This window comes from Pangasianodon hypophthalmus, chromosome 1 (genome assembly GCF_027358585.1).
Source record: "Pangasianodon hypophthalmus isolate fPanHyp1 chromosome 1, fPanHyp1.pri, whole genome shotgun sequence".
In the NCBI taxonomy this organism is placed as follows: Eukaryota; Metazoa; Chordata; class Actinopteri; order Siluriformes; family Pangasiidae; genus Pangasianodon; species Pangasianodon hypophthalmus.
The window spans coordinates 26,607,934-26,668,881 of NC_069710.1; the positions used below are offsets into that span (position 1 = coordinate 26,607,934).

Here is a 60,948-nt window from a genome sequence, read left to right on the forward strand (position 1 = left end):
AAGGGAAGAAAGGGTTATGGCTCTGTCCCAAACCACACACCATCGTACCAAAACGTGTATCAGCACAGTACACCACCGCATTATTACACTAACTCCTGGTGTATTATCAGGCGTATTATATTTACTTTCTATTTAGTACACAGGTCCACGGTTTGGAACGCAGCCTTGTTATTACGTCATTGTACACTGATTGACTAAATGACCAGAATCTCCAGAATGTCTCTCAGGTCCCTGTGAGGAAAGCCCAGGTTACAGCCTATGAAAAAACATATACATAAATATATATACACGCCAATATAGGTGTCTAGGTGTAGAGGGATAAAGCAGTTTTAAAGAATCCTGAATGAAGCAAAAAGAAACTAAAAGTACTTTCTGTATGGGGTAGTTTATATGTTTTATTTCTTTCAGAATGACGCTTTGTGGCTTCATGAGCACGTAGTTTACAAACATTTCTATAAAATACGCCATGTGGAGAAGATGAAAAGACCTGCAAGCTCACGCACGCGCATAGTAAATAACGGCACACTGCACACACAGGCGGCTGAGATGAATGGAGATAAACCATGTGCACAGAGAGAGACACAGATGACTGCATGGACATTAAAGGGACACAGAAGGATCCGGTGTTACCTGTGCGCAGGAACGACAGCAGGAGTAGTGTGGAGAATACACCGCAGTACTTCCAAACGGACCAAAATGCCATCTCAGCTCTATTTCCCTGGTTAAGTCCTCTTCGAGTCGGATCCCGAGACGGGTGAAGTTTCTTTCTGAACTCCAGCGTCGCTTGGAATCGACTGGATCTTACATACTAACGCCACTTTGCTCAGATCTGCGCTGAACTGAGCGGCTGCGGGAAGCTCTGGGTTTTCCACTGTCTGCTTCACACTGCTGCCAACTGTCACGAAGGGGGCGGGGCCAAACCAGCCTCGACCAATCGCGTCGTAGTGAAATAATCCAGGGGCGGGGTTTGGATGTCAATTTAAAGGTAATAATGGGCGGGTTTGGTTGGCAATTTAAAACGAGAGAAGGCTGATTGTAAAAAGCAGGCCCTTTTTAAAATAATTGAAATCAATGCGCCATAAATGTGATTAACTGCAAGCATTAGCGACATTACAGACCACAGGATGCACTTCACAATCCCAACACATTACAGCCTGATCTAAAACTCCTGAAGCTTTACTGATCAAATGGATTTAACTGGGACTGCTGTGTATTATCCAAGATCATGGGCAATACTTTACTACACTTAAGGATTGTACTGTAGGTTGCCTGGATTTATGATCTTTCATGTCTTTTTTTTTAATCCAGGTTAACCCTTCATCTGCTTCACTAAATATACAGCACTGATAAAAGGACTGAGAGAGAATAAAGGCAGAGGAACTTTGGGACTTGGTGCAGGGTACAGAAGCCTCATCCTAAAGGCACTGCTTTTATACTGCACAGAGGAGGTGATGGGATTAAAGCAGAAGGGGCTTGCTGTAACTGCGCATTGCAAAGCTTGTGTTTGGCGACACCACTAGGCGAGTCAGGAGAACTACAACGCTAAGGACTGAAGCAGCTAAAGTCAAGTCAAGTGGGCTTTTATTGTTATTCCTCTGTATAGCTTGTGTACATTGGAATAAAATGTCTTTTCTCCAGGATCATGGTGCAACACATAACAGCAAGTCTACATAAAGTGCAAATACACAACAGTGTGAGACAAGTGCAGGACAATAAATACACAGGACTGAACAATAACTACACAGGACAGTAAATACACAGAACATGGGCTGTAAACTGTATAACATGGGCTGTAAACTGTAAAAATGCACCATATTCATGGACCTGAAGTGGCCACTGCGTGCTACTCCTCCACCGTCTTGGATAAAGGAGGAGTGTGTAGATTAGGTCTTGGAAAAAGCAGAATCCTGAAGCCCAATGCACTGGGACAGAATATCATGACTCCATGTCATGTATAAACTACATTTGATTAGGATTACATAGGACAGCAATGTAAACAGTTATAGTTTCAGAATAATGTGAAATTATCATGTGGCGATCATATGAGTTTGTTACCTATTTAATCTGGAATTTAATCAAACAGGCGTGACCAGGGAAATTATCACGCTGTACTGGTCTCCATCACTCCAGGATGAGAGTTACAGTTTAGGTCATAAGTTTACATATGCCTTGCAGAATCTGCAAAATGTTAATAATTTTTAAAAAATTAAGAGGGATCATAAAAATTGCATTTTGTTTTTTATTTAGTCCTGCCCTGATTAAGCTATTTCACATAGCAGATGTTTACATATAGTCTACAACACACCATAATAACTGATTACACGAATGAACCAGTTCAAAAGTTTACATACGCTTGAATCTTAATACTGTGTGTTGTTTCCTGGATGATTAACGACTGTTTTTATGTTTTGTGATCGTTTTTCACGAGTCTCTTGTTTGTCCAGAGCAGTTCTTCTGTTCTTCTGAACTGTTCTTCAGAAAAATCCTCTAGGTCCTGCACATTCTTTGCTTTTCCAGCATCTTCTGCATATTTGACCCCTTTCCAGCAGTGGCTGTATGATGTTGAGATCCATCTTTTCACACTGAGGACAACTGAGGGACTCGTAAAACTATTACAAAAGGTGCAAACATTCACTGATGCTCAAGAAGGCAACAAGCTACATTAAGAGCTAGGGGGATGTAAACTTTTGAACAGTTTAATCACTGTAAATTGTTATTATTTTGTCTTCTGGGAAACATGTACATATATTATGTAGCTTCTGAAGGGCAGTACTAAATGAAAAAATAAGATTTTAAACAAAATAATAACAATTTACACCAATCATCCTCAAAGCCCTACTGTAGTTTGTGATTTATTTGTGTTTTAATCCTTGCTCATTTGTTTACTGGCTATTTTATTTCCTCACTGGTTTTAATTCATGACTCTTCTTTTCAGTAAGATCATCAATCATTCTTAGTGGGCAGAATCAGTTATTGCCACTTATTACAGTTTATGGTGAGTAGAATAAACCTCTGACAAACCCTTGACAAACCATTTATTTATTTTGTCTACTTTTACCTTTAAAGAATCCTGGGCTCTAGGAATGATTTCTCAGCGATTGAGGAGAGGAGTTGAATTCTCAGAAAGGTCAGAAAGCATTGCTTAATTTTCTATTTCAGCAGCTCTGACAGTAGTGCCGGCTGCAGGGCAAATCACAGCTTTATATTAATGTGCTCGTTCTAATACATTATGGTTTCTGCAGTAACAACTCTTCCACAGGGACATGTATAGCAGGCAGTCCACATAATGTAGGTCTAATAATAAATGGATTTTAGAAAAAAAAAACATGTTATTTAAAGCCTTTAGGACAGAAGACTTATTGGTTACATGACAAACTGCATTCTTTGTCTTATTACCATAAAAAGAAAGAAAAAGAGAAAAAGAGACTGGTGAGGGAAGGACTATTTATAGCTGTTATAGTACAAGTGATAACAGGAACTATATTGGCAGACGTTCCACAACATTAAACAAACTATAAACAGATAGAATATATGATATAAACAAATATTGTTAATGCTGACAAATGTCAATGTGCTTTGGGCTTCTCTTTGTCGTTGAGCATTTGAATATGACAGCACGCCCTGTCATGTTTTATTCCTTTATTGTGTTTGTAGAGGGCTTGATAGGTTGTACAATTGCACTGTCATTGGATATTGAGTTGTACAGAACCACTGTAACTATGACAGTAAGGTCAATAGAGGACGTTTAGAGTACTCACAGATACAGGATCTTTATCTAACATCGCCATCGTAACCATGAATGAATCTTTGGAGTGTGAAGGACCTGCTGTATTGTTCTGAAGTTCACAGTATATCAGGTCATGATGGTTGGGGCCAAGTTTAAAATTTTCCCAGAATCAGCCTCATATTGTAGTCTGCATATTGTAGTCATGATGCTGAGCATGTTCACTGAGCTGAGATGATGAGTGGGGGTGCATACCAGCCTTCAGCTCTCAACTGGAGGGAGCAGCTAATCGGCACCAGTGTTTGCAAATTAGGAAGAGAAAATCTTTTGTTTGCACACACACACACACACACACACACACACACATAGAGAGAGAGTGTGTGTGATTACGACAGTGAAATGCTGAAAATGGCACCCAACACTTCTCAGAACACTCACTCACTTTCACTAACTGATTTACCTTCATCAGGGTGGCAGTGGATCCGGAGCCTATCCCGGGAACGCCGGGTGACAGGTGGGAATATGCTCTGGATGCGAGGCCAGTCCCCTGAAGTCAAGTCACAGAACAGTGTATTGTTTTTTTTTTTAGAAATTTGTTATTAATGTCAAATCCTTGCGTATTTCTCCAAACAGAGATATGTCAACATAAGGGCATATGAAATTACCAAGTTGAGATGTTTTCAGTAGAAAAGATTTCAGCTCTGCAAGCCTGCTCTGTTTAGGCTTCATATTTTGTTTTGTTGCTAAAATAACCCTGTATTTCTTTTGTGAATGCAGCCTGAAAGTACATTGCTGTGAAACACATTCTCAGCTGTCTTCATAAAACTATGCTGATTCAAACTGCCATTGGCTACAGTCGGCTGCAATAAAGCGCTTTCATGGATAACAAGGTGGTGCTCAGGAAATGTTTTCTCCTTTCAATAGCTTGCAGGGCCTTGTGTGTGTGTAAATGATTTCACTTACATATTAATTGAGACACCTACAACAAAACATCTCCCTCTGTGCGTGTTATGTTGGATGAATAAATATACAGTACAGTATGCCCAAACAGAATTATTTTAGGATTGGTCATCCTGTGCCAGTGAAGTCTGTATGGTATACAGTCTTTTTTATTGAGTCATAAAAAGCATAATTGAATGACTCTATATATCCTTGCCCAAATGTGAGTATATTTGTCATGTCAGTTTTTCATCAGGGAGTGTATTCATAGTTTATTGCTGTACCTAAACTGTACAATATTGTACAGGAGATATATTTTCTACTGTTCCCTTTTTGTAACATAATTTATAACAGCTTAAATAAACTAACTATGCAATTTTGACAAATACAGATGGGTGATGAATTAAAGGTAAAATGGTGGTCCTGTTATGCTGTTATCCTGTGGGAGGCATTTGGCTGCCATGGAACTGATCTATCTGGACAAAGTAGACTAAAAGTATAGAAGTATAGAGTATGGAAATACCGTATATGGGTTTGTTAAGGGTTTGTCAGAGTCAAAACTGGTAATAGCTGATTCGGCTCACTAAGGTTGTTAGACAGATGATTAGCTTATCGTATTACAGAGAAACCTCAAAGCCAAAGCCTTCTATTCTGAAGAACTTACAGCTTTACCTCTGACACTTACATTTAATGAATGGCTGACACTGGAGACTCCTTCCAAAATTGATAAAAACATCTCCTAACAGAAAACTTCACCATGCCAACAATTTGTATCCATTTATGTGGAGCAAGTCCCTGAGTAAGTTGTTAACACAGAAATGATAACACTTTAGAACGAGCACATTAAAATAGCCAATTTTAATGCTTCAAAATCTGAAGTCTACAAACTAGGCCATCCCTTAATTCCATTGGTGTGGCACGGCATAATGTCTGAGGTGTGTCAACTTTAAAGAGATGGCAATTGCAGGATATTTGTCAAGACCAACTTAGTTTTTATAGGTCACGGGGTGACTAGCTGTAGCACTAATGAAATTTTATATTTAATTGAATGCTGTACAAATGCACTCAACAGTCACTATAAAAGGAACACCTGTACACCTGGTCGTTATTCCAGTTACTGAATCAGCCAATCACATGGCTACAGCACAATGCATAAAATCGTGCAGATATAGGTGAAGAGCTTCAGTTAATGTTCACATCCAACATCAGAATGGGAAAAAAATCTGATCTCAGTCACATTGACCATGCCAGTGCCAGCCAGACTGGTTTGAATATTTCAGAAAGTGCTACATCTCCTGGCACAACATTCTCTTGAGTTTTCATAGAATGGTACAAAAAAACAGAAACATCCAGTGAGCGGCAGTTCTGCAGGCAGAAGCACCTTGTTGATAAGAGAGGTCAGACGAGAATGGGCAGACTAGTTTGAGCAGACAGGAAGGCTATGGTAATGCAAATAATCACTCTTTACAACCACGGTGAGGGGAAAAGCATGGTGAGCGGAAAAGGGTTACAACAGCAGAAGATTAACATTTTCTGGTCTTTTTCATCTTCATCATTTTCTGCATTGCGTTGCTGCCGCATGATTTGCTGATTGGACAATTGCATGAATGAGCAGGTGTACAGATGTTCCTAATAAAGTGGTCGTTAAGTGTAGTTTGTTTCTCCATTCTGAATAAGTGTATAGTATATAGTAGCGATTTTGGACATAGCTCTATTGAACAACCCACCACCTCATTTAGAACCAAACGCACTAGCAAGGTAGGATATAGACAACATGAAAAATCAACTCAATAACATTCTCCCAGTTGCGCTCTGTGGCGTGTGTCTCTGTAATGGAGAGTCTTTGTTAAAAAAGCAGTTGCTTCTTCATTATTAATGACAGCCTCCGGTCAGCCGCTCAGTGATAAAATCTAACATAAAATGGCGTAGGGAGTAGTAATCAAATTAGTAGCTATGATAGCATGGACATTAATGATGTGTTGCACCTCACTACAGTTAACATCATAGAAGAGGTAATATAAGAACTGAAGTTGTTAAAGATGGATGGATGCCATAGAGCCAATTCCAGATGAGCCAGAAGATCTCCAGAATATTAAGTAGGGTACCATTCATGCAGCACACTTGGATAATAGGCCTTTTTCTTGTGATTTTTTATAGCTAAACCTGCCACGAGACCATTTTTGCTAATACAGCTTGCCTGTTAAGACTTTGCCCCTAGTAGAGACTTAAAGCTTTTTTCTAGCTTAACCTTCCCCCAAACCATTTCTTGCTAGAACGTCCTGTTTGAAGACCTTTTTGACAACCACATCCTGCCTCAGGATATTTCCAACCTCAAGATCTTTTTTGTTTTGCTTTGGTTTATAGCATCAAAGTCTGAAATCGTGCTCAGATTAAGATCAGAGCAGAAGATGTAATTTGATTGAAAGCCCCAAATGTGCCCTGCATTGATTAAAAGATTGTAATTTGGCAGCCATGTACTAATCATTTGCTAAACGCATACACATAGAGCTTACAACTTTGGTGATTTTAAATCTTTAGAGGTCTCAGGAGGGTCTTCACTCTCTGTCACATAATATAGTACTCCTAAGGGGGAAAAATATGTTTTTATAGATTTGGTGATTCTTCATGATGATGGTAAACCTGCTCTGTCTGAAATTATTACTTTAGAAGGTTCTCCTGAGGCTTGGTGAAAAGAAATTATCCTCTTCTTATTACACTACGCTAAGGATGACTCAAAATTAGAGCTGCAGCAGGGCCTAAGTGAGTTCTAGAGGATGAAATGGTGTTCAGGAAATACAGGAATTATGCATGTAATGAAATTTCTGTGAATCATGAACAGACCTTCACATTACTATACAGTGGGCCTCATTTATCAAGCAGGGTATGAATGAATTTATTCATAAATCATTTGTAGGAGCATTTGCACAACAAAATATGGTTTTCACAAAAATCCAGTTCATTCAGAAAAAAACATTCATGTCCTACAAGAATTCCTGAGTTTTAAATCATGTGATTAGCAATGACGTACTATAATTTTATATATGACTTATGCCGCTGTTATTGCAATTACACACACAAATTTAATGAAACTTTGGTAAAACCAGGTGTTTCATATAAATGGCACTCATTAAACAAATATATATTAATAATTAAAGAAAACAAGGCATTGGTTCCGTTTATCACTACATCTTCTTTTAATGCTGTGTAACACTAAGTGACTGATAAGTGACCGATCTGGTATGTCTCAAGGTGCAATGTACCATATTAACCCCTAGTGTGCTGCAGGCCATCTTTGGCTTGACACGTGACACATGCCCTCCCGCTTTTCAACACGGCATCAGGGAAGGTGCACTGGTGCGTGAGAGGCCGGAGAGACTTCTGGTCAACAGTTAAGATCCTTATAATAATTAAATATAGCAGTTTCCATGTGTATGGTGCTTGGTGTCCATGATCACCTAGGTACAGTGAAGATACCTTTTTTTCTCCATTTTCATGTCAAACCATTTTCTTTTTGCCTCACTTAATTCTCACCTAATTCACATTTCCTGTAATTTCTCTAAATTGTCAAAATAACATTCACTCCTGCCTGTGAGAAATTCCTTTCCTTTCGCTGTTTTGTCCTCTTTTTGTACTTTCAGCTGTTTTTCAAACTGCTGCTCATGCTGCATCACAGGGCAGCTTAACAGACATGAAGCAAAGTGCAATCTGGCCTCTTTCACATACATGATCTCCCAGATGCCCATGATTGACTAGTGTCACTGTGATTCACAGGGAGAAAGAGTATGCCATCTTTCCCACAGAGAGCGTGTCCAGTTTTGCTCGATTGGCTGGCCACAGATATCTTCATAAGGATTTGAACTCATGATCTCCCGACGATAGAGCGAAAGTGAGCCCTCGGACATGGGAGCCCTTGTTACCAAAATAAAACATTATGAAAACATTTATACACAACTTTACTTAAAAATTGATAAATGAGCACCATTCTCCATATTTTAGGAGTCCTTGTCCAAATTAAATCAGTAACAAAAATGACAAGTTTTATATGTAGTTTAAAAGATGTTTAATGTAATTAACTTCCAAAAGTACAAAGGAATGATCAAACAGTGCAAAAAGCTTTAAAGTGCTATTATATTTTTTATATAGTCTTACAGTTTCATTTATTAAAGGTACTGTCATGTAGAATAGAGAACACAAGAATAAACACTTCACCTAAAGTTTCTGTAATATATTGTGTACACTAGAATGATTGTCTAACAGAATGACGCTGCCAGTGAAAGAGACTTGTTTACAACTCAAGGCTAGAAGAATGACTAGCAGGAAAGGGTTCGCATGCGGTTATATCGCAAAAAGATCAGAGATTTGAAGCTCACACTAGCATTCTCAGTCCCTGTCTTTGACAACAAGCGTGAATCTCAATTTTGTTGTGTTGTGAAATCAATACAGAGAAAATTGCACACCTTTTGTTGAGGAGTACTGCTGCCAAACCTGCAGAATTGGAACCATTACCATGAAACAATCATGTCTGTCTATCTTTTCCACACACCCTTTTCCTACTGCCTTCAATTCAATTCACGGCCTGTGTTTCACTAGCAAACCATCTCTTATCCAATCTAGCAGGTTCTTTCTCTCCTAAACTTCAACACTCCCTGTCCTCATCCACCTCGCTCCCCACTCCATCTCACTCATTATACCAGCGGCTGTTTGTCTCCAGCAGTGGAAGCCAGAGACTCCACGCTGTTCTTGTAGATAGGCTTCTTCTGGGAGTGGTCATCACTGGAAGAGAGAAAAGATAAGAATAAGGAATAGAGACAGAGAGAAGGGAGCAATTTATTTTAAAAAACACACTAACCGAATACAAAGTAAATGGTACAAAGTTACAAAAGAAAATAATGGAATAGAAGGAGTATGAAGCAGACTAGTGAGAGAGGCACAGATGGGTCTGGTCTTTCTGGATAGCACTGCGATTATGAAATGCAAGAAGAACAGACATTGCACCCCACTGGCGCTCATAAGAACTGCACAGTGTGAAAGCATTACTAATGGAGCCAGACCATCAATTCTCAACTCTAATGCGACTGTATCATTACTCCGTGGCTTTGTAATCTGCCCTATTCCTTATCATCTGATATGTGTAACGATATAACATATCAATAATTTCCCATACTAAGCCATGAGCAAAAAATAAAATAGCAACCTTGTTACACCTGCACAATATTAAATACAGGGAATGGATGTGCCTCTGACAATGTATATAGATGATTCGACAACTGGGGTGCCATTTGTTTTCAACTGGTATTACATTTACAGATATGTGTATAAAGTTAAAAAAAAAACATTTTAAACAATAATAAAGTGTGCTTTACAATCTCTGTGCATATTTCAGATATATAACTTTAATACCATTAATAATTACTGATTAAACATTAAAAATTAAAACATTATTAATCATTTACACTTTGAAAACAGCATTTTTACCTGTCCCAGCCCACTATAAGTATATTTTTCCATGAAACATAATAATTAAAATACATCATAAATCTTTTTTTTTTTTTTTTGCATTAATGTGTGAATCTCATTAACATCTCATGCTGGAAATATCCTTTTCCATGAGTTAGTCTTTATAGGTTATGTACATATTAATGTCCCACAACATTCACTCAACTCTGTTACCTGAACACATTCACCACTATGACATATTTGCAATATTCTACACATTCTTTATTTTCAGTGATTATTGTGATATTGACTGATAAGGACACTTTGAAAGAACAAGCATGTTGCCCAAATTATAAATCAAAGGTTCATTATTAATCTTAAAAATACACTGGAAACAAATCATTAGAAAGTCCTTGATGTCTTCATGCCATTTAGCACAGAAGCTAATTCACCACATTTATGTGTATGTGCTAATTCTATGCTGAAACCCTGTTACTTTTAATCCTGTATCTCAGGAGCAAAATGCAGCCATTGTCAGCAAAGATGCATTAAAAATGACAGTGTTGCCTGAGATGGGTTAAATGCATGTTTTCTTTGACTCAATGTTGAAAATGATAAATTCATAAATTAAGAGTTAGAAGAGCTAAAAGGCACCTCACTTGTTGAATCACCTGTGTGCTTCCTACTGGAAGTGCACATATACTCCAACCAGTGTGTGCTACTTACATTGGGCCCTTGCTCTTGTTCTGTCTGGCCCGGCAGCACAAGAAGACCATCATGGAGAGGATGATCACCAGGAGAACTGTTCCTGCTGCAGACACGATGAGACATTGGCCAGTTGTCGATTCATACCATGCGGCGTCCTCTGTGATGAACAAACCACAGCAAATCAAACCATTTTCTCTGTTGTTTCTTTCCTCATTACTTATTTGAGTCTTCTTAAGCCCATCTCTACCCACCCAGAGCTCTACCCAAACGTTTATCTTAACTGTAGCTGTAACCCAGTAGAGCCAACACTCCTTTAGATTCAGTGACTCATCATAGTCGCACACTCAAATATACACATATAACCATCAACATGTACATCAGTTAGGCTCTGTACAGCTCAAGAAGCAATTAGTTTATTTGTTATTTGTTATTTGGGCCTTTTCACCAGCCCTGTGGTGCCTCCTGCAGGTATGACTGACCTGGCAGGACAGTGAGGCTGATGGTCCGTTTCTTGGTTAGCGAGCTCACAGATGGGTGCTGAGCAGTGCAGGTGTATTTCCCACTGTCCTGCTCCCTCACTTTCTTCAGCTTTAGCTTACTGGAGGGAACCATCCAGTCCTCTCCCTGCAGAGTGACACAGATACAGATTTATCCTGTAGTGTACGGCTAAAAATAGAGTAATGAGGGAGGAAAAAGAACTACAGAACAGAAACTGCCATCAGAAAGTTTAAAAGAAATTGAGAACATCAACAAAACCATGCAAATAATTGTTGGCACTGGAGGCTGTTTGTGGATTGTCAAACAAAGTGTAAAGAAACTAAAGTAGGAGTTGAGCTGATATTTCACTATACCAGCCTTGCATCTGCTAATCCTCCTGCTAAACCACTGTTATCCTGCTTCTTTTTTTATTTGCACCAAAACAAAAGCTGATAAACAGGTCATCCCCCTGTTTGCTCTTCCCACTTAAAACTAAGGATATCTGAAGTTACATAAGGACTGAAGGTCATTTAAGAAAGACCTTCAGTCCTTATGTAACTGACACTGTAACTGGGTAAGGGATCAAGCATTTTCCTCATAAAATTCCCTTAAAAGTCCCCATTTCTATCAAAAAGAATTAGACCTAGTCACACTCTACAATGAATCTGATGATCATTAATTAGTGATTGTCATCCTGAGAACCTGCTGTCATGGAGCACCCTTTTCATTGATTTTTGTAATGTACTTTGAATAACATTAAAAGAATTCAGTTCATGTTCACTGATGGTGTTCAGCAGAGTTCTTAAATCTTAATAAGGGAGCACCACAGGGTTCCATTTAAACACTATTATTATTTATTCTGTAGATGACAAGGCCATTAAAAAAAGCAGGGTGCAATTTTTGTGCTGGTGACCACGATTCCATTGGTGTAGTGTACGTTCTTATTGCTTTTGGGTGTATTTTTTTTTTCCATTTCACTCGCTGCCAATGTATTTTTGAGCATCTTGTGTTTCAAATTACTAATCTCATTTATTACCAGGAGGCAGTGCATTACAAAAATCAACTACCTCTTCGCCCATTGCTACAGTATTCATGGCAAATGTATTCCTTATTGTTACAACATTAAGATTTCATACATTGATTTTTGTTCCTGAAATGTCTATTACCTCTTTGAGCCAGGAGTACTGAGGAGTCTCAGAGGCAGAGGTAGAGCAGTCCAGCTCTACATCATCCCCTAGTGGTACACGCAGGTCATCCTGTGGGGTGAGGTAGTGAGAGAAAATGTTGGCGCCGACCCTGTTCACCGACACCTCTCGCATATCTGAGGAAGTTAGTGGAGGAAATAACGAATTAAAGCTAAAAAAAATTTATGTTACATACAAAGCACTGGGAAGTTAGCATGTTCCTCTAAAACCTATTTTTACACTGTGCAATTTCAGCTGTCAACAGATTGTGTTCTCTGTGCTGGATTATATGATGATCTCCTACTGATATTAAATGTGATAAAAGAAAATAACTACATTCTGCTTACATCATCAATCAGGGTGATCTGGGCTCATGCAGAAAAAAGGGTCACGTAAACAGAAACATTCTTCACTGAGCTTGAGGTAATAAGGGTATATTTCTGACCATTAGCATGTTTTGCTTAGGCTTTGCCATTGCCACTGCTGTATTTTTAGTTGTTGTGTGAGTTTTGTGTAATCCTCCTATTGCTGGCTTTTAGATGAGCGTCAAAGCAGCTCAGATTTTAATCAAAATTTTCTGAGACAATGCAAGAACATTGTCATCGGCTGTCAAAATGGCACTAAATCGGTTGCCAGTGAGCATGTCACATTATGTGCTCTAAAACTCTCGACAGTACAATCGGGCTGAAAATCATACACTGTAAAGCCAGCTTACGTCTGTTTAACAGTTCTAAGACATTGCATGAGTGGTCAGTCAAAATGTCAGTGTCCTGGAGGAACAAGATATTAGCCTTTTTTCCTCAGGGACTGGTAAGTGTCGTGTACCAGACAAGACTGAGATAGTGGGAACTGGAAACAACAAAAACGGAAAGAAAAAATAAAGTAAAAACATGAGTAAAATTAGCAGTCATAATTTCTATATATTAAACTGATAATTACACAATAACTATGTGGGATGCTGTTGAACACTAACATGTAATGTGATCATGCTCCTTTGCAGCATTATGGAGGTTTCTTCCCAGATATAGAAAAACCTGGCCTTACAGCAAAGAACTTACAGATCTGAGCCTGATCAATAGAAATAATAAATTATGGTCTATGAAGTCTTTGCTCACCATAATAATACATGTAATGGGTACTTTCTTCATATATGTGTGCACTGACCCGTTCCATTATCCCTTCCTTCTACCCCGCTGCTTTTTTCTGATAAGCCACCATTATCGACTCGTTCAGAGACAGAGCATAACCACCACTCAATATCAAGCCCAGTACTGTCATCTTGAAAGAACAATAATTCTCCCTCTGCCTCAGTTTTCATGGGCAATATAGTTTCAAAATACTATTTTCAACTTGAGTCACATGACCTACACTTGCCACACAAGGTATCTTACATCAGCAGCTCTGCTAATCTCATGTTTTGTAATTGCACAGTAAACTCCAGACACTTGACAAACCTGTTTTTGTTGTGGGTTTAACAGTGAATTTATATTTATGGTTAAATTATCTTAATTATTTGCATGAAAAATGTGGAAGAATAATGATAATTATATATTTTATATACTCATCAAACTTTAAAACATGTTTCTATTACAGAAAATATGATCAGGTCATTTGGCTCTATGAGTAGCGTATTAAAATTTAACACGTGACTGGTGTTTACGCTAAACTGGTGGTTTAGTAGCGGTCACATGAATTCCGCCACTTATTTGCATGCACACCTGCCATTTTGTGTGTTTATGTCCATAAATATTGGTTATATTAATATAATAATTTGGCTGAAGATATATTGGATATTTAAAAAAATCAGTCTTACAACTGTATACAATCAAAAGGCACGTCAGTATTAATGTGACATCCAATGCTAATAAATGAAAAGAACTCACAGTGCACTGTTAGCTTAAAAGGCAGTGATGAATTGTCCACATTGGTGGCGTTGTCAGACACACAGCGATACATGCCAGCAGACCAGGTCTGGACTCTTCCTAACGTGAGAAGCAGACGGCCATCGTCTCTCCTCACGTCCGCATCATACCAGAAACAGCGGCGGTAGTAATAGCCGTAGCCATACATATCCAGCCGATGCCACATCTGCATGTGCTGCAGGACAAAGAGAAAGACATTCATGAGGCCTCCATAACACAGGTCACAACAAAAATTTTGACTAAAGAGCACCCCTGACTACACAATTCCTTGACTGTAAATCCCTAACACAGATTTCACACTACAGAAGTTTTTCAAGAAGACTCGTCTGTTTGACAGCTTTACTGAGCATAGATCTGTAGAATTAATGAACACGGAGTTTCAATGCCACTGAACAGTTTCTGTGCCGTGGCAGATGCCATGAATCCTCCCAAGACCAATTGCTGTGATGTGTTAATTAAACAAAGTGATAAATGTTCTCTGTGGCCCTCTAAAACACACACTGCTCCCTGGCATTTGCTCAGGCTGTTCTTTCGAACAGCTTTCCTAAATAACAAAACCCCAATCTGCTGCTTTTTGTCCTTTTTTCAGTTAAGATAACACTGCATGGACCCGATCACCACGATAATGAGTCACCTAAGTGAACCAGCTTATACTGTGATAAAGACATCCAACCAAATCAGCTGTTCAGATTCATAAAGGAAACCAGCTTACTATTTTTTTAGTCTGTTTCAAGCTTCCTGGTATTTAAAGCTATAAAGTATGCATGATAAAGTATACTATGATGGAGACATTTAATCACTAACACATAATTGACCTCACCCTTGACAGCTTTTCAAAGTGCACTGAGCTCATGTTGGTCTCAGATTCGGAGTCAAGACATTCCAGAGTCACACTCTCTCCCTCCATGACAGATTCAGTAGGACCTTGCACGAACAGAGAAGCTGCAAAACACACATACACCGGCACACACATGAACACACATATACACTACAAGAAAGCAAAAATTAAACATAAAAAATTTTGATATACTTATTAACATACAACCAATGACTTAAAATTAAATTTAAAATTATAAACTTGACTCATTCAGATCCTTCTGATTCTTCAGTAATTGAATCGGGTGTGTTGATTAAAACGGCCTTTATTTAAGAGACCTGGATTAATAAACACAGAGGACTTTTGTCATATAATATATTAAAATATTAAAATATCTCATTGTGTTGCTGTGATGTAATTTTATACATTACATCCCTGCAAAGCAATAAAATATTTTTGAAAAACACAACTGTTTCTAGGCCTGTAATAATAATGCCATTTGAAAGATACCTTAGATAAATTACTTACATTCGCAATACTGACATACATTATTAATATCTGGATACTTTCAGGCCATTTATATTTTTCTGGCCCAGAAATGAGCTATATCCCCAGTTTCATAGCAAATACAATTTGCTTAGCTGACTTAACTACAAAATAGTTTTGAAATTTGAAAAAAAAAAAAAATTGCTTTGTTTTCATGCTTTGGACCTGTCATGTACATTGTAATGTACCCTGATTAGGACACTGAGAATCTAAATGACACATTTTGAAAAATTTTTAAGGTGAACAATCAAGGGAACTTCCTGAACTTTGTGCCAGTCATGCCCTTCATGTGCCAGTGGCATTTGAATTATGAGAACACAGTCATGTGTGTAACTAGATATTCACCTCTACAAGATGGTGGACTTGTTGCAGTGTGAGCACTGAGGGTAGTGCTGATGTACAGAAGAAGACAAAGCGAACAGTATAGGCCTACTTTCTACTGCATATTAAATAAATAAATAAATACACACATATATATGCATATATATATACACACACACACACATACATACATACATACATCCATCCACCCATCCATTTTCTCAGGGCACAAGGCAGGGGCACCCTGGATGGGGTGCCAATCACACACACTCATACACCACAGACAATTTAGAGATGCCAGTTGGACTGGGGGAGGAAACCAGAGTACCTGGAGGAAACCCCCGAAGCACAGCAAAAACATGCAGGCTCCACACAGGGCAGAGGCGGCATTCAAACCCCCAACCCTGGAGGTGCGAGGCAAATGTGCTAAACATTAACCCAACGTGCGTGTATACTTTTTTTATATATAATATTATATGTAAAATATATAAAAATATATATTTATATAAAATATGATATATCAAATCTAAGTGAATAGACACTGTTATAAGCGCAATAGAAATGCCAATTGTATTAATTTATTGCCATGTGTGACTCCCACGTTTCTTTTCTGTCTGTTTATTTATTTATTTATTTATTTATGCCATTACAGTAAATGACAGTCCATCCTCAGTGTTTTCCTCTGGAATCAGGGATCAGGGATGTACAGTCCCGTTCAGCTGCTTGGCCAGAACCAGGAAGTGGTTTTGTGCGCTGTGTTATGGCGCAGTTTAATCTGGAAGGCGGGGGGGAAATCCAGGTGCTTTCTGTCTTCTTCTTCTTGTTGTTGTTATGATGAGAATGTGCAGAGAATGTAAACACCCAGTTCCCTCATATGACTGGGTGACATTTCAAGTTTTTCTTCCCATTTTAGATTGATAACCGGTGTTTTCCAAGAAAGAGAAGCTGTGCAGAGTGACAATTCTCTTTAAATGAACTAGGAGTGCTGTTTTAGAGTTACTCTGGAAACCCCTGCAGTTTTGGCTACCTGAACACGCCCAGGTGCTACATTAGCACATTTCTGACTGTCTGCTAGTTTGTTTGTTTTTGTTGTTGAGTCTTTTTATAATGTCCCTATAAGCACTAAACACACTTGTGCTATTTTGCTGTGTTTTTTCTTCATTATTAAAATTTTCCAGAACACTTCTAAACGTCGAAAAAGAAGCTTAGTTTTGATTTCTCCTCATTTGAATAAGAACATACTAGAAAATGAATAGTGAAAAATAAAAAAATAAATAAACTGCCACTGAAATGAACTGACTCAGGATATTATAGTAAGTTTAAGATTGAAGATATTTACCGGTGCTATTCCGCAGGAGTGCGAAGATCACCGCGGTGAGCAGAACGAAGAACCTCATTTTGTCTGCAGCTTAATTTCTTCCTCCTCAGCGTTTGAAAATCAACTTCTAAAGCGAAAGTTTGCTCGGGCTATTTATCACAGCTGGGGGCGGAGCCTCAAATGTTTTTGCGTGTTATTCAATCGGTAGGACATGCATAGCCTATACCTGCGATGGTAAACTTGGCTCACATTACACGCTGCATTTGTATTTTCTGCTACTTGATTTAAAAAAAAAAAAAAAAAAAAAAAAAAAAAAAAAAAAAAAAAAAAAACATTAGCTTTCAATAATTTCCCTAAACGGTGCAGCTCGAGCGCAAATATAGTTTAAAGTGCACGCGCGTTAGAATCTCCTCTGCGTCACCTGTCTCCATGCAGAATAAGCCTGATTTAGCTTTCACCTGTGTGCGAGTTGTGGTTTAATGAAAGAAAGGAGATATCAGACAAACTTTTTAAAATTGACTGCTGAAAAATAAACTTCCTCTTAGCTTACTCGCACAGTGAACTTGAAAAACGGTTAATTATTTAAAAGTTGGATTCTGCAATGACAAAGGCTTTGCATTAATATTTATAGATCATACATTTTTATTTCGCGTTGGTTTGAATCTTTTATAAGCTAAGAGTTTGCATGGGAAACGGTGCTTTTCCTTTCTATTAAACTTCTGAGGAATGAAAAAGAGAAGTGGGACATCTGAAGTAATCTCAGCATGACACTTTCTGAACACTGCAAGTCTCAGCGTGTCAGTGTGACGAAGTGAAAAAGCACAAAGGCACAAAGAAAAGCTGCTAATGGCGACGGCTGTTTGTCATGACTCGCTGGTGCATCAGTGCCTTCGACACTGTAGGTGTTAATTCAACACTTTTTTTTCCCTTTCTCTTTCTTTTTTCATGCTGTGCTTGTGCTCGATTAAGCGTTTAAGAACACGCTGAAGTTGTATAGCATTCCAAGCGTGGAAGGTGGCTTATATTTGTGTACACACACACACACACACACACAATCTCAGAAATAGTGTGTGTGTGTGTACACAACACTGGCTTATATACCAGTGTTGTGTACACACACACACACACACACACATTATTTCTGAGATTAATAAACACTTGTGTGTATGACCCAGACTATAGGCTATATGTGGTTTATTACTGTACATTGCGTACAGATTATGGTGTAAACAGGAACAAAGCAAACAGTGGAAATCTAAATTTAAGAAAACACACAGAGAGAAAGAGAGAGAGAGAGAGAGAGAATGTGTGTGTGTGTGTGAGAGAGAGAGAGAGAGAGGCAGTCACATTACTAGTGTTTCTACTCATTACGAGTCACATTACTAGTGTTTCTACTCATTACGAGTCACATTACTAGTGTTTCTACTCATTACAGGTCTCATTACTAGTGTTTCTACTCATTACGAGTCTCATTACTAGTGTTTCTACTCATTACAGGTCTCATTACTAGTGTTTCTACTCATTATGAGTCTCATTACTGGTGTTTCTACTCATTACGAGTCACATTACTAGTGTTTCTTTTTGACTGCATTGTTGAATGTATGTACATTTGTTTCTATTTATTTATTGTTATTTATTAGTCTCTATCCAAGCTTTGGCAATACTTGGATAGTATTATATTTGTCAGGATAGTTAATATTTGTCATGCCAATAAAGCAACCTTTTGACTTTGACTTTGAGAGAGAGAGAGAGAGAGAGAGAGAGAGACATGTTTGTCTTGAGGATCTTAATGCTATGCTACACTTAAATCTAAATCTAAATCTAAACTTAAAGGAAACTTGGCTTGGAATTAAAAAGCTACAGTTTTTGTGAAGAAGTACTACAGAATTCCTTTACCTGTGAGGACATTTGGTTCCCACCAAGATATAAATGCCCCCCAAACACACACACACACACACACACACACACACACACTGTTCATACACGCACATGGGCACTTACACGGAGTGTAACAGATGTTAGGTTTCTTCATATCTACTAGTTTATCTACTAGTATTCATCTCCAGCGATTAACTCAAGGTCAAAGGTCAGGGCTGAATATTAGCTTTGCAAGTGGGTTTAAAATTTAACTGAAGCTTATTTAAGCTTATCATCTGCTGTGCTGTGTTTGATCAATGAATTCCTTTCTTTCCCCTGGTCCTGAAAGTACTACAGTAACAACAACAAAAACCACACATAATTTAACACACGTACGGCACAGTGGTGCAGGAGATAGTGTTGCCGCCTCACAGGTCCAAAGGTGCCTGATCATCGATCCTGAGTTTGAGTTACTGTTTTGAATTACGTGAAGTTTCTCCCACCTCCCTAAAACATAGCGGTAGGTGAAATGGCTACTCTAAATTGCCCCTATGTGTGTATGAGTGTGTGAGCATGGTGACCTGCGATGGACCAGTGTTCCCTCCAGGATGTATTCCCACATTGTGTCCAATGTTCTCAGGATTCCACCACGACTCCAACCAGGATAAAACAGTTACTGAAGATCAATGATGAACAAATGAATGTATTTTACATGTAAAATTGATCGGTTTTTAATTTTTACAGGCTGGGCCCTGTGCGAATACTGCCTCTGTGCCTCACAACCCTTCTTGTCTATTTAAAATTCAAATTGTTTGATCTAGGCTTTCTCAGGGCACTGGCATCTCATACAGTGATTAAGAAAGAACAGAAAAACAAAAGCTGTTAACAAGTTAACCAAATAAAGGTCTATCAAGCCATTGCACACCTATTTAATCTGCGTAGTTTATCTGACTCTGGTTCATGATTTCCCCTTTGGAACTTTACTGAACTTTCACTTCCTAATACTAGGCTTTTAACAGTAATTCCAAGAAACATGACACATGCTGTTTGAGAACATATTAGATTACTCATTTAGCCTATTTAGGTGATAATATCTATGTTACCATGCCACATTCTTGCATGTATGTTATCTTATTAGAGAAAACCTTCAAGAAATGGTTAGAATAGCGTATGTGTGCCCTGGTATTATGCTTAAGATATCTGACTGTTGGATCTTCGATATGGCTCGATATATGAAATAATAGCTTACAAGATTAGTCATTTTAGACAACAAGGTTTGTCTCATACTCTTTGCCTGTGATACACATTTTTAAAGATAATTCTATTATTCAGAACGGTACAAGGATTTGCCGTAAGTGGTCAGTAATACCTGAAATCTGAAATCCCTCAGGCTCATCTGTTATATTTGTCTCATATCTCATATCACTACATTGAGAAACAAACCACCTGAAACCATTTTTGTACCATCACACATAAAGGCGTAATATAGTATATAGTATAAAAATGTGAAAAAAGTGTAATAGTAATGCCTATGTAATAATGGGTGTAAAGGGTGAGATTTAAAGTCCACGTTAAACATTTGTTTTCTAAACAAATTACTTGCTGACAGTTTAACAGACAACAAAGTAAATTATCATAATCATAATAAAGCTTAAAATACTTATGTTTCAAATGATTTATGTCTTATTCCAGAAAAGAAGCTAAGACATACAAGAGCAACATTACAGAACTATACATAGTTATACTACTAAATTTCTGTTGGTGTTACTTGAACTAAAGTGAACAACCTTTTGTGGTGTTGAGTATCTGGTGGATGTGGCTGCACCAGAATGCCAGCTGCAGCTTAACAGCTTGTGACTATGCTCAGAGCTACAGGGAACCTGTCCTCCATGGCTGGAAATAGACTTTTTTAAAAATAAGACTTAGAATGTATTTTTAAGCATTTTTATCATTGCCTGGTGGAACACTTTGGAATGCCTTTGTTCGTTCTCTTACAAGTGATGGAAGTTGGAAGCTGAAAACAGGCACCAACTATGTGCTCACTGCCTCAGAATTGACCATTTTATGATACGCTGTCTGGCTAAGATAGTCCATGTGTGGCAGTGCCCATGTTGACACAGCAGTGGCATAGTGGCCATCAGGAAGTTCTGAAAGTTTCTTGGTGTAATGTTCCTTTTTTCTACATGGGCCTGCAATTTTTGTTTTGTTTTTTTTCTCTCTCTCTGACAGGTCTCACAAAGACACACACACATGCCACCACTAGGACACTACCACTCCGAGACTCTACTTATAATTCAGTCTGTAGAAAATCTTTTTTGGCAGATGCAGGTTTCAAAAATAAATAAATGCTTCAATTCCAAATTGGCTGCTGAAGATTGTGATGATGGGGAAAACAGTGTTGAGACAGCAGCTACTCAGTGGCATAGACTAGCAAAGAATTCTTTTATATTAGCCTTTATGTAGAACTGGTTTGGGTCATACTAAAATGCCAGAGATATTTTGTATCAGAAAACCTACTAAGCTACTAGCTAGCTAGTGCTAACTGACACAGAGCTTTAAACTCCACTTGGCCCCCAAGATCTGAGGGCTCAGGTTCTTGCCAGTATCAGACTCCAATAAGGTTATTGCTCTGATCCAAAAAGTTCATTCTCTCTTGCTAGCCACACCATCACCCCATCATGTGGCATACATATTGCCAGGTGCCTTTTTTCAACCGATCACTTCAGCAAAAAGTATGGAAAAGCTACATGCCCTGGTGATAAGCTCGCCTTGCATGTATTGATGGCCAGATGGCTCTATGGTGAACTTGTGGCTGAACCCACAATTTTGTAAATAATTTGACTGGCCTTTGTTGTGTGCAATGATAGACCTACAGTACTATTTAGACCTAATGACCCCCATATGATCCTCAAATCAACTGCTCATCTGTCATGGAGGAAAAACATGAGGAGCCCCCTTGGCTAAACAGAGACTGGCCTACTGACTGGTGCACATCATCACAATGGCCTATAGGTGGACTAGTTTACTGTCCTCAACCTGGACATGTCTACAAGTAGTGTAAACTCTTCATGGACTTAGGCTCCAATAAGCCTGAACTGCTTCTACCTGGACATCACTGTGACTGAGCACTGTCCATATTCTACAAGGTTACCATCATAGTTCCAAGATGGTGCCGTGCTAGTGGCAGCCGATTACAGCAGCTTGTGAATTTCCCTCTGGGATGAATAATGTGATCTATCTATCTATCTACCTACCTACCTACCTACCTACCTACCTACCTATCTATCTATCTATCTATCTATCTATCTATCTATCCATCCATCCATCCATCCATCCCTCCCTCCCTCCCAGTGGTGTGAGTGTGGAGGTCATCACTAAACACCCTTCCTTGAGTTCCTTGTCATTCAGAACCAGCACCAATCAGGCGAGAACTCGGAGATAAGTTTCCAGGGAAAGATGGCTGTATACAAGTTGTACTTATTGCAATGACTGTATCATATTTGACTTATTGTTTGAACGTCTCAGCATGGGTGCACATTAATGGTTTCCAGTGGTCAACCTTGGTGGTTATCTGGGGTTTACCAAACCATAGTTACATTCATAATTAGCTTTTAGGTTTGTTTCTAAAAGAGCAAGAGCTTAAATGAGTTATGGCACAACATAAAAAAGATGGCTTAAAGTGCCAACTCCTTTGAGAATGACAGATCACTCCTGAATTCAGTATTCAAGGAGTAAAAGAATCTGAGCATATATGTCAAAAAATACTACGCCCTTTTATTGAATGTTTTACTGATATAATTGAAACTGCAGCGCTGTTATGACAGGTGCTGCATTAGAGGCTGTGTTTTATTGATTTACTGACAGTACAAGTCAGCACAGACACTTGCACTGTCATGATTACTAATCCTTACTGGATGTCATAGTGAGAAGTATGTATAAACAGTGTAAGTGACATTTGCCTACTTCCGTAAATGCAAATATGTTTAACAATAGTTGAATACTCTAAGGGTGTGGCACAGTGGGTAGTGTTGCTGCTTTACAGCTCCACAGTCCTAGGTTTGATCCTGAGCTCGGGTTACTGTCTCCGTGGCGTTTCTGTCCATGTTCTTCCTGTGTCCATGTGAGTTTCCTTTGGATTCTCCAGTTTCCTCCCACCTCCCAAAAACATACCAGCAGGTGGATTGGCTATCATAAATTGCCCCAGGTGTGAATGTGCATGGTGCTCTGCAATCACTGGTATTCCATCCAGGGTGTATTCTCTTCTCATGCCTAGTGTTCCAAGCCTAGGATCTAAAGCAACCCTGACAAGGGTAAAACAGTTACTGAAAGTGAGTGAGTGAATGAATGCTCTAAGACCAGCAGTTTCCAACTTTATTAATGATATCTGTACATTAAAATTCATATTTCATCTATAGCTTATAAGCACATTAAGAATAACAGATCCAGCATGACAAGGAGGACTACCTGCGCTGCTGCTTGTTTTGCCGTTAGTTTCAGAGCATAAATGTTTCAGAGGTAACTTGATTTTTATCTAATCCTGTATTTAGCATGGAAAACTTGACTTATGTTATCAGGCTTACTTGCAGATGAACAGACTAGAGAGATTCTGTGATTGTCAAAGCCAGAATATATGGAGTTAACAGAGGCAGTTCTGATGTGTTTAGAGATTTTGAGTGCACCATGCTTTAGAGTAAGTGCTCCATCCCAGCAATTTAACTGCTATACAAGTTACTGTTTATACCTTAGAAATTTCCTATGAAGACTATAATTACATGCATGGCAAATGAGATATTCATCAAATGTTAATTAAAATTTTGTGATCAAATGCTGCAGAGAAAGATATGAAGGATAAAGTGTTGGTATGTTAGCACCTAAACTTAAAATTAACTTAATTTACATACTTACTATGCCATTTCTGATGATATAAAATAAATGCAAACATGACCATTACCTTTTGTTTGTCACCAGTCTTTAGAGGAAAGTACTAGTCATACAAGTTTTGTTCTTGTTAATGCCACAGCCAGATACAAATAAATGTGGGGAGACATTCTCTGAATAACAAAATGACTGATGAACGGGTAACACATCAGCTGCTGGTCAACTTACAAGTCTTTTCTCTTTTCGACTGTGTCAAACACTTGGACTGATATACTGGACTGGACTGGAAACTTCTAACAGCAGAGTAGAATGAGAATTTATTTTGAATAAACAGTGCATTCAGAGCTAAATTCTTTTATTCATTACATGCAGGTTACATACATTACCTCCACACATTAAGCAACTGATTGAATATTGTTTGACTGCAGTTCCCCTAGATGGCAGCACACCCTACAGGGCTATACAACTGAATGTTCTGGAGGAGTGACTTCAGTCCAGTTCTCTCCCTGTACCTGGGACAAAGTACTGAGAAATTATACTTAAGTGAACGTATAGATAATGTGTCAAAATCTAAAAACATTGCTGCTTTTAAATGTATTCAAGCATTAAAAAGAAAAAAGTGAATGTTTTTAACTGATGAAATTAAATTAATCGTCATGTACTTTCATGTGAAAAGTAATTTTTATTACTAATATAAAACTGTTAGATGATTTTTTTTTGTTTTAAAGCAACTACACCATTTTTGCCTGAACCCATCATTTACTAAGTTTGAAATATCTGCCATTAGCTAGAATTTAACTTGCAGTTTAGCCAATTAATCTAGTTACTGTAATCAATGCTATTCAACCTGGCATTAGCAATGAAATCATGAATGTTTTCATTGGATAAATGTAGCCAGGTAAGCAAAGCTTACCTCAACATGCTTTTTCAAATTAGATGGAGATCATGGCTTCTAGAGAGGCAAAGGAGATACCTCATTTCATATGAGTCTTTGCTTATCCTGTATATTGAAACATTTTACTGAGGTAAGGCCAGGGGTGCTCATCATCAGTTTTGACAATGCAGACTTATGGCTTATCCATATTCAAAGACACACAAATAAATATAGCATTTACTAGATTGTGTAGCATGAGAAGGTTACAGGCAGTGATGAATTGGCATGATTCTTCATATGTTTTTCTACATTAGTGCACCTGTTTGGATGCTAAAGTGTAATGTCATTGGCTGGATGAGAGAAGAAGAGACCTTAGAGATTTGTAACAAGTACTTTGAAGGTTTAAATAAAGTATTAAGGAGTAATGTAGGGAGTTTTTTTTCTTGGGAATGTAATTAGGTAAGAGTACTTGTGTTCACTTTCAATAATGTAAAGGACAAATACAGCAAAATAATATTTAAGTATATTAACAAAGTACAATTACTCAAGTATTTTTCACCCATGAACCTTTGTCAATCTCAGTCACAAGTCCTACTCCTGTCTCACTGGCATTCTCATGCTGTGCTTCTGGCCTGACGGATAGTCTCCAGCTGTGCTCCTGGCCTATGGTCAGTCTCAAGCCATGTTCCAAACTCACTGCTAGTCTCAAGCTGTGCTCCTGGCCCATGGGAAAACTCAGGCCATGTTCATGCCCCAAGGATAGTGCCCAGCTGTGCTCTTGGCCCATGGGCAGGCTCAGGCTATGTTCCCAGATTAAAGGCAATCCCAGGCCATGTTCCTACCCCACTGCAAGTCTCAAGATGTGCTCTTGGTCCATAGGCAGGCTCAGGTAATATTCCTACCCCAATGGTAATCTCAAGCTGTGCTCCTAGCTCATGGGCAGTCCTAATGGTAGTCTTGTGCTAATGTCTTATTGGCAGACAGAGTCCTTGATTCCTCCCCAATGCGACTGCCTCTGTTCCTGCAGCAGCTCAGTATTAGTCACTGATCCTGCACAAAACCCAGTTCCTGCTACAATCACTGAATCCAGCTATTCTTTTCTATTCAGGTACTGTTCCTTTCCCATCTGTAGTTTCTATCAGGTGACCAGACCTCCAAATAAAATAATTGGTCTCTGTCTCCCTTAGTCTGTCTCTGTGTCTTATTTTTTATTGCTCTCGCTCTTTCCTCAACAAGGAGGTTATTGGTTGTCCTGTCCCTCCCTGTCCTCCTCCACTCTCATTTGTAATTAACATATTGAAAAAAATAAGTTATTACAGTAGATTCTTGTAGACATTAATAATGTAACTGGAATGTTAGATCAATCACAAGAAGTATTCACTGAAAAGCTACCGGGTTTGAAAAGAGAGCTAGAAAAGACATTCCAGACTTTGACCCCAATAACACAACCGTATAAAATTCTACATTTCATTTGGAAGAATTGACGTGTGCTCAAAGGAAGTAGTTGCAGCTAGTCAGCTTTATCACAGGAACATATACAGAATAAGGAGAATTTTAAGACATACTTAGTTGATCAATTTTTTACATTTATTTTTATTTGTACTATTTATTGCTGAATATTGTGTAGCATACATAATCTAATGCATTTTAAGAGTTTAAATAATATACTGTCAAGGAACATAATACATTGAAGAGATAATTATTATCTATTTTTTGCCAATATTTGTGTGTACTTACAAACTCTTACAAACGAAAATGTTCAGGTTCATTTTAGAAACATTTTAAAGAATAAACTATGAATCTGGTTAAATTAATCATAGTAAGATATGCATAAAATTATACTGAATAACTGCATAAAATTAGAATAAGGTCTTTCTGTTTGTTTGTATGCCAGACTGAGAACACAATTTTAGTGTATTAATGTGTAGACACTTTACTTTACATTCCAGGACCACTAGATGGGGCAACTCATCTGCTTTAATATAAGAAAGACATGTAACTATAGTACTATATATTTGGTCTCTGCAAGGGGTTATCTTAAAGTGGAAACATACTAATCACTGGATGATTTTTTTTTTCAACAGGGGTTGCCTCATTTTATCCACTGAACCAGATCATGGTGCATCTAAAATATGTTATTTTGTATTTTATGTTAAAATACCCCCTTAGGTTATGTTCAGGTCATTTTGACCAGAGAATAAAACAGATTACAAAAAGTGGTGAAATATCAATTGACATTGACTGCTTTAAAAAACAATAATAAAACAAATAGGTGAATCCTACCTCCATCCCAATCTTACCTTACAGTATTTGTACTCATACCTGATTCCTGATACCTCTAGCTTGCTCATAAGGGATAAGTTTATAAATTTAATGTATTATTAAATTATTATTAAATATATTATTATATATTATAAATTTATATCCAGAATTTATATATTTCTGTAATGCTGCTTTGTGACAATGTCCATTGTTAAAAGGGCTATACGAATAAAATGGAATGGAATTGAATTGAATTGCACACACCTGGTAGGAGCACCCCCAGGCATGTGAAGTGGATTTGTGTATCTTTACTGTTGCCTAAAAACATAGATGTATTTGATTATTTGCCTCAACTGCCCATATTCAATTTATAAAACTGATCCATTCCAAAATCTGATTGACTGTGTCACGTTTGAAGCCGTTGTAAAATCCTTGATATACATACACCTGTGACTGCATAACAATACTGGAATTTTGTATTAATGCATCAGGTTTTAATCTAATAAAACTATTATTCTAATGCCTAGCCAAGTTGGGTATGACATGCCAAGCAATTTCTTATAGAAGCAATATTATTGTGCTAACATTTTGCCCTTGCACTCTCACACAAATAGATGAATGATTAACTGGATTCAGGGATCTGCTGCGCATGACAGCAGATGAATTTGATTTCCCTTCAGATGCTCATTGGCTGTTTCTCATTTCAGTTCTTGCTATTTATTATAGAGGTGCTCACAGTACAAGATTCGTTGTCATGAATATCAAACAAGCTTGCATATATCAGAGCATAAGCCACTGTTCATGGAATGCCCTAATCTTTGCCTGTTATGTTTGCAACCAAAGCTTACTGTTAACAGACTAGACTGTGTGGTGGAATAGTTTACTGTGAATATTATTATTAATAAATTTAATTACTTTTTGAACACTAGATTTATCATATTGTTTTGTTGCTGTTTTATATTGTTGCTTTGCATCTTGTCTAACACCCCTCCCTCTGATAAAAATCACTGTAACACACACCCTTAAGTGCCTTATTGCTTTAATGACCCATGAGCAGTACATGTTGCTTAGTAGCAAACAGAGCACAAAAGGAAACTGAAAACAAAATGACAAGAGTATGTTTGAAACAGTATTGAAATGGGTCATTTAATAGTATTTGTCAGTTATATATATTATAACTATAACTATATATATATAAGTTGCTTTAGCCAGTTTCTACAGGATGAGGATGTGTTTCTGGGTTTTAAAAAAAGTCCTTGAGGTAACTGCTTGTTGTTTATTCCTTTAATTATAGGAATTTTGAAGATGAGAAAATGCCATGATTGGACTCACCTTATTCTGAAGTGTACAAAAAGTGTAGTGAATTTCATTCTATTCTTCAGATAGAAAATCTGTGTGTGTGTGTGTGTGTGTGTGGTTCTCAAAAGTTAATGCCAAAATTTAAGAATTTCAAAGTAATAACTGTTTTTCTGTTTTATAATTACTTTCCTCAGATTTTCCTCAATCTCCTTTCCTCCCTTAAACACTCATGTTTCTGCACACGTCTCAGCATGTCTGGTAGACATCTCATCGTGGATGCCAGCTCTCATTAGCTGAACCTAAATCATGCCAGCAAGATTGAGCTGCTGTACGTCCCTGTAGATGCAGCCTCATGTTAAGATCTTGTGGACTCCCTGGACAACAGATCTCACTCTTTGTCACTGCACGTAACCATGGGTTAGTCCTGCACAACCAACTATCCTTCTCGCCTCACACTGCTAAACTGACTCCCTCATACAAGTTTCTCCTTTCCAACATTAGGAGCATCCAGTCATTTCTCCACAAAAGCCACTCACGTGCTTGTTCAGTCTTTGTCATTTTGAGACTGGACAACTGCAACTCGCTCCTGGCAGGTATTTCCCTGAGCACAATCTGATCACTGTCTTCCCGTAGCTGCTCTCATCAGATTTAAAACACTGATGCTGGCCTACAAAGCCAATAATGGACCAACCTGTCTACGTTAAAGCACTTATCAAAGCCTGCTCTGCATTATGCTCCCTTCGAGCCTCTAGCATGGCTCAACTGGACCCATCATTTCTCAGGGTATAAGGAAGACATGCATCAGGTGGTGGAATGAACTTCCCAGCTGAGTCACTGGCAACAGTGTCAATATTTCCAATTGGTGTCTTTTAACATCCTGCAGCAATCTCTGATAGAATTTCTGTGAACTCTTAAAAAAACCCTTTAAATTAAAAATCTTCTATGTTATAATATATTTTTTGTGTTAAAGTGCAATGTGAGTAATTTTTATGAATATAAAATGAATTTCTAATGTACTACTCTGTCAAAATCATATGCTCCTCTGTGCTTCACCACATGAGGTGTATTGACTGACATAGGCCAGAAATGTCAATCCTGTCACTATCAGGCTTGTTACTTGTGTAAGGTGTCAGTAACAGGATCACTGATACAAAATCTGATTGGACATGTCCACCTGCATTTTTGGCAAAGAATTTAATCAGACGTGATGTAGTGTAAGCAGTATAACGATCTGATATGCCTAAAAACAGCAGCCATATATTTACATGCTGTTGGATAGCAACATTATTTAATAAAATCAAATCATAGATAATTAACCCATTTTTTCCCAAATTTTTCTGTGATTTCATGCACACTAAGGTATTACTAATGACTCATTTGAACCTATTTGTAAGTGACAGTGTTTTCCTCTGACTATTGTGATTAAGGTGTTTGTGAAATAACAAGCTATTTGCCCATTGGCAACTAAAGTTGCTAGCTATTCAAATCCAGTCCCTGAAAGTTATGAAACTTTAACATGTTTATTTGGAGAAATGGATTATAATTACCAAAAAACGTCATACTTAAATTAAAAAAAAAATTGCTTGAAAGTAGTGCGTTAAAAAACTGCAACAATAAGCTATTCAAGACATTTTGATAACATTTCAAAACTAATAAAATTAAGAACATTAAATGATCAATACTCATATCTTAAAAAGTATATGTTCTAAAGTTACATATACAAAGATTGGAGTAAAGTGCATTATTCTGGAACAGATAGCTTTTTGAAAGCACTGAACAGCAAAACTGTCATGTCACAAGTGATAAGTGATATATCTGTCACATTAAAAATATGTGAGTTAACAATAAACTATTCAATTTGAAATAAAAATATATTGATTTAATAGTATTAATATTATATTACAAATCCTAACATGTCCAAAACCTTCAGCTGGGAATGTATCAAAAAGTGCAAAATTCCAAAACATAAATTTAATAAATTGCTTTTGATGGCTGAGAGCAGGTTGCAAAACTTTTCCTAAAGTATCCCTCAAAAAAAAAAAAAAAAAAAAAAAAGATTTACACTTCATTACAATGATACTTCATTGAATTTAGTGGTTTATGTAATTCATTTAAACATTTAAACACTATTAAGTTGTTAAAATAAACTAATTCATTTAGGAAAATAAAGAGCAATCAATAGTTGTATCTATATAGAGCATGTCCATGATTACAAGATATTTGTTACTTCAATTCCTCAATTCCTCTGTCAATTTTCATAAAATTGAAAGTGTTTCTAGAGATAATCACAATTTAATAATTATCACACCATGTCAACAAAAGACATACAAATATATAGTAAGGTAAAATGTTTGTATATATATATATATATATATATATATATATATGTATATATATATATATATATATATATATATACACACACACACATTTTACCTTTAATTTGGAGGAATTGTCTCAGTCATGCTTTCAGAAGATTTCAGGTAGTTGACTTTATCACATAAAGTCAGGAAGTGAAGTATGATTCTTTTGTGTCTATAAAACTCATTCATACAAGTGCATTCTTTCATATGCAGCTCTTTACAGAATACTTTAATACATTAAATAAAAGAGAAATTTTAGTATATGAGAGAGTCCTGAGTATTAGTATATGAGAGCGTATTAGCATATGAGAGAGTTTCACAATCCAATTGTTTTAAAGCTCCAGCTTGAAATTGTGTCAGACCCAGTGGGTTTACGCAAATTGACATTCATTTGAATTCAAAAATTTGGCACATGATGGAAGAGTTGGCACTTCAGGTTTCCCACAGTGCTTGTTCTGTGAATACTTATCAGTTAAGCAGTTTGGGATTTTATATTTTAAAATAATTCTGAGGACATCTAAATACTTTATTGACTTTATGCTGCTTGACTTGATTTATTTTATTTCTATAGAAATACTTCAAAAGGATCAGAAAAAAATCCCATTCTAATATACTTAAATTTGATGTTGCAACAAGCTAAAAGAGAAATAATCACTAAGGGATGAATTCTTTGTGATGTCAACAGGTGATAAATTTAAACACAAAAGTAGCTCAAAAACATGCGGATCAGTGGTTAAGACCTTGGACTACTGATCAGAAGGTCATGTGTTCAAATCTTAGCACTGCCACTGCTGGTCTGTTGTATAAATGAAATAAATGTAAGTCGCTATAGATAAGGGTGTATGCTATAAATGTAAAAATTCAAGGTGTCTGAGTAAAGTGTTACACATTCACAAGCCACCAGAACAGTGGTGTTCAATGAGCCTTGACCAAGATTCTACAAGTTTCTGGAACCACGCTGGAGTGAGGAACACCATTCTTCCCAAATATATTCCATTAACTGGTGTTTTTCAAATGAGTTGAGATCTGGTGACTGTGAACGCCATAGAATATGAACCAAGATGGCGCCAGTGAGGTCAGCTGCCATCACGACTACTTCGTCCACACTTTGTTTGTGGGCTCATGGATACCATGCTCCCATGCCTACCATCCTGCTAGCCAACATCCAGTCTCTTTAGAACAAGCTCGATGACGCAAGGGCCAGGGTTAAATTCCAGAGGGATATTTGGGACACTGCTTCACCGAGTCATGGCTGAACCAGGCTGAACCCAGCAGTACCATATCACGCCATCCAGCCGGCCGGGTTCTTCTCAGTTTACTGCATGGACAGAATAATGGAGTCAGGGAAGTTAAGGCAAGGTGGAGTGTGTGTGATGGTAAACAGCAGCTGGTGCGACAGCGCCCAACCTGGAGTTCCTGATGATCAAATGTCGCCCTTTCTACCTTCCTCGGGAATTTATCTCGGTCATAGCCAGTGCCGTTTATATTCCACCTCAGATGGACACCGACACCGCCTTATGTGAACTACATGAGGCTCTCACTCAACACCAAACTCATCACCAGGATCCTGCACTCATGTGGCAGTAGACATTAACAGTGCCAACCTCAAAGGGGGGAGTGCCAAACTTCCACCAAAATATCACCTGCCCCACAAGGGGCGAAAGGATACTGGACCATTGCTACACTCTGTTCAAAGACAACTACAAGGCTCAACCACCGTTTGGGAAATCAGACCATGCTGCCATCTTCCTCATGCCTAGATACAAACAAAGGCTGAAACAGGAAGCTCCGGTTCAGTGGGAGGTCACGCGCTGGATGGACCAATCAATGGCTGCTTTGGTGGACAGTCTAGATGACGCGGACTGGGACATGTTCAGGCACAGCTCTGATGACATCAACATTTTTACAGAAGCGGTTATTGGATATATCGGGAACTGGCAGATGGCGGGTGGATAAAATGAGATCTTGTATACCTGCCTATAACGCAGGGTTCGCCAGCTAGCACCGGTGTTCACTGTAATATTCAACCTCTCCCTGGCACAGCTTGCAATCCCCACATGCCTCAAATAGTCCATTATCGTTCCTATCCCAAAGAAACCCCAGCCTGCCTGCCCCAACGACTATCGCCCAGAAGCCCTGCCCTCAGTTGTGATGAAGTGCTTTGAAAGGCTGGTCAGAGACTTCATCAACTATTCACTACCTGACACCCTGGACCCAATACAATTCGCATACCATCCCAACCATTTATAGGCCCATCCCCGTGTCAGTGGATCTACAACTTCCTGACAAACAGACCACAAGCAGTACAGGTGGGCAGACTTGTCTCACCCTCCCTCACCCTCAGCACTGGAGCCCCCAGGGTTGTGTCCCGAGCCCCCTGCTGTAATCATTGTACACTTATGAGTGTGTGGCCACCTCCAACTCTGCCACGATTGTCAAGTTTGCTGACGACCCTGTTATGGTGGGCCTGATATCTAATAATGACCAGAAGGCCTACCTAGAGGAGATTAAAAGCCTGGAGAACTGGTGCCAGGAGAGCAAGCTCCTCCTGAACGTCAGCAAGACAAAGGAGCTGGTAGTGGACTTCAGCACAAAGCAAGAGAGGAGCTACCACCCCCTTAAGATCAACAGGGCCCCAGTGGAGAGAGTGGACAGTTTCCGATACCTTGGTTGTTCACATCACATAGGACCTGTCATGGTCCTGTCACATTAACACCCTGGTGAAGAAGGCCCGTCAGCATCTTTACCACCTTAGATGCTAAAGGCACTTTAAACTGCCCTCTAAGGTGCGAAGGAACTTTTACACCTGCACCATCGAGAGCACCTGACGGGAAGCATCACAGCCTGGATTGGGAACAGCACCAAGCAGGATAGGCAGGCAGGATAGTGCGATCAGCTGTGGTTACCATCCGCACTGAGCTCCCCGACCTGCAGTCTATCTACAGCAAGGCCAGCAAGACAGTGAAGGACTTCAGCCAAACAAACAATGGACTCTTCTCTCTGTTGTGGTCAGGGAAGCGCTTCCGCTCCCTGCAGGCCAACACAGAGAGAATGAGGAGGAGCTTCTTCCCACAGGCCATTCGGGCCTTCAACCAGGACAACACATAAGACTACAGCTTGGACTTGTTTGCACAACACCCAATACCTCAGCCTGATGTTCCACAGCATATATTGAACAAACAACCGCACATATCTGCAAAATACAGTCGTAGTGTTCCTGTCACCGATCTTTGTATCCCTTATGTCATATTTTTATATTCTTATATTTTTCCTTTCCTACCTGTATAGAAGTAAATTCTGGTAAATGTAAATTCTATTTTTATGTCACAGACAGTCGAAAAAAGGCATTTCAGTGCATGTCATACTGTGTATGGTTATATATGTGACCACAAAAATTTGAACTTGGTTTACATAATTTTGACATTTGTCAAACCATTCAGTGTGCCCTCAAGCCCTGAGGACTGAAATAACATTACAGGTTTATTTTACTATTTTTTTTTTACCTTAATCAGAAGCAAAGTACAAACAAATCAGGTATGTGAGAACTATATCCTGGCCAGGAACATTGCTATCTCCTCCCATAAGATATTGTATAAATAATCTTGTACAGCTCAACAGAAGTGAGATCTACTTGGAAGAGCATCATTTTTGTAGTTTTCTAAGTAAACACAAGCCCGAAACTACATTAGAAAAATGGAAGTCTTCTTTGGAACATGGAAACTCGTCAAAAAAGTGAACTTTGATGAGTACTTGGTAGCAATTGGTAAGTTTTTTTTTTTTTTTTTTTTTTTACTGCAGTGGCATTTCTTATGTATGGCAGTTATTAAATGTAAATATATTGACATTTTTTAAATAGTGAAAAATTACTCACATTTCCATATGGAATTCTTGACACTGTTTTTTTTTTTTGCTGTATACTTTCACAGGTATTTTACATGAAATGAACAATGATGTGATTAAACCAACTGACACTTTTTACCAAGATGGCGAACATATGGTCTTCACAATAAAGAACAGCCACTTTACCAGAGATGTGAGGTTCAAACTGGATGAGGCATTCTATGAGGATACCAAGGATGGGAGACTCTGCCATGTACGAGCCTAGAAATCATTTCCAAATGACATTTTGCTAGATTTTTTTCTTTTTACAAACTCTGTTGAGATTGCAGGTTTCTCATAGCATGAGATTGTAGGCCTAGCATGAAGTAAATCTTGAGAAGTCGATCTGTCCTTTATGCCAGGTTCAGTCATCCAAATGGTAAATTAGTCTTGGTTTTAAATATCTACATAAAATAAATGCATGATTATTTTTTTTCCAGAGTGTCATAAGCCTTAAGGGAGGTCAACTGGTACAGGTACAGAAGTGGGATGGAAAAGAAACCACGATTATCCGTGAGATCAAGGGTAGCAACATGATTATGGTGAGATTGTGCTTAATTAACACTTGTTAAGTTACTTTTATATGAAAAGCATGTAGTAATAGACTTTTCATTGCATCTTACAGACATTGAAATTTGATGGCGTGGAAGGAGTGCGCATCTATGAGAAAGTTTAACCGTTAATCAGTGATCTTCTTTGCCCTTTCTTCTACACTGGCCTGCATTCTGAAATACCTTTCAGGAAGCAAATAATGTTACACATATAACTTTAAGCTTAATTGATTGCAATACTAATAAATCAATCAATAAAGGACTGACGAACAACATCCTCAGCCAGTTAATTGATTAGTGTATTACGTTTTTTTTTTACATCCACACAGACTTTAAGACTTTTATTGAACAAACACAACTATTATAGTTGGATTTAAAACATAATAAGCATCAAAATGTCAAGAGTATAGCTTAATATCTCTTAATGTTGCATGATTCAGCTTATGTAATGTACAGTATGGTGCAAAAGTCTTTGGCACCCTATTTTTTTTTTTTTTAGTACAAACTTTGTTATAGATTTTTATTTTATGACTTCTACATTCAGTACAAAAACATTTTAGATTTCCAAACGTTAGTTTTCCAGCACAAAATTAAATGTTACAGAAAAATGTTTGTATGTCAGTAAAGAAAGCAGCATATTACATTAGAGACACTTTTCAGACAAAAAAACATAATGAAGGCTGCTGGGTTTTGCTGCAAAAATAAGAAGCAAGTGCGACAGTCAAAGTCTCCAGAAGAACTGTGACTGCTTCTGCAAGATGCTCAGTAAAACTTAACAGCTAATTTCCATATAAAACTGCACAAATTGTACCTTTTTTAAAAGCAAAGGGTCATCTCACCAAATATTGACTTTGTTTCATTTATTACTGTTTACTGCTCTTTATAGTATTTTTTAATGTAGACGCATTTTATTTCATTATTTTCCAAAGCATCTTTGCTCTAGAGCATTTCTTTCGCACAGTACTATATATGAACAAGGCTACCTCTGCTCAGCTCATATTTCTCGTCATACTTGAAACTTCATCACAAGGCTGAGAAATTATAGGAATATTAATTTCATGATGAGAAATGACTGTTTGGTAACCTGTAGTAATCTGTCATAACCTGTAGTAAGATAACAGAGAAACAATAAAGCCCAATGCAGCAGTTTCAGCATTTTATGTGATCATGCTCATATTTAGTAGTTTTATACAGTATTCAACATTTCTGACCTTTCACCTTCGTAAAAGAGTTTGTCAGCAGCAGACCTGCCATGACAGCTAAAAAAAACCCCACAACAAAACATGTTTTAACATGGTGCCCTCTAAAGCAGTACTCCATTTCTAGCTAGTAGAGCAGGAAAAGTGGGGGACTGAAAGCTGATAGAACCAAGTGGTGCATTTGTGAAATTATAAATATAACCAAAGCAGGTTTGCACAATGGTGCAGCAGCTAGCCTTGTGTATAGAGGTAGGTGAAAGGTGTGAATGAGTGAATTGTTGTTTGCATGGTGCCCTGCAATGGACTGGCCTCACAAGTGATAGGCTCCTCATCCACCATGACCCTGACCATGATAAAGCAGTTACTCATTATCACACCACTTGATTTGAAAAATGCATGTAAACAACCTCTATGCCATATGCTCCCCTGTGCTTCACTACATAAAGGATGATACAGGTCAGAAATGCACAAAGCTGTTTATTTCGTTAAGTGTAAATAAATACTCAACTTTTTAAAAATGCCACATAAGCAAGCATTTGCATTAGGTTTTATGTAGCTAACTACAGTACGACACCCAAAGTAACATCTTTACTCTGTTAGTGCTAGCTGATTAGAAACTTCTCCTAATTATACATGTTAATGTAATCTAAGCCTTGTTCTAGTCTCAGAGCAACCACAGTCTTTTTTCACACACCCCCAAAAAAAACTATTGGCGAAAATTGCTTTCAGGCTAGCATTAGGAAGGGTGAATGCACTATTTCTTTGAGGTAAGAAATGTAAGATCAAGTCAGATTTTAATATGATGCTAACACTTTTCCATGCATTTTAGCCAAGCTTTTGAGAAGAGTCAAAAGCACATCCCACAGATGCTCGACTGGATTGAGATCTGGGGAATTTGGAAGCCAAGTCAACGCCTTGAACTCTTTTCATTTTCCTCAAAACAATTCCTGATTAATTTTTGCAGTGTGGCAGGGTGCACTATCCTGCTGAACTAGGTCACTGCCATTAGGGAACACCAATACCATGAAGTGGTGTACCTGGTCTGCAGCAATGTTTAGGTAGGTGGTACATGTCAAAGTAACATCCACATGAATGCTAGGACCCAAGCAGAACAAGCACAACAAAGCAGTACAGAAAATGTACATATCTATAAGATTAATAATGAAGTATCTAATAAGCTCAGTAGACAACAAATTGCATCTTATTATACAGTGGTAATAGTTTGTACATCTAGACAAATGTAACTTGAAACACATAGAAGCGGATGCTCAGCTTCTGGCCAGAGCCTGAGTTGGCTTTTTGTGCTTCATGTCCAAGCAAAACACAACAATGACACTTCCATATTGCAGGATGACAAATGTAGCCACCCATGAACTCTAGCTGAATTGCCCAACCAGTCAGAGGAAGAGGGGGTTAAACTGACAGGAGCTTTCTCAAGACACTGGTGGCATGCTTAGCTGACAGAATTATTGCTGTTATTAAGGTGAGGGGAGGCATACCTAAATAAAGGTATTGGGAAGCAAATAACACATGCGATTAATTTTTTGGGAACTTTATTCATATATTTAACATTACTACTACTGTATTATTATTACTACTATATTCAATAACTTTTATATCATAGCAGATTTTATTTAATTAAATTAATAGTAAAACTGTAAAACCTAACTGTGGAAATGGCTAAATGAAATGAGTAATCTACTCAAATGTTTTTAAATGGCAAATTTATTAACTGAATTAGGTTATGAGAACTCAGTAACCGAATATTGTTTGAAGAACTCAGTCTGATTAAGTTACTGCACTTGTGTGTGAAAGTTTAAGTAAGCACAACTCATGCATGTTTTAATTAATACAATAATATTGGTTTAAACCTTCTTCTTTCAACTTTTTTACTCAACATCTCATACAAAAATCCTTGGTGGTGTGTTCTTTCAATTAACTGCAATTCAGTTAGTTAACAAATAGTGAACAAAAGGCCAGAGGTATTCAGTTAAAATTTGTAAACATCCAGTTTCAGGAAATCCCTTCATTATAAAGGTCCAGACAAGAGACTATCATGACTGAATGGCGACAACAGTCACCTTTATTGCTTCACCAATAATGATTACTTTGTGGCTATTAATCAAATAAAAACACATCAGATATTTTTTTCACTTATTGGCATAACATGTGTGACTGTGTTGGTGACTGGTGGAATGATGAACACTGCGAGTCGGGTGGGTGGTCACTCAAGGCTTCTTTTTATTGTCCTGGGATAAACAGGACCATGTGTTGATTAGATTGCAGATCACTGATGATGCATGACAGTCTTAAATGAAATAAACAGAGTTTCAGTGCTTACAAGCAGGCCAATACACTCACTCGTTTTATCGTCACAAATAACACAGATTTGATTCTACTAACAGAACTAGGAGCTGACAGACAGAACTAGTAAAGTTGTGTGTCATATAAAAGTTCAGCTTTGCCCTTGAAAACAATTTAAACTTAGTTAATAGGACTTCGTCGTGAAACTGCTGCCGGTTATGTAGCACCGGCCACTAATATAATGAACGTGAATAGAAGCAGTGCACACCCAATGCCGAGTTTTCCCAATTTATGCATGAATTTAACTAACATTATTTAAACTCTGTTACACATGTAACAGACAGAAGTCCAAAGGCTATGTAGAGCACATACTCTACAAACTACAGATACAGTCACTTCACACAAACTGTGAAGCAAAAAAAAAAAAGGTAATAAAATACTCTTCCTAAACTTTATACTTATTAAGCAGAAATAATGGAAGAAGTTACCAATTTTATAGACACTGGTCTGAAAAAAGAAGATAAACCTGTTCATCATTTATGAAGTGATTTCTGCTGAGCATCTCTGACATGTGCCATGTTTTTTTCCTTATTTTTTGCTGTGATTATTATTTGTTTCTGTTTGACAGCTTCTTAGTTTCTTTTTGTTAAGCTTAATATTATATGTATAAATGTAATATATAAAATAATACATATGTAAAATAATAAAATACTGATAAATATTTTTATTAAAAAATTCATTCCTTCAGTTGAAACAGTTAACTATTATTAAAGAGAAAAAAAAAAAGAAAGAAATTTTGTTTAAATACTTTAGAGTATCATGTATATTTGCCTGACACCAAAATGAATTCTTAAAATTTTGGCTGGCCACCCAGTTAAACAAACAAACAAACAAACAAACAAACAAACAAAGCTAAATTAAGCATTAAACACCAAAACAGATTATTAATCACTTTTCTATAAAGACAGTTAAGAACAGCATCATATGATTATATTTATTATATTTATTCTTGATTATTATCTCATAATTTATTACTTTCATTATAACATGACAATCCAAATATCTAAATTTCTAAATTCATAAATAATGTAACGCTGGAATTTAAGGGAAAAAAGTGTTAAGGGGAATGCGAACGCCAAGAGAAAAAAAAAGAAAAAAAAAAAAAAAAAAAGAAAAGAAAAAAAAAATCCCCGCCCCCCGACGTGAGAGCGTCAACACAGCAGCGTGTGTTCTGTGTAAAGTCCCCGACACCTGAGCGAGGGAGAGTAGTACCCGGTCCAGACGCGGAGACAGACGTGCACTAAACGACTAAATAACCCGTTTCACTTGGCGTGGCGAGCTGAAAACTACAGACTGCTGTAAAAAGGAGTTTTGACATGCACTTACAGAAATGTGAGTATACACTACAGTATTCATTTTACATCTCAATCAGTGTTCAGTGTTCAAGATGAGGAATCTCTGAGTGTCTCAGTTAAATAATTCCCCAGTGAACGTTGTTGTTGTTGTTGTTGTTGTTATTATTATTATTATTATTATTATAAATATCAAGCATGTGTTTAACTAGTATCGAGCTGTCAACAGGTCTCCTGTATGTTAATGGCTTTGGGTTGAAGTTATGGGGTGATAATGTGTAAGCATGACGTTACCTGGCTTCAGTGAGTAATAAACAGAGGGGGATCTTCATTTGCACGGAGGATCCCCGGTAGTAAGAGCTATACAGCTTAATGTTGCGTGAAATCAGACCCAGAGAAACTCCTGTTAGGCTATCCCCTCCCTTCCGTGCTTTATTTTCACTTCTCGTTTAAAATAGGTGTGGGGCTTAGGACGAAGCTCTGACTACATTTTGTCTGTTTTGTTACACATGGCTAGCCTACCGTTATCTCAAGAAGCAGAGAGAGAAAGAGAGAGAGAGAGAGAGAAAGCGCGAGCCCACACTCGAGCAGGTGCGACGGAGGAACGTACCATTTCAGGAAAAAAGGACGGGGGCGGGGGGATAGTGAAGTGATAGCAGTTTGTTGATTTTTATTATTTTAACAAATTTGTTAAACCTGGTAATGGACTGCCGTGCTGGGGTGTAGTATTTGCGAGAATAGGAGTTTCACCAGATGGTGTTAAACCGCGGCTGAGACAGAGAGACAGCACGTTACCGCTTGCGGGTCTAGAGTGGCGGAATCCCCGCCCCGCCTACGCGCGTGACTCACTGGTCAGGGATTTCCGTTTGCACACGAAGAGGGCATCCCTGTCGCCACACCCACGACCTCACACTACAGGGTCAAGCCGCGACGATTAAAGATCATCTTTGGTCATGCTTAATGTCACCATGACGGATGATCTCATTTAAAGTCACTGATTGAGATTACGTTATAGGGCTTTCTTCTATAGATCATAGAGATGGATGCCTGAAGATTATAACTCTTAATAACATTTGATAACATTTATTCCTGGGTTATATACGAGCCAAATGTACTTGCATCAGTTCAAATCACTGTACTGGGGAATCAACATAGAAAGATCTCCTGGGATTGTCATCCAAATGTATATACTGGTATGTTATATGGCTGGGTAAGTTCCTAATATAATTCATCACAGATCAACAAAATATAAGCTGTAAAAAAAAAAAAAAGAAGAAGAAAAAGAAAAAGTGACAGCTCTCCCTCATTTGTTTCATAGCATCATTTACATGGGGGTGTTTCTGTAAGTGACACGGTTGACATAACTTCTTTGCTTACTAAACAGGGATGTCCTTTGTGTTTTGGTAAACCCCTTAATGCAGCCACTTGTTTACTGACCAAAACACAGGATATGACAGGAGCTAATAGATGAAGATGTTTATGATGATTCAGTTAAAAACATGGATAACCTGGTGTGTCATGTTCTAAATATAGAATACTAGAGCATTTTTTTCCTATATACTTAGGAGAGTAGACTTGAGTGTGTGAGTGCGTTGTGAGATTGTGGTGATGAGGTGTTTGAAGATTTGGGCTGGTAGGAGTAAAGTGAAACTAAAGTGAGAGGAGAACAAATAATGAAAAAAAAAAACAAAAAAAAAAACGGCTGATAGGAAAGGGAATTCTCCAAGACCAGCCAGGCACAGTGGAGTTTCCACACTGCCTCAACTTGCCTCGTCTTCCTCTTTTGAATCCTCTGCCATGAAAGTTGCTCACTTCAGTAGTTTTCACAGAAACTGCTGTTTTTTCCCCTGTGAGGGGATATGGAAAGCGAAAAGCAATTCATCTCAGCCCAGCTCTTTACTTGCATAGTTCTGCCCAGTGATAGGTTATTTTAAGTTACAATTATGTAACTTAAAATGCTGTATTAGTTGTGAATGGATCCTTCCTTAAGTAATGAAACTTAACAATCCTCTAAAAAGTCTCTGTGTAGGAGACCTTTATTCTGTGAAATGTCAAAAACTAGCTTTTTGGTTCAGAACTTGCTTCTTAAAATCCATACGTATGTTGGCAGTAGTAAGTCAAGCATTGCCAGCGTAGTACAAAGTGTGAGTGTTAGGCATAGCAACAGAAACTATTGAGGCCCCATACGTCAATAAGGCAGGAAGATGTGGTTCGCCACGCAGCGTAACGGAGCAAAGGAAACAGAAAAATGCTTTGCGACATTCGCCACGGCTTTCTGTCGAGGAGAACAGGTTCAACATGATCTCACCACCTCTTTTCCTAATGGAATACTTTCCTCATGGTTTGTGTGACGAGAACGAAACACCTCTGATGGAAATTTCAGACTTATCTCACGTTTTTGGGGTTGAAATTTTGAAGAAATGTTCCTCTCTGTCTGTAGCTGTTGACCACTGGAAACCCGCCGATATTTGCATTAGGCTTTTTTTCTTTTCTTTTGCTTTTTTCCTTTGGTGAGTAACCAAGGGAAATGACTTTTTTTAAAGCGCACAAACATATCTTTAGGGTAAAAGATTACAATAGGGGAAGCACAAAACTGCGACAAACTGCTGCTCTTTAAAAACAAAAACAAGATGTCACTCGGAAGACTTTACTCTTTTAATGTCTAGCTGTGCTGAATTACTAATCAAAAGTGATGACTATGGCTTAGTTATAGACGAAATCACTAAGTGGGAATATAGAGTTGTCTGACTTTCATACAGAGAGTAAAAGATTTGGCATTTATGTACCGCTTCATAGTTCCTCTTCTTTGTTGCTGATTTTGATTATGACCATCAGTGTTCTTCTAAATAAAAAGGTTCATGACTCTTTCAAGATGGTAACATTGTAAAAGTGAGCAGACATATGAATATTACTCATAAATTACATACAAATATTAATTAATGACTTACTTAGTGTCCCACAGGTAAAGTAATGTTTAAAAACACAGGCAATTTATTATTTTTTTTACTAAAAGTCATTTTTGAGTGAAAAGCTATGGCTATTGCTCAGCGAGTTCAAAAAACTGTTACATTTGTGTTGGTCTGCAGCGCCAAAGGAGAAGCCGTGTTACACGCTGCCCACAGTAAAGAAGCTCCTGGAGCAGAAGAGAAAGCGAGAGACGTCTTCAGCTCCTCCGATCTGTGCCTCGGCGACCAATAACGCTGGTGCTGCTGCGCCAATCCCAGTGAGTACACGCTTACACCTGCTCAGAAAATCTTTAATGTTCCAGTATGAGGTTTCATTCATTTCAGTGACACTAAGTAATGCCTGAGTAATGAAAGTCAATAATAATGTGATCTTTTCCCTATTAGGTTTCAACATCAGATCCGTCTGCCGGTAAGTGACAACCTTTTCATACACACATCAGGGAATTTTACATGCCCAATAAAATAATTCTGAGAGTAATCAGAGACTTGCATATTGATTCCTGCTGTTAAAAGCTGAGTCTCTTTTCTCTACAGGTGCAAACAGCAGCTACTCAGATATGGCAGCAATGAGATATGACCGGTGGGATGTAGCCATGCAGCCACACTCCTCACCTTTTCAGGAGTGCAGCTCCTTCCCCTCTATGTGTCTGAATTATATAACAGACTCTCCAGGTCCTCTCAGCTTCGCATCTGCTCCGGTTTATAGCCAAGGCTTAACCTCTGCAGAACCTCAGCTTTCCAGCTATAATCCTCTTGCACCGCAGGACTGTCAGAGTGCACAGATTCCACAGCATTTTGTAAGTCTCCAACACTCAAGCAGTTTAGATCCTAGTTTTGTACAGTATCTACATTCACTGTCCACTTTAATAGGAACACCTGTGCACCTGCACTACACCTGCTCTACACCTGCTCTTTTATGCAGTTATCCAATCAGCACATCATTTGGCAGCAGCACATAAAGCCATGCAGATACAGGTGAAGAGCTTCAGGTAATGTTCACGTCAAACATCAGAATAGGGAAAAAGTGTGATATCTGTGACTTTAACTGTGGCATGGATGTTGGTGCAAGGCAGGCTGGTTTGAGTACTGAGATATTGAGACACTACTGATCTCCTGGGATTTTCACACACAACAGTCTCTACAGTTTACACAGAATGGTGAGAAAAAAAAAAAAAAACATTGAGTGAGCGACAGTTCTGTAGGTGGAAATGCCTTGTTTATAAGAGAGGTCAGAGGAAAATGGCCAGATTGGTTTGAGCTGCCAGAAAGGATATAGTAACTCTTTACAACTAGGGTGAGCAGAAAAGCATCTCAGCATGCACGAAACATTGGACCTTGAGGTGGATGGGCTACAACATCAGAAAACCACATCAGGTTCCACTCCTGTCAGCCAAGAACAAGAATCTGAGGCTATGTCCAGTATTGGTAAGTCCGTGCCTGTGATAGCCTCAAACACAGAACTGTCGCTCAAGCAGTGTTTTTTGTTTTTAGTACCATTCTGTCTAAAGTCTAGAGACTGTTGTGTGTGAAATTCCCAGGAGATCATCAGTTTCTGAAATATTCAAACTAGCCTATCTGGCACCAACAACCATGCCATGGTTAAAGCCACAGAGATCACACTTTTTCTTCATTCTGATGTTTGATGTGAACATTAACTGAAGCTCTTGACCTGTATGTGCATGATTTTATGTGTTGTGCTGCTGCCACATGAGTGGCTGATTGGATAACTGCATAAATAAAGCAGGTGAACAGGTGTTCCTATTAAAGTGGATGGTGAGTGTATATGACGTGTTTGTTGTACATTGTATTCCTGGTATATGTGGTACAAATATTCCTAAGAACCTTAAAGTATACTAAATTCTGCATAAAAGTAATGTTTACATAAAATGCAATGCATCAAACTTTAAAGTATTGTCTATTTTTTTTTTTTTTTTTTTTTTTGCAGCAGCCCAGTACAGAGTGTCCCGTGACTTCAGCCATGCCCAGTGCCAGCGCTGATCTCAGGACTCAGGGTATAAGTGTACCAAGCTCTGGTTACTTATGGTCCTCTGGGTCCAGAGGTCAGGCATCGACAGGCCCCTGCAGTCTGTCAGTTAGGCCCCAGATGGACATGGACATGGCTAAGCTGGGTGAGGCACGGCACTTCCTGCAGGGCATGGATTACAGCAGAACCACATGGAAGGACGATGATGGAGACACGTGAGTGAGGGCAACAGAGTGGAGGGATACTCTTTCAGTTTATTTTATCATTCATATACAGAACGACTGTAGGATTGCAGCGCTTAGTGTTGTCCCTTAGTTTGACATTTCCATTAAACCTTTCAGATGAACAGAGTACCAAGATGTTAATGAGATAAACCGGGTTGTGTTCAAACTGCATAGTGTGTGACCTTTCAGAAGCTATATGGTTAGATATGTTGTCCACTGACTACTATTATACAGCATGATTTGTAATTGTAACATAATCCCAATAAATGACATGAGCAACATGTGTCTCCTTGCCAGTGAAACTGTAAGATCTGCATTCCTAATCATAAAACGATATTGATGAATTAATTTTGGAAACATACCATCTGTCGTCAGTCATCTTTTTTTCTCACATAACATTTGTCATTGTTTTATTTTGATATCAAAAGCAATGCCATAGCATCACTGGCTGAGTATGTAACATGAGTTCTGCCTCTAACACAATCACAGAGAGATTATTTGGATAAAGAAATAATAACAGAATTGTTTTGTGCCTCATTTAGAATTCTGCACATATACACTGCTAAGGGTCAAAGGGAATATGCCTTTGCTGCAGCTGAGAAATTGCAGGAGCTTGGCAAATTGGACACAAAAGAGCACAGGGGAAAGGTAAGTCAAAAACACTGAGCCTCATTTTTCAATCTTTTAGTAAAGTTGTGTGTAAATGTTTGCATAAGCAAAACTGAACTAAAAATTTCAGCCTGATTTACAAAAGTTTAGGAAATGCTAATTTTCTTTGTATTCACGTGTGTTTGTTATTAAATGGCAATTACCTGTAAATTACTAGGCATGTGCACGGCACAGCTGATTCTCATTTAGTGATGCCCACAAAACTCCATGAAAGGCAAAGCTCACAGAGCGGAAAGTGCAAAATGACTACTAATATGCCAAAAAAGAAGAAAAAAGTGGGAATACTTTTGACTCATGTCTACGAGAATAAAATGATATTATTTAACAGCAGAACTAGCATAGTTACAGCACCTGAAAAGGCCAAAATATGTGCTAACTCTTCCAGTAATATCAATTCTGCCATTTTCACTGCCTTGGTTTATGACTACAATATGCATAGATCAGCCCTATTGTACAACAGCAGTTCTTCTTAAATGAATGAAGTCTTATATTGTCTTAAAATGTGTTTGGGCTGGCTTGCTGTCTTGCTATTTTGTTTAATACTTCCTTAACGCCATTAATATGAAACGACGGGTTAAAAAAAAATTGATCTCTATATTACAATGCACTAACTCCTTTGCAAATTATGTAATCTGAAGCCGATCAGTCCAGTTTTACATTAGTTAGTTTTCTTATGTGTAAATTTAAACACACTCAGGAGCACGAGTAGGATACGGCCATTTTTTTCCGACCAAATACCAAATTTCTTATGTAAATACTCTTAAGAGCGATTTGTCCAGCTCAATAAATGTGCACGGTTATTTGATTGTAAAAGCCAGGGTGAATTTTTATTGTGATAACTGCAGGTGGTCCACACATCTTTAGTGCATATTGGTTGTTTTTGCTGGTTGCTTTGCTCAGTGTATTCATTCTTAGTGCTGTTGTATCCCAGACTGCATTACTGGTAGCAGTGACAGCCAATCAGCCAGAGATCGTGCAGGACCTGCTCTCTCTGGGCGCCGATATCAGCCTCTGTGACATCAAAGGTCAAACCGCTCTGCACCTGGCAGCCACATATGGCTTTCCCCAGGTCATGAAGGTGAGCTCTCATCCTAAGAATAGTACATATAGTAGTATATGAAGTAGTATCTAGCTGCAGTTCCTTTGATTATTAACCAACTAATAGTAAAAAAACAACCCACAGCCAAAATATGCCCCTTTCAGAACCTGTAGGCAGCATCCAACATTCAACTTCCAACATCCAACAGCATGACCATCAATTAACATCATGCAATACATTTTTAGTGAAGCAGTAATACAAACACGGTTTTACTAAACCATTCTTTTACCAAACCTCTCAAACCGTCATGTATTTTTTGCAGATGTTGTCATGAATTAAAAAAAATAGTTTTGAGAAGGAATAGACCACATTGATTCTGGCACACAACATAGTGCTTGCTGAGAAACCCTGGTGGGCATTTGGGCATTTCCATGACAATGATTTTGTGGTCAGTTTTAATAGGATTTGGATGTCAGTAAATAATTTACTTCAGTGTATGCTAGATATAATTAATATATGTAAAACACTCCATATTAAATGCACAGACAAAAAAATTCTGCCCTCAGCTGAAGTTCTAAAGAACCCATTTCCATAGGAAGCCATTTGAAGTTTCCTTTTTTAAGTGACAGCACAACATATCCCACCGTCAAGTCATCTTAGCCAACTACACAAGATGATTTGCTTAATGTTAGTTAGATGGTTGTTTGCTTAGCTAACCTTAATGTTTTGTAGTTAGCAGTTAGTTCACAGGCTGTAAATAATGTTGATAATTAAGATTACAACATGTGTAATTTAGCCCATTAACAAACCTTTATAATTTTTCAGTCCTCCTTTCCTCCATGTTGAAACTCACACTGCACTCAGACCTTTGCTCATCATGGCACTTGGTGTGCATGGTTGCAGCTAGTCAGTAGACGTCACTCTGCATTTCAATAAAGCAATAAATCACACTGATGTCTGAATGTCACAATTCACAGGTTATCCTCTCTATGGAACACGGAGTCAACCTGGAGGCCCGCAATTTTGAAGGTAACACATTTCAGTGGATGATGTATATTGTAGTTAAATAAGAGGGATACTAAAAGTAGGCAAGGGTTTGAAAAAGAAATAAATCAAATAAGATTCTGTCTGATTCTCCTTCTCTCACATTCTCAGGTCTAACCCCATTGCACTGTGCGGTGATCTCCCACAATGCCACAATGAAGGCTCTTGCTTCCACCTCCTCTTCATCCTCTGCCTGGCTAAATGATGGCAATCTACAAACTCAGGCTGAAAATAAACTCATTTGCCTGCAGCTGCTACTGGAAGCAGGCGCTTCCCCACTCAGCCAGGTGAAATTCTGCACCAGCCACAATACGTTTTTGCTTTACTAGTCAGCCAAAAACACAAATGACCACCGGACGATCTGAAAATGTTACATATCCAGATTATATGCTGCATTATCTAGTCCTGACTGAGTAAGATGTTTTCTACTGTAGCTCCGTTGATTGGACCGCATAACAACATATTCTGTGTGCATGTGATCCATGGCCATTTATTCAGCTCATATGAAGGAGATGCAGAAAGTCCTTTGGCCATGTAACATTTTCAGATACCTATTGACATAAGACTGAAAGTGAAAGATCTCTTTCTATATTGCCAGTTTCATTATGAGTTAGGTCACACGCTTGCTTTGGTTTCACTATGTTCAATCTTTTTCTTTCTCAGGAAATCAAAAGTAATAAGACTGTACTCCACCTGGCTGTAAAGGAGGGAAATATCCAGTTGGTTCATTTTTTCCTGAAACTCCAGCTGCCCGACCTGCAGACCTTTATCAACATGAAGGTAACACATGCAGAGACTTCACTTTCTGCTTGGAGTATATACATCTCTCTACATATATTGTACTAACAAATTTCTTAACTTCTATCATCTGTTCATGTCCATTTTTTACCAAAAACCGAACATTTTGCTGTTATGCACTTGCGTGAAAATCATTTTTTCTCTCTATCTTGACTCAGTATGGCTTGGGTATAGTATGTGACATCTGTTGCACATTTGCAAATAGTACATAGTGTTAAATTACAGTGTGCGTATAGCAGCTTGTGATGTTAAATATTTTTATTGTTTATTATTCATGTTTTCTCAGGCACACGGACACACAGCTTTGCACATGGCGGCAGGGTTGCATGGGAGCCCATATCAGGAGGAACTGATCAGACTGCTGCTTAGCAGAGGAGCTGATCCAAGTATCCGCAACCTGGAGAACGACCAGCCTGTGCATCTGCTGCAAAGCGGAGAACAAGGAGATAAGGTGAGAACAGACTCCAGCTTGCTCTTGTTGTTATGATGATAATAATAAGCTCTCTGGAAGATTGAGAAGGGTTGGAATGTATAATTACAGTTTTCTCATATTTTGCCTAGTATTTTTTCTTTAGCCAACACGATTTCAAAATCTGTCATTTAATAAACATTTACCTAAGGTAGATGGAAGAAGTATATATAATTTTCTGGCGCAAGAGAAAAGCATTTAGCCCTATCGTCCAGAGATCGTGAGTTTGAATCCCAGATGATGACACAGCCATCTGTGGCCTGGAGTCCAAGAGAGCAAAATTGGCTGTGCTCTCAGGGTGGGAAGGATTGCATACGTTCTCTCCCGTATCAATCACAGAGACGTTAGCCAAACGTGGGCTCTTGCATACGAAAGCATTTTGTTGAGAATTGGTCAAGATTAAATTAAAGAGAAAAATCGGGTGATTAAGAAACTACAACAAATCAAATTTTCTTCCTGATCAGAACTGTGCGAGCCCTATAATGTAAACAACTTGTGAAGTGCTAATTCTAGGAAGTGCTAGTATTAGAAAAGTGTGGAAGAATGTGTGGTACTTCCAGAGTGGTACTTCCACAATGCTTTTGTTTTTACACGTGATTCGTTGCATGGTGTGCAGGAAGCAGTGTGTTCTTCGCTGCTTCTTCAACTAGTTTAAAAAGCTGTACTGATCAACAGAGCATGGCACTGCAATGTGCAGAAACAGCTTGCATCTTCTCCTGGTTTCATAAAATAGATTAAATTAGTTTTACTGTCCCCTCATTTAACTGCTCTCTGTGACCTGGCAATGACCAGCTAATTAATCATTTAAGATTGTGAATTTTGCGAGTGAAGCTTGGCAAAAGAATACTAAGTTGTAGTTTGCCGTTTACAGTGCCATGAGTTTTTATCATACAAAAAAGAAAAACCCTGACAGAAACTGGAGTCTTCGATTGTCAATGCACCCATGTGTAATTAATGAGTATCATAAAAAGTGTGTTAATTAGATACAGATAATTTTTACAGTAGTAACTGTAGATTGTGATTATCTCAGTTGTAGTGCAGTCATTTTGCTAATTCTCATTCCTTTCACACCATTAAAAAATGCAACCTACTCACCATTACCACATGAACTACTACACCAAAACAGAGTATATAAAATATATTTTTTTAAAAAAGTGTATAAAAAATAAATAAGCCATCTAGATGCACTTTTGCTCACACGCAGGAAAGAAGTCAGTTCAGTTCCTGTGGTTGGGTTTTAAACGTTTATAAGCTATTTTTTTAGATGTGAATCACCACAAAATATAGTCCCTACCCAATGAGAACCACCCAGAAAAAAGAAATACAGCAGTCTCTTAACTGAAAAAAGTAATGTTTCTTTTGCAGTGGTAAATTCACCACAGAAGCTATATCTAACAGTAAAAAGCTAGTGTTGAAAGGGGCTTTATAAAGTACGCTACTCTAATTTTAAACCTTTTCATGACATTGTTGTCTATATACAGATGGGTAACAAACTAAAGGAAAAAAAAAAAACAGGAATTATGCTGTCATGTTCTGGGTCCACTTGACTGCTTCATTGTAAATCATTAATTCTGACTAGTCACCCTTATCCTCTGCTTTCTTTCCTGTTGGGAGGGATCTCTTCCAGGATGGTAAATAATATACTGTGGCCTTTACAGAATCTATGTCTTGACTTGATGGCAGTTTGAAGCTGATCTGGTAGTTTATAGTGGCCCGATAACTTACTAAGACACTTCTTATTTGTTTTTTTTCCTTTAATTTGTCAATTGTCTGTATATTTTTCTAATATAATGTATATTCTTGGCTATTTTGAGTCTGTAAAACTTAATATATAGTGTGTCCCTTGGATGGTCAGCATGGTTAAAACTGTGATTGGAAACAATTTGTTGATATAAAGCACCCTACTGACAGAGCTCTTTTATCTTTAAACACTCAGCTCAAGCTCATCTTAAAGAAGAGGAATGCCTCTAGGCGGCGTATCACATCCTTACAGGACCAAGAGTGACCAGGACTGCTTTCCAGTCCCAATATGTCTCCCTTTACTTCTCATAGGGACTTCTCATAGATCTGCATTCACTCAAGGGAAATTAGCGGAGAAACATATAAAAAATAAAATAATTTAATGAAAGCGTAGTCAAAGCAAATTATAAAGAAACTCTGGATTAGGAAATCTGCTGAAAAGGTGCCTCCAAGTCTTCTATTCCTTGACTGAATTCAGATCTTGATTTTATAATGGATTTTATCTATAGTATCCTCACATGAGGATTTTCTGAGATCATTATGTCTATTGTTGCAGAGTGCTGCATCATTTTTGACCCATTTCATGTCACTGACCTTTCTTGTAAAAAAAATACTCATGAAAATGTGATTTCTGTGAAATCATCTGTAGGGGTTCAAGTCGAATTTCCCACCGTTTTTATAAACCATATTGGTTTGGAATTTTCTCAGTACACTACACTGCATCAGTGTTGTCACCTTGCTAAAAAAAACCAATCTATTTATTCTTTTTTACTCATGTGTTACATATATGTATTATTTGCTAGTATTTGACTCAGGTATAAATTATTTTCATGCAGGAGCTCTGTGTTCTATTTGTAACCTTTGTGGTTATACAGAGAGGGTAAGCAGAGCTCATCAGTTATAGCTTGAATGTGAGTGTTTTGATGAGTCATTATAGGGGGTGAAAATGTCACGCTTTTTTACGGTGACCTCAGCATGGCATTCATCTCTCCAGTTGAGACTGATAATGTCATTTACATCACCTAGCGATATGCAATATGATATGTATAATATAATTAACATATAATGTAATTATATTATCTGTTGAATTTTTAAAGACATCAGAATTAGAAGTGACTCTATTGCTAAGTGAAAAAGACAGGGTGTGGGAATGGCTAAGGGGATTATCTCATGTGAATCACTGGGTTTCTGGGACTTGAGTGCCTTGTAATTCAAATAAGGGGGAAAAACATTATACTGTCATTGCTTTGCAAAGCAGAGTGAAATGATTGTTAATTTATCAGAATTGTTTGAGTGTTTCATGTAATCAGAAACCAAAAATTATCTACTTGTTCTATATTTTTTCTTTTAACAATGGATTAATATTAATATCAACACTGCAATTAAATCAAACTTCCTTTTTGAATGTAATACACTGACTAAATGAATTGTTTCAATCTTCAGCAATGGCATTAAAATTTGCTGTTAAAATTATGGTTTGTTTATTTGTGTTTGACATTGTTTATTTGATTAAGGTACGGTATACAAATGACATTTGGATTACATTTATGGATACAGTGAGACACCAAACTGCTGGTTGATAATTCAGAAGCGGGGTTTCAACATTTTTTAATTTTTGTCATTGTCAATGTTTAGAAATCAAATGTAGTCAGGGTAACAACATTCCTTTTGCTTTCCTATTTGTTAAATTTTTTTTACATGCTAATCATAATTATCAGAATTCAAGCATTTACTTTCTATAGTAGAAGCATTGTGGTAAAGGTTGCCAGGAGTGTTCTACTGCATAGTCATATATTTGTGTATCATTATATTATGGTCAGCTCCCAAATGACGCTGTTAGTACGACAAAATTATGAACTTTTAAAAATGCTGCTGTGTTATACAGAAATAGGATAGAGTCATGCTGCTAAACTGGAGAATGGTGAAACACATGAGAATAGGAGAGGAGGAGGGAGTGAACACATGGCAAATTTCATAGACTACTGCTGAAATTCCATCTTTAGTTTTATAATACAAATCCGATCCCACAAACATCCTTTCCACTAAACAACAGTTATATTTGTGCGCATTATAGACCTTTGTGCATAGGTAATAAACAATTAGTGGTGAGTTTTATGTATTAAATTATGAACACTGGTATGTATTAACCTACAAAAAAAGTCCTCAACCAACTGTGACATAGACAACGAGCTTTACAAAGAAAGAATTAGGAAGCCTCAAAATCCAGTGTGAACAAAAAGGTGACTGATTCCATGCAGCTCTCCTCACATTCTTAGGAGCATCCTTGGGCATAGATTTCAGTCACTATACTGACTCAGAGGGTACTGAAAGGAGAAAAAAAAAATTAATAATGAAATTATGACCAAGTAAAATGATAGTATGCTATATGTTTTGGGTGATCTTACCTTCTGTTTTGGGGGGCTGAAGCCGTTCCACAGGACTTGATCTGCAGAAAAAAGTTGGAGCAGAAGTTACCATGCTCTTATAGACAAACAGCAGAACTTACTAATGCACTCACAAAACGTCAGTCAGCAAACATGCACAGTCAGGGAAAAATGTTTAAAAATCCAGCAGAAGACCTGTCGATTAGTGCAAAATTGATAGATTATTATTAGTATTGCCACTATTAGTACCACAGTATCCTGCTATGAGTTCTAATGCAGTTAATATGAATTAATTTGAAGAAATTGTCAGGCACTGAGATTACAGCATGCACTGCATTTCAGCATTACGCATACACACTGTCTATCCAGATAAACATTACTCAAACAGAACTACTTTATAGAAAAAGTGCAGCACTGTTTCTATAAAGTGTTTTCTCTAATTCACCACCAGAGCTTGAGTATATTCATTCTACTCCAATGTTGCCAGGTACAGTGTTTATCCCGTACTTTTCTGAGGCAATTTTGCAACTTTTAATATAGTTCTTTTCATGGATAGGCAGTGTTTCTGGACAAAGAGAAACGCTCAGCAAGCCTTTAACCCAGGGGCTGCATTTGAGTGAAGAGTCTTCTGGGTGAAGGTCCTTTCTTTCATTATGTCTCCTCATCTTTCTTTCCAAGTCATTCCACATGCATAGAGCAGGCTTTCCACTTGTGTGCAAAGTCTTACTTGGATGACTTTGAACATTTGAATTTTTTACCTAATAAGAGACAAAAATAGATTAAAATATAGATAGATAAAAATATGAATTGCTGAAAGGAGGTGATGGTGGAGTGAGCTAGGTGTTACTTTAATTTATATTTTATAAGTAAGTAATAAAACACAATGGGGTGATGCAGGCCAACACCAATCAGAGCGCAGTTAACACAAAGTATTTTGTTCCTCTTTTACCATGGCAATTTGCCAACGGTTGCATTTTTTTTTTAGTAAAAAATGAAATGACTTTTTTTTTTTAAGCCATTTACTGTTACATTTTACATTGTGTAATGTCCATGAAACGAGTTTGGTCCTGTTATCACTTGCATTATAGCAGCTATAAACAGCCATTCCCTCGTTTCTCTCTCCTGAAGTTAATAAGACAAAAAGAAAAGTAGCTAGTAGTCATATTAAAGAGAAATCACATACTGCAAAGCCATCTGTCTTGAAGAATCTTCCATTTCAAAAAATATAAAGCTCTTTAAAATAACCCATTTAAACAGATTTTTGCAGGTTTTTTAAAGAGAAGGTTCATGTTATAAAAACAAGTTTGAATAATTTTGTTCCACATTTAGAGAAAGTTTAAAATAGAAGATATGGATTAATAGAAAATATGGGTTAAGGGTTGTTAGCTATTTGTGTATGAAAGCTTGAAGGTGCAGGCCTAATAAAAATCTTTTTACTTGCACATAAAGCATAAGTTTATTTGTTTAATTGTTTTTTAATCATAACCATGATTTGTAGCTTCCTTAACTAATTCTGCGTAATTAACTGTGCTATTGTGAGCTGTATAAATAAGAAAGTGACCTGAAAACTCACAAATGAGAAAAGCTGTACAATATAAAATGTCTTGCATTTCCTATCTGTATTTGCACCACTACTGGCACAGCTCTGTACATGTATTGTAAAATGCCTCACTCGTCAAGTCAGTTTTGGTAAAAAGCCTCTGCTAAAGGAATAAATGTACACATGAATGTGAACTCCACAGATCAACTTACTCAGGGCTATGAGGATTCCGCTTACAAACATTACCACAGCGAGAATGACGCCGGTGGTTCGCAGAGTCTCATAATCTAGGAGAAATTAAAAGTGTGATAGTCAAGTTAGTCCCATGAATTGAAGATAGACAAATGTGGCACATAGCAATATGCCTCAGTACTTCATTAATTTACAGTAATTGAAAGTAATTATTATTATTATTGTTATTATTATTGTTATTATTATTATTGTTATTGTTATTATTATTATTTAGTGTTTATATAAATATTCCTAACTGGACACAAATAAAGATTGTTAGTATTTACTTCATTGGATGATTTTGCTGTGAAGTGTTTTCCATAAAACCTCAATACTTACCATAATCAAAGGCACTTTGGTCCTCCCACATCGACTCTGGGAAGAGAGTATAAAATAGAAAGAAACTTGACCATGGTAGTAACATGAAATGCAAAATCACAATATACACGACATTATGTTTTGGGGTTTTTAATCAGCATCTTGTTTTTTTGTGCTGTCACCTCACAGCTCCAGGGTCCGTGGCTCGATCCTGAGCTCGGGCTATTTTCTGAACTCTGCTGTTTACTTTATACTTAACACTAACAAAATACTAAGTCAAGAAGAGTGTTAGTAGCACAAACTGGCAACTATTCTCAACTGTATCTAAACTAGTTATAGTATTATATGTGGTGTTGGACAGAGTTTCTGTATGCCTCACTAGATGGCACTGAAGCCCTAATATGTAACTCCACATTCCCTGTAGAAAAGGGGAATATTGACTGAACACCTACATTGTTGAACACCTACCTGTACACTAAGCTACTACTGCATACACTTAGTATGGAAATGGCAATTCTATCAGATACACCATCCATATGACACTTTCTATGTTATACTGCCTGTAGCTCATATTTAACCCACATTTACACACTGTAGCATTCATCTGTTAAAATGCACAATTTGATGGCTCCCTCTACCCCACCCACCAGTGGAAAGGAACCATAATAAGATCACCATTTATTATGCACGTGGTGCTGTTAACTCATAAAAGTTCTAATGAAGGGTTAATCGCTTCTGTTTGGACAGCTGAAAAACCCTTAAGGGTTTTAAATTTTCTAACAGTGTATGTGTGTATCAAGTACAGCACCAATTCTCTGATTTTTAAACATATTGTTAAGGTCATTGCTGTCCCCCAATCAAAAATATCCATTTGACAGCAGACCTGTGTTCAGAAAATGACACTGATAAAGGGCTAAATTCATTCCTCTTCAGGAACCGCTTTATCCTGGTCAGGACAGTGGTGGATCTGGAGGTTATTTACATTTACATTTACATTTACAGCATTTAGCAGATGCCCTTATCCAGCGACTGACAGAAGTACATTGTAGTCTCTATCATAAAAAAATATCCTCATGCTAGTTCAGTAGGTCAGAGACTAAGAATGCCATCAAGCTATAACCCTGTTAGAGGAATATTAGTACAACATGAAAAAAAAACATACAATTATTTTTTAAATAAATGAAATAAGTGAAATTATTCTTTGTTTGAAGCCAGTCAGCCTGGGGAAATTCATTCTGCTTCCTGGGTACCAGGACAGAGAGGAGTCTTGATGCATGTCTTCACACCTAGGATTGGCTAATTTGGCATAGCCAATCCACCGACTGGCATGTTTTTGGCAGGTTGGAGGAAACCAGAGAACCAGGAAGAAACCCAACTATTGTGGACATGTGGAGAACATGCGAAACGCTGAACAGACAATAACCTGAGCTCAGGATCAAACCAGGGGCCATGGAGCTGAGAGGCGGCTGAGTGTACCACCGTGCTGGCCAAAAAAATAAAATAAAATAAAATTCTGACAAATTCTGCATAGAAACAGCTGGGCTACTAAGTAAGTGTGTTCCTAGTGCGCCTATATGGTAATGTGCAGTGGTTGTCTTTTATTTGGAAACTTCAAGAGCAGTTTCTATGGAATAAAGAAGTCACTGTAGTTCTCACTCTGCCACTGAAATCTCCACACAACAGCTTTTTTTTTTTTTTTTTTTTTTACGCACTCGAGCAGTTTGGTGTATTGATCGGCTGCAGTGGAGGAGGAGGAGTTTGCGAGCTCAGCGAAATGTGCTCCCAAGTGTGCAGTGTGTCTGCATGGCACAACTGCGCATGCGCAGTGCTGTGCATTCAGTCTGAATGAGGCGCGAGATTGTCTCCTGGGAGCGCCGATTGATTATGAGATGCTCAAACAGGGTGTGACTGCATTTAATAACATTTTACACAAATCATCCCTAAATACAGGTAATATTTATATATTAAATATACATATAGAATTAAGGAGCTGTACATTTGCAGTACTAGCAACATGTTTATGTATCTTAAAAAATGGAAGAAACTGCAACTAAAATCATTTACCTGGATTTTTAATTTTTTTTTTTTTTAATGGAAAACAATAGTAGTCTAAACCCATTAGAAATATGCACTGTTAGACTAATTAACATCTACGAGTTATGTTTGCAGCAAACTAGAAAATAAAGCACTGAATTTGCAGGAAAAAAAAAACGTCATGCAAAACATGCAGGTATTTGGGATGATTTTAAAAAGTGTATAAAAATCATTATTTTCTGCAAGTCTGGTTTGTTTTGTAGGCTATTAAGATTGTATTATATAAATGCATAATGAAGTCTAGAAGAACACATATAACTTAACCATATACTGTGAGTAATGCATAGAGAATATAGAAATGTTTTACATTTAACAGAAATAAATACACAGTAGGCTATAGAGGATGAAGTTTTTAAGTTTAAATGCACTTGAAATGTATACACACCTGCAGTAGTGGCCATGTCTGCAGTGCTGGAGCTGGGCTGGGTTGCTCACTTTCTCTCTCTTCAGACTGTCTGAGGAGCTGAAGCAGTGGTGGAGTGTTAACTATTAATCATACGCCGGTTTACTCCATGGAGAAATCCCCAAATACCTCCCTACTGGACATATAGGTGCACTACATAGGGTGTAGAAGCCATTATTACATACACAATGCAGTGGGTTGATACAGGGTGTGTGAAGCCATTTGGAATCCAACCAGTAGTTTCACAGCGCCCTCTAGCGGCCAAGACAACCTTGCTAATATATCCAATATTTGATTTCAAACCCTTACCTCTTTTTTCCATGCAAAAGGCCATAAGAACATAAATATTACAAGCCAGGTCATTCAGATCGAAGAGCAAAATAGATTAAAATATAAGATATAAGTTAGCCTAGTTATTATGTAAAAAACCTGTTTTTAGCAGTTTAGTGCAAATCATCCTGCCACTGATAACTCACATTCACAAATCCTAATGGTAACGATTTGATTACTATTCCTTCATCTATTAATGAGCACTAATAGACTAATGTAAGCATAATAAAGTGATATAATAATATTATAAGATAATATTAAAGATTTACTATTTTTGCCTTAATTCAGGTAAAACATAAAAAGAATTTAAAGCAAAAATAATTAGGTCATTATGTTGTGCATTAAGACATTGTCACTGAAAGTTGTGGTCAGGGCTGGCACCATTTCTGAGCATGCGCACTGCTAACAGCTAAATACCCCCCCCCCCCCCTTTTTTTTAAAGAAAAAATAGACTTTCAAGCACCTTCACGACGAGAAAATCATAAGTGCTTTGTTTATTATTTTATTAATCAACAAGTGTATACAAGACAAGGGCTGTAGACAGAAGGGTTGTAGGGTATTTAGCTGTTAATGGGTTACCAGCTAAATACCCATGCACCTTTTCAGCCTGCGTGGGTGCACTATTTCTGCGCATGCGCACTGCTAACAGGGGCCGGGGATTGGGGCTGGATGGCGACACTGAACCCTGCGTCTCAATTCGCCTACTTATGGGCTACTATGCACTAAAAGTATGTACTCTTTTTGGGAAGAAAAAAGTACATACTTTTGAGTGTGTAGCAAAATAGTATGAAAGTACTGAGACATACTAACACGTCATGTGATGGAACAGAACGTTGTTGCCTAGTTACGCACACTGTCACCGGAAACAAACTCCCCGTTGCATTTTAGCTTTTCTTCTTTCATAATTCCATTATTCCTTACATAATTTACACTGTATAATTTACACTGTATAATTTACACTGTATAATTTATACTGTATAATTTAATTTTACTTGATTTATTTTTTTCACATTACATTTACACCTCTCTAAACTGCGTCCTTGAAACTGGCGAAGCACCGTCACAAAACTCCTCCTCGCCTCGCGCAAGGAGTTGTGGGTAATATTAGTAGGAAAAAGTGTCCATGGACGCACACTTCAAAAATCTACCGGAAATAGTAGACCATCCGGGTATTTTTGGGATACACACTGTGCATTCAAGTGCTCCTGAGCAGCAATTAACTACAAAAAATACCGCAAGGTTTATTTATTTATTTATAAATTTCTACTTCAAAAAAAAAATGTTTTAATCAGTTTATGAAGCCAATGTAAACTTTATCGTTAAATAATAATTTTGATTGACAATAATATTTTCACTGACACCATCACCAGTACTGTCGCTACTCTTTCCCAATATTTTGTTCATTCTGATTTGTAAAGGAATTTGTAAGGGAATTTTCATCCCTTTTACCTCTTCATCTCTTCTGTTTTTTTACGTGTAGCCTTTGGGTGCCTTGCTGCGTTTCAATTCTCTACTTTCCGTCCTAAATTTATTGTAATTTATTGTAAATATGCCACTAATGCACTTCTGGTTAGATGCTAATTGCATTTCATTGGCTTTGTATATGTACTTTGAGCAATGACAATAAAGTTGAATCTAATCTAAATAATATCCGAGATTACAGTTATGCTGCCTTCACGTGCTATCGGAATTACAGGAAACAAGAGTTTCCCACTAGGAAGTTGCACTTGAATGACCCCTCAAGTCGTAATTCCGACTTGACACCCGAGTTTCCGAGATGGAAGGAGTCCTAAACATTCAACATTCAGCAGTTTCTGTACTAAATGGCAGGTTTTGTTCATTTTTCTAAATGCAGCTAATTGTTAGCGCTTACCGTTTTGGTCACAACTGGTTTATGTACTATATCAGCAACCAGTCTATACATGCTGTACACTTTACACCATGAAAATAGCCTGTATTTGACCAAAATCACAGCAAGCTAACTGAGTAATATGTGTTTTGTGTTTGTGCATATTTGTGTTTTGTCAAATTAAAAAAGAAAAAAGAAATATGTATGAATGAATCTTTCATGTTTCATGTTCTTTCTGACAGCAGAGTGTATGAACACGACACACTCATAATTACCACTTCAGAAGTGAGAAGCAGGAGAATTCCCGTAGCACGTGAAGGCAGCATTAGTGTGTCCCAAATCGTAGTATGTTGAAACGAGTATCCCAAAAGTACCCGGATGGTCGACTATTTCCGGTAGATTTTTGAAGTGTGGATCCATGGACACTTTTTCAGGTAAAATTACCCACAACTCCTTGCGCGAGGCGAGGAGGAGTTTTGTGACGGTGCTTCAAGGACGCCGTTTAGAGAGATGTAAATGAAATGTGGAAAAATAAATCAAGAGAATGGTAAATTAAATTATATAGTGTAAATTATATAAGCAATAATGAATAAAGAAAAGCTAAAATGCAACGGGGAGTTTGTTTCCGGTGACAGTGTGCGTAACTAGGCAACAAC

At 37.8% G+C, this 60,948-nt stretch overlaps 5 protein-coding genes across 7 annotated transcripts in view; 2 read left to right on the plus strand and 3 right to left on the minus strand.

Annotated features, from left to right (window-relative positions):
* The window catches only part of cadm4 (cell adhesion molecule 4), a 155,995-nt gene extending 155,098 nt beyond the window's left edge, over positions 1-897 (minus strand). The window contains exon 1 of the mRNA XM_026944806.3: positions 631-897. Coding sequence (XP_026800607.2) covers positions 631-703 — 73 coding nt within the window. The 5' untranslated portion in view covers positions 704-897. The remainder of the gene's footprint in view (positions 1-630) is intronic.
* A 7,802-nt stretch (positions 898-8,699) lies between these two features.
* Positions 8,700-17,570, minus strand: si:ch211-79k12.1 (uncharacterized protein LOC568891 homolog). Its single transcript, XM_026944831.3, has 7 exons — positions 17,414-17,570; positions 15,211-15,332; positions 14,352-14,565; positions 12,451-12,605; positions 11,287-11,431; positions 10,826-10,964; positions 8,700-9,436 (listed from the first exon to the last, which is right to left on the minus strand). Exons 1-7 carry the CDS (start codon positions 17,469-17,471, stop codon positions 9,349-9,351), a joined length of 921 nt encoding a protein of 306 aa, XP_026800632.1. The 5' UTR covers positions 17,472-17,570; the 3' UTR covers positions 8,700-9,348.
* A 16,962-nt stretch (positions 17,571-34,532) lies between these two features.
* LOC113545387 (fatty acid-binding protein, brain) lies at positions 34,533-35,645 on the plus strand. Its single transcript, XM_026944702.3, has 4 exons — positions 34,533-34,688; positions 34,852-35,018; positions 35,245-35,346; positions 35,430-35,645. The coding sequence occupies exons 1-4, from the start codon at positions 34,619-34,621 to the stop codon at positions 35,478-35,480; spliced, it is 390 nt and encodes a 129-aa protein (XP_026800503.1). The 5' UTR covers positions 34,533-34,618; the 3' UTR covers positions 35,481-35,645.
* A 4,403-nt stretch (positions 35,646-40,048) lies between these two features.
* Positions 40,049-52,596, plus strand: LOC113545484 (NF-kappa-B inhibitor delta). Of its 2 annotated transcripts, none has more exons than XM_026944863.3 (12): positions 40,049-40,250; positions 43,297-43,433; positions 43,561-43,585; positions 43,711-43,973; positions 45,122-45,375; positions 45,927-46,032; positions 46,985-47,131; positions 48,070-48,121; positions 48,248-48,423; positions 48,800-48,916; positions 49,221-49,385; positions 51,340-52,596. In XM_026944863.3, the coding sequence occupies exons 1-12, from the start codon at positions 40,235-40,237 to the stop codon at positions 51,406-51,408; spliced, it is 1,527 nt and encodes a 508-aa protein (XP_026800664.1). In that variant the 5' UTR covers positions 40,049-40,234; the 3' UTR covers positions 51,409-52,596. The 2 variants fall into 2 exon arrangements, with proteins under 2 accessions (XP_026800664.1, XP_053093497.1); XM_053237522.1 differs by lacking the exon at positions 40,049-40,250 and adding an exon at positions 40,425-42,720.
* Positions 52,597-52,723: 127 nt separating this feature from the next.
* Positions 52,724-60,730, minus strand: fxyd7 (FXYD domain containing ion transport regulator 7). Of its 2 annotated transcripts, XM_053237525.1 has the most exons (7): positions 60,568-60,730; positions 58,096-58,173; positions 55,638-55,673; positions 55,280-55,354; positions 54,255-54,285; positions 53,549-53,589; positions 52,724-53,467 (listed from the first exon to the last, which is right to left on the minus strand). In XM_053237525.1, the coding sequence occupies exons 2-7, from the start codon at positions 58,109-58,111 to the stop codon at positions 53,448-53,450; spliced, it is 219 nt and encodes a 72-aa protein (XP_053093500.1). In that variant the 5' UTR covers positions 58,112-58,173; positions 60,568-60,730; the 3' UTR covers positions 52,724-53,447. The 2 variants fall into 2 exon arrangements, with proteins under 2 accessions (XP_053093500.1, XP_026800665.1); XM_026944864.3 differs by lacking the exon at positions 60,568-60,730 and having other exon boundaries at positions 58,096-58,688.
* Positions 60,731-60,948: the final 218 nt, after the last annotated feature.

Coding starts and splice junctions, on each gene's coding strand:
- LOC113545484 (XM_026944863.3), top strand. Junction 47,132..48,069: donor GCTTTCCCCAGGTCATGAAG/GTGAGCTCTCAT, acceptor CACAATTCACAG/GTTATCCTCTCTATGGAACA. Junction 48,122..48,247: donor GGAGGCCCGCAATTTTGAAG/GTAACACATTTC, acceptor TCACATTCTCAG/GTCTAACCCCATTGCACTGT.
- fxyd7 (XM_053237525.1), bottom strand. Junction 54,286..55,279: donor CGGAATCCTCATAGCCCTGA/GTAAGTTGATCT, acceptor GTCTCTTATTAG/GTAAAAAATTCAAATGTTCA. Junction 53,468..53,548: donor TCAGCCCCCCAAAACAGAAG/GTAAGATCACCC, acceptor TTCTCCTTTCAG/TACCCTCTGAGTCAGTATAG.
- si:ch211-79k12.1 (XM_026944831.3), bottom strand. CDS start 17,471: ATGAGGTTCTTCGTTCTGCTCACCGCGGTGATCTTCGCACTCCTGCGG. Junction 14,566..15,210: donor ACTTTGAAAAGCTGTCAAGG/GTGAGGTCAATT, acceptor TTTGTCCTGCAG/CACATGCAGATGTGGCATCG. Junction 11,432..12,450: donor AGTACTCCTGGCTCAAAGAG/GTAATAGACATT, acceptor GTCACTCTGCAG/GGAGAGGACTGGATGGTTCC.
- LOC113545387 (XM_026944702.3), top strand. CDS start 34,619: ATGGAAGTCTTCTTTGGAACATGGAAACTCGTCAAAAAAGTGAACTTT. Junction 35,019..35,244: donor AGGATGGGAGACTCTGCCAT/GTACGAGCCTAG, acceptor TTTTTTTTCCAG/AGTGTCATAAGCCTTAAGGG. Junction 35,347..35,429: donor AGGGTAGCAACATGATTATG/GTGAGATTGTGC, acceptor TGCATCTTACAG/ACATTGAAATTTGATGGCGT.